Below are 72,089 nucleotides of genomic sequence, written 5' to 3' on the forward strand. Positions count from 1 at the left end.
AACGTTAATCTAAATACTTTCAAACTTTCTAAATATCAATGGCTTTTAGGAGCAAACATATTTTAATTACAGGTGTTTGTCTAAAAAATAAAAGCAGTTTTCTTTAAAGCATTATTTTACTTTTAAATTCAGTTTTATTTGTTCAGGCAGTTTATTTTGTCATGTAACCAGTGTTGCTGATGACTCTGGAAAGTAGAAGGGATTAGTCTAGATTTCTCAAATCTTTTGACAAATACAAGAACTAGAAGTAGCACACACAGCTGTCTGCCTTTTATTTCCTAGGCAAACAGTCTCTTGTCAAGGTGGTGTAGGATGTCAAGAGAACAGAATGGAGGAAATGTGCATTCATGCCTTCTACTGGATTAAACATCCGATAAACCTAAATGTTTAGGACAATTGTACAAAATTAACATTCTAGCCATCAAAACTGATCTATGTCTAAAATCAGGGGTACAATATTTTTTTCTGTAATGTAAATGGTATTGAAAAGTAAAAAGGGTTCAGAAAGATAAAGAAATATTACTGCATAGGGCACAGTATACAGGGTGGTATGGTGTAAGGTGCAGCATAGTGCATGGGGAGCAGTGTTTAGTACAGAAATAACAGCAGAGAGGAGCAGTGATCGGTAAAGAACAATGCACAGTGCACAAAGTACACAGGACTAAATTGATTATATATATATATATATATATATATATATATATATATATAGATAAATAGATATATCCCACAGTAAAGTACATGGGATCTCCAAAACCAGCTAGTAGTAACAGCAATATTAGAATATTGATCCAGGGCGTAATAAAGATCCTGTATATTCAGTGATATCAACAATTGCTTAGTGGGTGCCACCAAAAGTATGCAACAAGCTAAATCATTGCACAAATACACTTAAAACAACTTGAACCATGAAGTACTATACTTATAATCCAACGAGGTTAAGGATGAATTGCAATCACATTATTCCGTAATACAATATACTGGCAGTGGAGGGTTTAACAGATTCTACAACTGAGACATTATTGTATACTGAAATAATCCAAAGAATGCTTGGTGTGACATATTACAAATAATGACACAGAATGCTTGCACCTGATAAAAAAGCATTGTTCGAGGTCAGGCCATAAATTAAAGAAATTGGATAATCTCCATATAATCCAGTGTCACCAGTAAAGAGTAAAGCTACGTACACACGTGCAATAATTGTTGTTGGAAGCGAATGAATAACGTGCAATCGTTTAATAATCATTAACAAAAAAGTGCTCAGGGATAGGGCATCAATACCAATGAACGAGGAATGTTGCTGGAAACGAACGACCCGACTGGCGGATCCATTTGGGTGACGATCGTTCACTATCTATTATGTGTACGGTCATGTAGTGATTGTGAATTGTTCTGCGGTACACTTTCTCCAGTACACATCACTTCCTGCATGGTTCAAACGATAGTATCTAGTGTGTGTACATTATTGGTGGATTATATTTGAACCGTGGATTATATTTGATTGTATAGCTACAGCAGGTACAGGATCATGCACTATACGATCGTTCAAAATAACTGTAAATAATCATAGATCTGTCGTTAGTCGTTCATTTTCTAACGACAATTATTGCACATGTATACCTAGCCTAATACATACTTCTAACACTCACTTTAGAACCTCAAGCGATGTAACTGTATACAAGTTATACAATTAAAGTAGAATGGTTTTACCAAATGATGGACTGCATCAATAGTAACAGTTGTAGCATTAGGTGTGGCAAATATTGCTATTCAACAAACACAAAGATAAAAAAAGATGCAATAATCATGGTGGTATGTTACAAATCCCAATTCAAGTTTGCCTAGAAAGGTAAAGGAAGCAAAGTGGGTTATCAATCTAGTGACGTATATTCTGATGCACAGTGGGCTTCTCAGAGGGTATGTGTTTTAAGAACTGGGGTATTGCTCTGGACTGCCTTATAGCATTTCAATTCTTTACCTTGTCTTCAGTGGGGCAGAGAAGGATTCATATTTATAGATGGGAGGTAATATTGGGAGAGCTCAGCCAGAACAGGGACACGCCACTGGTGGGTTCGGACGATGCAAGGACATTCTGCTGAAAAGCCGAGAATGGGAGAGTGATGGTTCCTCATATTCTGCTCTGCTGGGACAGCTACAGAAGAGTTATATTCCTAAAGACATTCTGTTTCTCAATTAGGGATGAAGGGCTATGGTATTCAATCAAAGGGAAAACGTGCTATTTCCAGGGTACAACACTAATCAGATATTGGAGTAAGTGTTATGTCCACAAGGGCAGTCCTATGCTTGAACTTTGTATTGCTGATACTAGAATGGGCATTGTGTTACTTCAAGGTGCAATGTACTGATGAACTGGAAATGGTAGCACAGGGGGTTATTCCAGGGGGAACTGTGTTGCTGAACTGTAGGTGGGTTTGGTGTGTTGGCAATGTGGAGACTGATGCATTGGCGATTTCCAGGTGCATTGCAGCACTGAGGTAGAAATTGGAGCAACTGGTATGATTATGTGGAGAAGATTAAGTAATAAAGAACTTCAAGGCTCTATGAAGTGCTGTTATTGGTTCATGTCACTGCTACGGTGTAGGCTGCTGTAATGTAAATTTGTTCTCTGTCCATGGTACTAAAGGGGAGAAGACAGCTATCACCTCCTGTAATTTAGGAAGACCTGGTACAAGAGGGCAATATTTGTACCTGTTGGGGAATAGCAAAGCACAAGCCAGTTTACCAAATTGTGACATATTGGTTTAAGTTCTAAGGATGGACAGTTAACTTGCTTGTTTGCTATCAATGTGTAAAATCATATCAAACTCATATTTAGGAAAAATGTATGAAAAAATTAGAAGGGATATATGTAGTGCATTAGGTGGATTATCCAGAGAGGAAAGTGCACAACACTATTTAATGACTGGCAAAGTGAAGTGAGTGAAGGTTTGCATTAAATGCCTTTTCAGATATTGCTGTGTTGGGGAGTACTTTAGTTTCTTATAAGGTCTTACTCTATAAAACTTTATGGAAGTATGGGAATCACATAGCACAGAGAAATGTGCCCTACTCCTGTGCCATATGTCAATCAAACTGGAATTCACGTTAGATGCTGCTTGCTGACAGGAGGTCGGTGAGTGAGGAGACGTGGAGAACACACAGCAAGACAAAGTACTGACACCCCAAGTAGACTGGCAAGGGCAGAAGGGTTAGTTTTAAAAAAAAACACTATTAGACACAGGCAGTATTTGTTATGAAGATAATGAAGTTATATGGGTTGGGTAAATCAGTTCTAAGATTGTTCTTTATAAGGTTAAAGGTTAAGATGAACTCTTGCATTAACATTTAGAATCAATTTCAAGTGTTGGTTTAAGGAAGTACCAATGCACTCAAATATCTTAACCATACAGACATCCATAAGCATATACCTTGTACATATTTTTCATGTTTTAGAAGTCCTAGTCCCATTTCCGTCCCAAGAAGGCCCATTTTGCTCCATGTGATGCCAAAATGGAAAGTCGTCTATTTGCGATCCAGCATGGAAATTTCTAGTCCAGGATCTATGAAAACTGGACATGTGCAGTACTGTACTACTCCAACAACATGCTGGAGGTTGAGAATGCTGCTTTGGGTAGTCCAAGAATCCTGGCCTGGATGTGATCTGAGGTATGTACAGTGGTATAAATACTTGGGCAAAGCACATGTTCACTGTAGGTTAAGTGTGGGCTTCTGGTGAATCTGTAATAGAAATTTGGCAAATCGAACTGCTCATCATTAAGTTCTCAAACACTAATAAAAATTGGAAAGCCTATAACAGATCAAATCCAAATGCATTATATTCCACATTTACGAATTCTGTGCACTCTGTCAGTAATAAGCTCATAGGAAGCAGCATGGGGAATGATTGCAGTGAACAAGTTTTGCAGGTATGCTGTCAACTCTGTTGCTGAGATGTTTTCAGCAATGCCTCTGAACTTAATATTGTTCCTGTGAGATCTGTCTCCCAGATCAGCAAGTTTCAATTGAACTTGTTGCATTATATTCCACATTTACAAAACAAAAATGTAATTATCATGAAGTCTGATACCAAGGACTTCCAAGTTCTGCACTATGGTTTGCTCACAAGCAGGTAGGCTGACTAGAACTTTTCTTTTTTTTTGTAACATTTGCCTATGGAGAAAATATGAGGTTTACAAGTTTCAGGTAACTTTGTGGCCACAGAGACCTATGGTCCTAAGTCATCACAGAATATAAAAACCCAACGAAGCAAAAGACGAGAATCTAAACCTGCAAAGAGAGACTCATGTTCATCCCTAAGTTAGAAAGTTTTAGAGACTTTTGGTGACCATTATATAATTTTGTTATAACGTAATTAGATGGTAATTGATTGTCACTGTCATAATTTATGCTGAGTGACAAAGCCGTGTATGTCATGGAAGTTCAGTGTTTGCTGTCACCATGTCAGGCCTAAGGTGGTGAAAGAGTGAACTTTAATAAGTGGACAAGGTCAGGTGCTAACGAACGATGTCTTGGCATAGACACCTGTCAAATTTTTCTAGCCTGAAGAGAAAGGTTAGGTATTTAATGACTTCAGCAACTTCTTCAAGGGACAAGTTGATCTAACTATATTATTTTTTATCATTTTAGGAAGTCAGACAGGTTTAATCAAATCATTTATGCCTACATTATGTATCCTTTCAACATTGGTTTTGTCACCCTTGAACAAAAATGCCAAAATATGCACTTTCAGAATTTGTATGTCCTAATTTGCTAGTTCATAATTTTAGAGGATGTATAAAATTGATGGTGGACCCAAATTAATGATGGGGAATATCATATTCTCAGAAATAATCTATGTAGAAATGTATTTGCCATAATAAATACGTGTATGAATGATATTAAAACAAATCCAAACAACAAGGGGCAACTTATATTATTCATAACTTTATTATTCATTATTTATAACTTAGACTTTGCCACAATTGTGGGCAGCATGGTGGCTCAGAGGTTAGTACTGTGACCTATAAAGTGCTGGGTCCCAGGTTCAAATCTGGGCCAGGACACTATCTGCATGGAGTTTGTAGGTTTTCCCCATGTTTGTGTGGGTTTTCTCCCACATCCCAAAAACCTGCAGTTAAGGTAATTGGCTATATTCTGCAAGTATGTACAGCACAATGGAGTATCATGGCAGACTTACTTCCTAGGTGTGCCCTGCTCCAGCATTGACAGGTCAAGCACCACCACTGCCGTCTTGGTTGCCAGTGCTAAAATGGAGGAATACTCCACTTCCTAGCATTTTTTAGTGTTTAGATAATCACAATAATCTGATTTCTGTGTAATTCATTCCAGAAAGCAGAACACACTCAATACAAGAATAGTTTTAGAGCAGTAGGAGTAACTTTCTAAACCCATTGTGGCAACCTCCTCTCTCTGCTCCTTGAATCACCAATCACATTCAAACACCTAAAACATGAAATGTACATATTAAGAGCATAACAGATTGTAAGGGGATCCCTCCTTTAAATATTATATCTTGTTCATTTCATGTTGCTCATCAAAAAAAAAAATCATATGCCTATGAAAAACAAGAAAACCCAGCTGTCACCATTTGCAGAAGAATATGGACATTTTTTGTTCAGGACTTTTTGAATATTGAAGGGTGAATTGCCTAGTGTTGGCATATTCTAATTAGGATTTCTATGTGTGATAGGCAGTAAAAAGTGAGCTCCATCATCACAAACTGTTGTGTTTTAGGATCAGCAGACTTCATATAAAAAGAAAATAGATGGATTGGTAAATTATAGCAATTTCTAAATTAAAGCTTTAAATTCTAAGCAGGAAGGCAATGTTCCTTGTGTGCAAGTTTAATTTTCCATTTGACTGACATGTACATTTAGCATCAATGGATTCTTGGGCTGACATTGGATGAATGGGATCACAACTAATATTATAAATATATATATATATATATATAAACTTCCTTTCAGTGTATAGTTCACAATTCTGTATGTACATGGGGCAGTCACATTTACTAATCACATCTCAATAGTTATAAAGAAGAGTGGAGGAATAGTTCAACTTACTTGGCTAATCCACAAATCTCTATATTCTATCTAATAACAAAAATATGTTTAGCAGTCATGAAAAGTGAGTCACATCAACAAATATTTTAACATATATATTTCAGTAAAAACTTGAGTTCACCGAAAATACACTATTCTTTGCCTTTAAAAAAGCCATGCACCAAAAAGGGATAGTTTTGTTCTAAGTGGATGGGGACAGTGTCCAGGCTTCTTTATTTTAACCCTTGTGGACTGCCGTTGTACGGTTTCTCTTTGTCCTCCCATTGCACAAAGATTGTACATAGTTTTTCGTATATTGCTTACTTAATAGTTAAAAAGTGCAAACATTTCAGTAGATTCAAAAACAAAACATTGTTCTAAACTTATGTTTATTAGGTATGGCTTTTAACTACCTTACAAGAGAACTTGCTAAAAGAATGAACACAAAGTGCTGCACCAGTGTTTACAGTTAAATCCTGAAGCCACTATCCGATGTTTGGCGATCCAGCAGGAAAATAATTGCTTACAACCTGTGCATGGCTTAACACCTGACAAGTGCCACTTGAAGCATGAATAATAATGACTTTCTATGTGAAGGCCTGATGGAAATCCTCTATAAAGGTTAATCCCGTATAAGAATGTGACTCTAGAGTACGCATTTAAAACATAAGATCCCAGCTTGTTTCATATGAGCAATGGCACAATGGAGTGCAGATTCCACAGGTGTCGGAGCTTAACTGTGTCACAAAGTAGGGAGTTTAATGTTACCGACTAGGATCCTTGTAAACCGTAAGCCCCTGTTTGCTGGTTCTCTCAAAGCCATTATTGAGTTGACTTTTGTTGGAGAGTAAAGTTGCCAGATATTTGTCCCTCATCAGTCAAACTAAGAGAAGATTTATGGATATCATTGTACGAGGATGATTTTTTTTGGATCTCCGTTTTTTACTCTCATCCAAAAAAATTGGCTAATGCTGGAGATATCCTAATACTCTTTCCCTCCCTATCTCCCTAATTTGTATGCTTGGGCAATATAACAACTCATGATAAACAAAATGACTTTCAGAAGAAAGATCTTTTGATGATTAGATCATCTGTTTTTACTATCGTTTAAACGTCCAGAGAAAAACAATGAACAGACAAAAAAATAATAACACAGGTATTCAAGATGGATGAGATGGGGTTGGCTGTTGTAGTCATTAGTTTATAAAGTATTGTTTCCCCTGAAATAAAAGAAGTAGCCCTGGGGTGTCATCTACACACAATGCCTAACACACATTAAAAAAAAAACTTTGGGTATTGTATCAGAATCTTATCAGAAGAGTGTTTCTATGAACTGCTTAAATGTTATTGTAGTATAATGATATTACCTCTTCCCCATCCAGGTCCTGATCACATGTTAAGCTGCGTACACATGTGCAATAATTATCCTTGGAAACGAACAACTAATGACTGTTCATCCAATAATCGTTAACAAAAAAAGTGCACAAATACGCAAGTGAAAGAGGAAGGAGGAAGCGAACGACCGTTCCGGCGGATCTAATTGGGCGACGATTCTTCCCAATCTATTGTGTGTACGGTCGTTCAGTGATCGTGGATGGTTCTGCAATACACTTTCTCCTTTCCATGTCACTTCCTGCATCGTTCAAACGATTGTATCTAGCGTGTGTACACTATTGGTGGATTATATTTGAATGATTGTATCGTTACAGCATGTACAGAATTGTGCACAATATGATCATTCAAAATAATCGTGCATAATCGCTAGTCGTTCGTTTTCCAACGACAATTATTGCACGTGTTTACCTAGCTTTATGGGTGATGCTATTTGGTTTCTTTATAATAAAAATGATCAGCATTCTTTCTATAGGTAGCCACAATGCACCCACAATGCACAGAAGTCCTAGAATTGCAGGCAGGGCAACAGGAGTCTCACAATCCATCCTACCTATGGTAGAGGTGCCTGTACCCCATAATATTGCCTTGGAGCATTTTGAATATTCAAATATAGGAAAATAATGGGTATAGTGGCCCAATCTCTATTTGGAAAAAACAAACTCATGCAGTTCTCTGTCTATAGCAACCATCAATCGCAAAACTATTTGTATAATCCTATATACACAGGATTATGTTATCTGAATGAACCATTCCCCGGTAGAACACAGAAGAATTAGATCATGTCAAAACCAGATGGGAAGATACAGTACCAGGGAGATCAGGCTAAACGGATCTGAGAAGACCCATGGGTTTGCAACAGGGACCTTTGTCAGGATTATGTGTAGGAACTTGGAAGCTTTTCAAGAGAAAGGATATGGAGATAGGAATAATGAAGTCAGGAAAGGTTGGGTACTCTCAAAAGTTAGGATGATAGATATAGCTGAAGAATAACATAGTCAGCCACAGAACCAAGAACTGCCTTCTATACCAGGCAACTTGAATCCAGTATGGGACTACATTATTAAGCCTTTCCAACCCAATGACCAACATATTTGCACATTTGGAGTCCTGAATAAATAGGGGGGTGACTGCAGCAGCTGGTTACAGTCCTTAATTTAATATAGATACCTTAATTAGCAACTTTGCATATAACACAGCCAGTACATTTGTACCATTTGCCTTCATTATTTTTGCATTCCTAACAAAGATCTCTTTTTTTTCAAATTCCAAAGGAATTTAGCTGTTCATATTTGATAGAAGAAAAATGCTAAACAGTTAAGAGTTCCAAGGCCGCCTCAAACTCCCCCGTGTCCTGTTTTTAAAAACAAGCCTTGAGCTCTTTAGTATTAAATCAGCAACCTTCAAAGAATCCTTTTGTTCAAAGTCACAAGGAAAAAAAAAATGTCCACACTTTCTTGCCCTGGAGTGGAGCTTCTGCCCCCAATATGCTCATCCTTCCCAGCTTCTTGTTATTCTACAAATATTCTCCTAAAGCATCAGCAGTGTCTCCAGCAGGAGATATTTTTGGTCAAGCAGCCTTGTGTTCACTAAAAAAAATCACGTGTAACAGAATTATCTTTTGTTTTAAATTCCCTTCCTGTAGCCTTCCTAGGCCAGCAAAAAGCAGAATTTTAATCTAAAAAAAAATATATGAAATAGAATGATGATATAAAAGGAAGAAAACTCTTCCAGCAGTTTTTAAAAGTGAAACTTTGCATTCAAAATAATGCAGGGTTTGTTTTGCTGATAGCCCAGGGTCTATTATCCCAACTTGATGTTTGGGTTAAATTGTAGGAGGTGTCATGTGATCATTTCTAAACTCTGTGCCTATTATAAAAAAGAAATTATTATATCGTTAAGATGAGTAAGTTACCTTTACAATTTGCACTCATGTAGTCATAAAGCCATTCATGCTACCACTTTTTTTTTTATATTTTACTGTAAGGAGTTTCTTTTTTTATTTACTGTATGTAGAAACTTAAAAGTACCTCTGGACACAGAGTGAGAAAGGGTAAAAGCTCTTGCAACTTTTGATTGCTGACCATATCTTTTTTTTTAGGAGAATCACTAAACTATTTTAAAGAACATGGGGGAAACTGATTTTTTCAGCTTTATCATGAGAATAGGAAAGTAAAGGGAGATCTTCTTATGGGGACACCAATTCCAGGGAAAACAGACTGCAATGGGAATTTAGTTAACATCCTGGTGCACCTCTGGGACAAGAAATGAAAGACAATTTCTCCATTGGTGCCCAGACAGTAGAAAAACAACTCAATTCAATGTAATGTAAAAAGGTTTTCTGTAGATGCTTCTTAATTAAAAGATTTATATATATTTCATTGTCTTTTTGTTTAACACCATCTTGTGAGTTTCTGGGTCTTGAACATTTTTTTTTTTTGCAATGGGCTTACAATTTTGCTGTTTTTGCATTTCTTACTTCTGGACAGTAAGCAACTAGCAAAGGCTGTGCAAAGATTACTCTGCCACCTAGTGGTGGTATAAAGTATTGTATTTGTTCCAAAACGTTTAACTTGGAAATTAAAGGCTTGGACACAATAACATGACCCCAACATACATGGTTTGATTTGCAAGATCTGATTGCAGATTGAAACTCTTCATTTTTAATGTCAACGTTTTCAGTGTTTTCTGAATTGTGTGTATGAGTTTTTGATTTTTTCCGACAATCCTGATTGGCTTCTATCTTGAAAAAAGGCATAATACAGTCAGTGGACTTGACATAGCCAGGCAGTTAGCATTTTCTGAAGGAATGTAGCAATGGTATATTTTTCCTATAACCAGTTTCCTTTGAAGGTATTTGAAATTAGTGGTCACCTGACCATTACACTTATATGAGCTTATTGGGCTTCAGGTTCCCAAATCTTGTTATATGCAGATTCATCTTCTTACAAGATTTAGAATCCTCCGCTTTCCCAGGATTTGTTAGAAAGCCATGATTCCACAAAACTCTCAAAATGTTTCCTCTATTGTGTTTTTAGTGTTTCTTGATTAAGGAAAGTTGTCACTGAAGCAAGAGTCCTCATTGGAAGATTTTCATTCTGTAATAGTCCAGGTGACAATTCAGTATTTTATTTTCTGTGCCATTGCTCACAGATTGCCCTAAAAACTAGGATAAGGTACCTCTCTCTCTGTGGATAAAAATGTTTTTTATTATATACATAACTAGAATGTTTGTTTCAAGTCTGCTGTAAGAAAATGTTTTCCAAATATATGGTACTAGTATTTAGGTATGTTTAAATACTGTTGCTGATTCTCGCATACAAGGGTACAATGTTCCTTACATGGTACAGTGAAAAATAGTGTCCTATTAGTAGTACTTCTTGTTCAGTCTGGTGTATCCATGCCTAATCAGGGTTCCCCAATTAGTCCTGGGGGTTCCTTGAGATTTGGCTGCTTGACCTCCAATTTACTGGTCCCTGCATAGTTTTAGGCGTAAATGATCTATAAGGATGCATTCTTACCATTGGCCACCATTCTCAATAATTTTAAAGATTTTCTTGTGGTTAAAAGGTTAAGTAATGCTGAGCTACCCATCCAAACCTGACAATGTTCCTCCAATCACCTCCAGGGGGCGACAGTGTCCTTGTTATATGAAAGTCTCACAGCTCCAACTGGAAGATTTGTGTTACATTGTCACTAAAAGAAAGGGAAAAATATTCACTGTAACAAAATAAGTTGCATTTAAATATATTAGCAAAAACAATGTGCAGTAAATTATTTGATCTCACTGGGATGGCTGTGAGTTTGCTAAATTTTTACAGAAAGGCTTTCAATACAGGAGCTGAAAATGTAAAACAGAAAAACATAATCCATGTTTGGAAATAACTAAACAGAAAACAAAGAAAGTTTGATTCGATTGAGTAGAAACTTTTGAATGTTGACCCTGATGAAGTGCAGCTCTGGTATTGCTGGAGAAGGCCATTTACCGGGTAAGCATGCCAATCTATATATTCTATACATAGACATTATGGTCCTAAATTAAAAAAAAAGTTTGTTACAAATCCGTGATTTCAGATTTCAGTCCAAACAATTAGGCTAAATCCAATTGAGTGGTGGGCACAGTTGTTGGTGCTGCTGGTAGCTGGAACTTTGTCGGTGCAGCCCCAACTATTATGTTGGCTCCAGATGAACCAATGTTAAATTATTTTGCAGCCAACAGCATTCAGCTCCCTGCCATTCATTCCCTATGGGCGAGACTTTAGCGTCTCCACCATGGGCATGTAGAAGAGGTAACTGCACCGCAAGCTCACCACCTGTCTGAACATATTACTAGTTGGTGTTGTTCCCTGGGCATCTCTGCGTTGTGTTTACTGTTTTTATTGTACACTGTTCATGCTGAGTAACAAGGGGAACAATCTGCACATTATTGGTTATTCTGTAAAACCTTTTCTTACTGTTTCATATCCATAAGAGAAATGGCCAAGTTGTATTTACACTCATACAAAGCCAAAACAGTAAACAGGGCTGGAGCCAGCACATTCCCAATCCAGCTGAGCGAAGGTTCATAGGAACGTGTTGGAGGCCAAGCTGCATGAACTGTAAAAGCTGCTTGGGGGTGGCACAGAAGGATCATACAAAGTATGTAATACCTGCTGCCAGCTTCTAAATTAATACATTCAGGCACGGGTATGTGGTACCAGACATGCCCCAGGTTCTAGAACTCCAGGTAACAACATAGGCATCATTAGCACAGAAGGTGAATTTTTAAATCAGGCTGACAATGCTTCCACTGAACTGAAAGAAAAGGACTTGTGGTTCTTATCTTCTATCAAGAGCATTTTCAGAAGGTGGGGAGATTTATATATTGGGGAAAGCCTTGAAATAGCTTTCAGGAATTTAAGGAACCCCTGCTATAAATATTATATCCATAGCTCACAATATATTATCCTATTTAATGTACAGAGCTGCGTAATATGTTGGTGCTATATAAATCCTATTTATTAATAATAATAATAATAGTGGTCAGTGAGAATTCCTTACATTGCTGGCCAGTGGGGAGAATGGCATCCTTACAGATTTATAGAATAATCATTGGTGTCAGGCTGAACTGAGAGTCACAAATTGTCCATGGAGAGCCCCAACAACCTGCAACTCCAGGGGCCCACAGATCCTTGGATTACCAGAAACCCTAATTAGGAGGCTGGTAAAGGTTTAGTGCAAAATAAGCCTTTGTAATAGTAAAATAATATCAACTGAAGAGTAGAGAGATCTGAAAGAGGGACAGATTCCCCCGATCGGGGACAATTGGGAGCAGGGGTGTAGTGGGGCGGGCACACATGGGCACGGCGTGCACTCACTTTTTTCAGGAATGACGTGTTTACATAACAATAATTTGCATGCATGTCAGGGCCACCATCCCTGGAAGGGCGAGGGGTATTTCTGTTCTGGGCTCCAATCAAAAGAACTAGCGGGCAGGAAGAATACCTAGTACAGGGCCCCTGGCTATGATACCCCTTTTCCCCATGGTGACCCCAATCTCTTCTGCCGGGGTCACATCGGTTTTCAGATCTGAGATATTCTTGAAATGTTGTAGAAATATGTGGAGCTCAGTAAGAGGTGAGTTTACCCTCCCCAGGGCACAAACCTAGAAACTAGGTGAAGTAGCCTGCTCTGTGTTTCCATTGATGGGACAGAGGATGTACTGTTTACCATGTGAGAATATTTGTGCAGTAGAAGCCGGAGGAGGAGTTTTCCCATGCTTTTTTTTTTTATTATTATTTTTTCTTCTCTCTCCCCCGCCCTTGCTGGTTTTTCTTTCCAGGCTGGGAGCCGGCTGCCTGCGATCTCTGCACAAAGCCAGCAGCACTTTGGCACGTGCTCCCGGGTGATCCAGAGTACAGACAGGAGCGGGGGGGGGGGGGGAGCGCGCGCTGGCCTCCCAGCTGCCCAGGCACGCTCACAGCTGTACAACATTACCCCCGTCTGCCTTTGATTGACAGGCCACCTCGCTACAGCCAATCAGCGGGCGGCAGGGAGCCAGGCGGCAGGCCATTGGCTGCTTGCGTGCCAGCCAGAGCCTCTTCGCGTGTCTGTCGGCTGCCTGTGTGATAGGTTCGCTGCGCTCTCCCTCCGCACACAGCTGGGAGACCCGCTCTGCGCATGCTCACGCTGCTGGAATCTCACATTCACCCAGCGGTGTACTGCCAGGGCGAATCACATCCCAAGTCAAAGCATGCCCGGCTACTATAAAAAAAGATACATTGTATTTCATTAATATTTAAACATATCAAACAGAACAAATTGATATTGTGTTTTATCCTTATGAGAAATGAGTGATCGAAGCTGGAATTGTAATCTCTCTCCCTCTCTCTCTCTCCCTCTCTCTATCTCCCTCTCTCCCTCTCTCTCTCTCCCTCTCTCTATCTCCCTCTCTCCCTCTCTCTCTCTCTCTCTCCCTCTCCCTCTCTTTTTTTCTCTCTCTCAGTCTTGCATAAAAAAAAGTGTACAAATCTATTTTTATTTATAATATTAAACAGGATTTATATAGTGGCAGCATATTATGTAGCGCTGTACAATAGGGGTTGCAAATGACAGACATATACAGTGACACAGGAGGAGGAGAGGACCTTCTATCATAAATAAATGTCAATAATTGCTGTAGGTGATGACTTTTTTAATGACCCCCACCCTCTTTGTTTTGTTCAGATCACACCTATGATCTGCACAGAATAATTCCTGGATGAATAAAGAAAATGTAAATGTAGTTCATGGTTTATAAAAGTTCAGTGTGCTAATGGGATGTAAATGGTATCTGGGATGATTATTATTATTATTATTAATAAACAGGATTTATATAGCACCAACATATTACACAGCGCTGTACAATAAATAGGGATCTTTGTGTATTGGACCACTGTATGCACTCAGCAGGTCATCCCAGGTGCTGCCCGATTGGGCGACGATTGTTCACTATCTATTGTATGTACGGTTCTTCATTATTGGTGGAACATTTTAAACGATTGTATCGTTACAGCATGTACAGAATCGTGCACTATACAATCATTCAAAATAATTATCAAAATTCGTTGATCTGTCGTTCATTTTCCAACCATAATTATTACACGTGTGTACGTAGCCTTAACCACAAATCACACATCTTGAAATTAAGTCGGTAACTTATAGTCGGTAAAAATAATTTATAATAACAGATTTGTTTCTGTAGATTTCATAACTTTAAAAGGTCGCTTTACACCCTGCCCCGAAGAGCTTACAATCTAGGAGGTGGGGGAAGTAACACAAAATAGGGGGGGAAATTTGGGACAAGACAATGAAAGAATGGTTCATGGGGCAGGACGGTGGGTAAGGCCAGACATAATACCCATTTTTATTTTAGGTGAGGGGGCACATAGCCTATATGAGGTTCTTTTATTTTAGTGGCATGTGTGGTTCACTTGTGCAAGACACAACAAACATTTTAGTTCTTTTTTTGCTTCCATCAACACAAACATATCCAATTACCGCAGATTTACAGCGCTGGGAATATTTTTTAAGTGGAAATATTTACATCATTGTGTTGATGTATTTTTTAAAATTTTCATTGTAGTGAAGCTTGAGAAACCGTTGCCTGTTTACAGTAAATAACACATCAATGCCTGGATCCAGTTAGTTCTCAGCTTGAATTTCTCCCTAATGCAAAAACATCAACCTGAGCCAACCCTAACACTGAGCAGAGCAATGGGCGCCCATGTACGGGAGGGGGGGGAATCCTGGGGGGGTCGGTAGGAGGGTGAGTGCTGTCCAATCAGAAAGAGTTGTGGGCGAGGCAAGTGTGGGAAAGAATGTAGAGAAGGTTTCACACGAATGGGATGCAGCATTGAGGAGTATAAATAGAGGCAGAGCTCTCAGACCTCAGACACACAAGCATTGGGACTAGTCAGGTTACCTCCAGTGACTTTATACAGGATAACCGGATACCCACTCCTATCCCTATACCCCCTTATCATGCCTGCTGACACCATGGAGAAACCCACTGCCTCCCCTATTGCAGGGGCCCCAGCTAACTCTGCCCAGACCCCAGATAAACCTAAAAGTGCCAGTGAACACAGAAAGGTAAATATCTCTTCTATACCCCATGTGCTGAAAATCACAATCTCGGAATATGACGGCAACATATACCATAGCGTTGTACTCATGTCTTCGCTTTCTTTATTTCACAGTCCTCCAAACCTATCATGGAGAAGCGCAGGAGAGCTCGCATCAATGAGAGCCTGGGACAGCTCAAGACACTTATCTTGGATGCTCTAAAGAAAGATGTAAGTTGGCTTCACTTCCTCTGTTTTATATTTTGTCACTGATTATTATTATTATTTATATAGCGCCATCATATAACGCAGCGCTGTACAGAGTCCATAGTCATGACACTGATCACCTCTTTCCTTCTTGCAGAGCTCCAGACATTCCAAGCTGGAGAAGGCTGATATCCTGGAAATGACAGTCAAACACCTGCGGAACTTGCAGCGAGTTCAGATGACAGGTACATATCTAAGTCTTCTTATCTTCTCATGATGATTGCTGATGATGAATGATGGAGGGGCTGCTGGGGTATCTGCAGCTGATCTGTTCTTAGTGTTAGTTATTGTGGTAGGTAGGGCAGTCATTCTGGGACTTGCAGTTCTTCAAAAGCACATAGATCTGTTTATTTTACTGCATTCTTTTATTTATAGTATGTAGAAATAATATTATTGCATATCTATTATAGATGTATAATGCATTTATCCTGCATTTAATAGTGCCAGGATTTGCCTGTTGGGGTTTATGTAGAATTGTATTGATTCAGCAGCTTTTCTATGAAGGGAGCTATTCAGGTGCTTAGTGTGTTAACCCTTGTAATTTAGTGTGATAGATCATGTTCCTTGTTCACAGGTACTAATGTAATGTTCTTTATTTCTCCTGTAGCTGCACTATCAGCTGATCCCTCAGTGCTTGGCAAATACAGAGCAGGATTCAATGAGTGCATGAATGAAGTGACCCGATTCCTCTCCACCTGCGAAGGGGTCAACACCGATGTCAGGACCCGGCTACTTGGTCATCTCTCTAGTTGTCTTGGCCAGATTGTGGCTATGAATTACCAGCAGCCTCCTTCCAGCCAACCTCTGCATGTCCAGCTGCCCTCAGCACCAGTGGCCAATGCTCCAGTGCCCATGGCATGCAAGATGAGCCCTGCCGAGTCTGTGTCTCCCAAAGTGTTCCAGGGAGGCTTCCAGCTTGTTCCAGCCACAGATGGACAATTTGCCTTCCTCATCCCCAACCCTGCATATGGCTCCAGCCCAGGACCAGTTATTCCCCTGTATGCCAATGGAAATATCACCTCCAGCGGGGTACCACAGGCACAATCCCCAGTCCAAGGACTCACCACCTTCTCTCACAAAATGCCACACATGCCCAAATCAGTGAGCCCTCTGGGTGGCAGCAGCGGACCTGACAGCACCGATTCTGTATGGAGACCCTGGTGAACTGCCCATGCATTGTTATAAGACTTTAATATTTATTGGTTCCGTTTTATGGGACCTTGCCTTGAAAACAATCTTTAAACTAATATATATATTTCCATATATGGGAAATTTACTTTTTTATTCTTAAAAATGAACATGTATAAATGATCAATTTTTGTAATACCATTCTTTTGCTGAGATTTTTATATATTTTGTACAACTTGTACAAAGATTGTGTAATGCCAAAGTTACTGTGTTGTTTTTGTGTCAAAAACTTTTTAAACTGCAGGAGTTTTATTCAATAAACTCTTTAAATTTTATTATCTGATTTGCAATTTCTTGGGGGATGGGGGTAACAACTTATCATTGTCTTTTGATATGGAGAGTTTGTGATAGTTACCTATTGGAAGGTAATTATATGAAACGCGTGCCATATACTGGCCATCATATATACATATGCATAGTACAGGTATCTGGTGTATTCATGACATTACAGATGTTTTATTCTTAAGGAGTCAAAAGGTCACTAATATAAATGTAACTATTTAAATATATAGTATAAGCATTACATTACAGATGCTGCACAGGCAGTCCCTCAGTTACATACATTTGATTTACATACAACTTGCTCTTACCAGCGGACAAGAGAAAAGGAAAAGCTCTGTGCAAACCTCCCTTGATGCCTACTTTAAGAAACTGACTCCAGCTGCAGAATTAGACCCTGACCCTCCTAATACCAATCCCATCCTCCCGAACAAGTCCATCATCTTCCCCAAAATTATTTAAGGTTGTACTGCTGTTTAAGCATTTACAGAAACTTAAGTATGTACAGAATGGTAAAAAAAAAAAAAAAATATGTTAAGACAAACATCTGTTCAAGTTGCATTAAATCAAAATAAGTACCTGATCCAACCTATACACAAATTCAGATTAAGAAAAAACCTACCAAACCAATATCATTCATAACCCATGGACTGCCTGCTGTATTCTAATGCTGGGGAGTTAGAAGGTCACTGGGTTAATTGGAATATATATATATATATATATATATATATATATATATATATATATTCTGATTTAAATGGTTGACTGTCCATTTTATTCTGGCTGGGTTCAATATACATACATATATATATATATATATATATATATATATATATATATATATATACCATTTTATTCTGGCTGGGTTCAATATACATACATATATATATATATATATATATATATATATATATATATATATATAGAAATAGAATAATAAATAAAGCAATTATTATTACACAGTATTTATATAGCACCAACATATTAAATGGCGCTTTACAAAGTCTATAGTCATGGACCCACAATATAATGACTATTAAAGTCAGGACGTTTCCTAAACCCCTCATACCAAGTTGTGCATATGCTACCAAGTTATGTATTCATTTAATGTTGTAGCCCCACAACATCTGAACCAAGGGATGTCATTCATTAGATGCAGCAATGGACAGGCTAATTCCCTCCAAAAACAACAAAAGACCCTACTGTAAAAGTCAGCCCTGCTTTTGTAGAAAAAGGGACAGAAGGGAGAAAGCTTCTTTGTGACAGGAGATAATTAAAAGGTAAAAAGAGCTCATCTAATATGCAGCGGGCTCCTGAGGAAAGTTAGGATTTCATTGAATTGCCTGAGATCTGAGGGTTAATGTGCCTGTCTACACCTTACCTTTGCACTGACAGAACATAGAGACATAGGGGATCAGTCAATGATTTTTTCATTATATATACATGGTGCCAAGTGACAAGAATGCACTTTTGCATAGGAAAAGGAAAGCTTTATGGCTTTTCAGCTTAGACCTTATATTGTCTCCAAAATGGTAGCCCTGGTACTAGCCGGGAGTATTTCCTGCCGGGACGTATCTTGCTGCTATTGGTTGGCATGCTACCAGGAGCTATGGCTGATGTTTTATCATCATGAGACTGGGCAAAATACCCCAAAAATACATGAAAAAAAATGAATAAAAGAGACAGAAGGCTCCAGTGAAAGTTAGGGAGGTAAATGATAGGACTGGGTTATCATTAACATGGTGATATTTTACATATTGTGAACACCAGCATTTGCTGCTTTAGGAGAAATGGTTATAGTGAAACACTGCTTATTGTGCTGCTTGGGGACATAAGAATTGAGAACCGTTGTGTGATTGAAAATGTGGGGGAATCTAAATCCTTGTTAGCGTTTACATGCAGTGTCTGGACCTTACAAAAGTAACAAATACCTGGCACAGTAACTAAAATCCATGCTAAAGGAAATGGATATGGTGTCTAAGTGAAAATTGCCCAGTTTGCTGACCAAGGAGTACAAAAATTTTTGAGTGCAGTGGACTTCCTTTTTCGATTCTAAGTGAACCTTATTTATCCGGTGGCTTACAACTTATTAAGGATGAGCCATTTTTTTTTTTTTTTTTGTTTTTTTTTAATGGAAGTTTTGGGTGCAATTTACGTTTGAAGATGGAATAGGGGGAGTAAGCCACCCGCCCAGAGTGTATTTCATTGGAAACAATAAAGGTATCCTGGGCAGCCTTTTTTTTGTTGTCATTGTTTCATGTTCAGGAATACAAAAGATTAGTGGGAGATCAGGCAAGCCTGCAGGGGACAAGACTAGAAAGCACCAAAAAGGTTTCAAGCAGGGTGGCATTAATACAGAGGCCTAAAGGCAATGAATTACTTTTTTGACAAGAGCTGGAGAACTACTTGCCAGGCTGCGAACCCAATGATACCAAACTGAGTGGTGGAGGATGAGGAGTGGATAAGGGAGGTCCAAGTAGAGATGTGGAGCTGGAAGCCAAAGCCAGGGCACTCATAAAATAAAAATTGAGTTTGCATATATCCTAAAAATAAACTTTCCTAACCCAAACACTTTGTTGAGCTTCAAAATGAATATGACTTACTACAGCAAACAAACAAACCAGAAATGTTGGGGCTCAGAGAAAAAGTGCTCCTAAGCTCAGGCCAAAAAGAAGGGCTAGGAGAAATTCTCTGCAAAAAATGAAAGAAATTGTATTCTTTGATTTTCTGTTATATCATTGTTATATCTTGAGACTCTTCACTTGCAGAGAGAACATCTGATGTTAGAAGAATCATGTATAGATGAGCCACTGTGTGTACACCACTTTCAGCTCACCCATATATTACCTTCAGTTTACAATATTGTAACCATGTAATAATGTTGGAAAACCAAAAGATATAATGGGACTTTTGCATGGTAAAATATGAGGCTTGTATTGATCAATGGCTTTTCATTTATGGTGAATATAGAAGTGTTCAATTTCAGTTTCAGTATTTTACATCCATGCATCTACCGATACATACAAGTGATTTTTTTTTTTAAATAGGAGTTCTGAATGATAGGATACCAACTTTAATATTGAAGGATTTTAAATGTACTATGTATTATCAGTTTAAAATGGGTGTGGTGGTATATGCAGCTTAAGCATATAATAATATATTTTACAAAATGTTATTATCTTGGGGAAATGGAGGGTTTACCTCTCGAATAAATGTGTACTTGTTATCCAATGACAAGAGCCTTTCCTTGATTATGGACAGATTATGAGTATGGGGTTATTGAAAACACCAAAGTTGCAAACACATCAGATAATTGTTGCCCTAAATACACAGTTGCACGGGTCTAGGGCCAAAATCTAACATCTGTATATCCGTCCCCCAATAGCATTAATCAATGAATGATCAATGAATCAGGAGCCCATATAACACACATAATAAAGTTTATTAAAACCCAAAAACAAAATTGTAATAATCTGCAATCTACCAGTCCTTATATCATGTGGCTGCATTCTTTTTCCATTTTTTTCACAATTTTTACTTAACAATCCTGTCCTTGGGTGGCCATGTTCACTCCACCACAATATCTCTGGAAGGAGCCATGGTGGAATGACCTCAAACATGTCTGACGTTGTTCGCTTTTATTACATGGAGGATGATGGGAAAAGTAGTCCACACAAATTAGATAACACATATGCACAGAGGTTGCATTATAGGAAGAGACAAGAACACAGCATTTCTGGCAAGATCAATAGGTATATTCTGTGCATGTTGGAAATGCACTTCCATATAGTACAGTTTTATTTTGGGTTTAGATAAGCTTTGTGGTTGAATGGTGGGAGTGAATAAATCATAAAGTTGCCATTGTAGCGGATGATTGCAGGAATTTGTAGCCTTGCGCAGTCATTAGCGATAAATTGCTCCTACGTACTATATTACACTTTATGTAAGGCAAATGATCTGCAATGTTTAGGGATTATTTGGGGTGAGTTTAGCAGCAAGATAGCACTACACACCTCCACCCGTACCCATCCTGTTTTGCTAAGAATTTTTTAAAGAGTTTTTTTTACTTAGTTAGAAAGTTAAGAAAGTTTTTCTGTATTTGTTTTTGTTGCTTGCTCTTACTTTCTATTAATGCACAAGCTTTGGATTTTGTATTGTATGGATATTGTATTGTGTTGTGCTATTGTACTATGTGTAACAATTAATACTGCAAACAAAAGAAGTTAGAAAAAAGGAAGAAACATATTAAAACTGTGACTGGTTTAATAAAACTGGAACAATTGCTCATACCAACCCATCAGCATGCACAGCGGATATATACTGTACAACTATGTCTGATTTACATTGTTAGGGCTTATTATTTTTTTTCTGTTAATATTGCATTGATGTATTTTTTCAAATTTTCATTGTCTTGAAGCTTGAAAAACCGTTGCCTGTTTACAGTAAATAACACATTGATGCCTGGATCTACTTAATTTTCAGCTTGAATTTCTCCCCAATGCAAAAACATCAACCCGAGCCAACCCTAACACTGAGGAGTGCAAATGGGCGCCCGTTTTGTCGAGTTCTTTTTAAGTAATTGGCTCACAAAATGTTCAGATGGCAGCTCTTAAAAGTGCCGGATTCCTTTAATGTGACATGATTAAATCAGCAGCTTTGTGCCAAGAAGCAATGCAGGTTTAAGAGCCCCTCCGGCACCCAAAACTTCCGTTTTATAGCCTATATAGATTAAATTTGAACTCCTGTAATTTTCTGCATCAGAATGGCCGACGCCTGATATGCAAATTGACAAACTTTGTTACATAATGTTATTATATCTATAATATATATATCGGTGGTGCATTGGTTTGATTTGAAATGCAGTTTGTACAAACGATGTGGTACAGCTAATTATACAATCTGAGATCCACCAATTATAATTGATCTTAGATTGTAAGCTCTTTTGGGCAAGGTGCTTCCTTTACATTTGTCTGTCGTTTAAAACCCATATTTAAAGTACATGTATTACATGTATATTATTAATAATAATAATAATATTATTATTATTAATAATTGAAAAAAAATGTTTGTTCTTATATTACATAGTTGTAGTCAATCTGATTGGGTTTTTACTGTAAAGAGCAAAGTTTCTCAAGCAGGGTTCCTCCAGAGATTGGTAGGGGTTCATTGAGCAATTTGTGCCTCTCAGGTAAGTTTAAGGGATACAAATGAACTTTTTGGCTATCTGTAAAGGTGACATTCTTCATAATGACCACCACACCAATGTACTGTGAGCTGTGGATATTTTAAAGTGTACCTAAACTCAGAATTTTTACTTTACATAAAAGTCTAGACAACCCAAATGAATGGGGGTGCAGAGCCTATCAGGATACCTATGTCACTCATCCCGGGAGGCTCTTGGCTTCTCCTTCTGCGCATGTCTAAGCGTCTTGGGCATGCGCAGAAGGAGCCCTTTCATCAATAGGGGACAAATTACTGATCTCACGCATGTGCAGTGAGATCGGCATGTTTTTTTTGCAACCTACGTCACCCGATCTCGCTCCTGGGTTGGGTGACGTAGTAAGAAGAACCTGGAAGAAGAGAAGGTGGTGGTGCCTGAAGACAGATACCGGGACGACGCGGTGGAAGAGACCTCCGGAACAATCGATTGCACTTGATTGAAAGTAATTGGGATTGAAGCTAAGTGGGATTTTTTTGGTATTGGGTTGTTTTGGGTTTACTTCCTCTTTAATGATAGCAGGGGTTCCCTGAAGGTCTGAAAGTTCTGTTAGTTTAAAAAACACTGGTACTGGTTATTGGTGACTGGTTGACCACTGCAGAGGAAACTCTAGAAAAGAAACAATTGCTTCCTACTTGTTATGTTAAAATATTTATTATTGGTCTTGAGATGTAAGCATACTGACATAGTGACCCAGACAATATTGTTATGTTTTAATGTAAATAATGCGTTTTGTATTGTCTTTTTCTTTGGACTATTGTAAATAAGCCTTTGTATGTTTTGTATCTTTGCCACTTGCATTTTGTATACTTACTGTACCATGTATTATATTTTTCATGGAAACCCCATATCTATTTACCCATAAAAAAAGAGACAATTGCTGCAAAAAAAAAAGATTTTTTTAAAGATGTTCTGCAGCAACTGTGATATTAGGATGTATGGGAAGCTGTGTGTTAGCCATGTGCAGGCATGTTGCTCCCTGACCTGTGCCATGGCAGCCCTGTGCTTTGCTCCATTGCCAGCCCGATCCCTGGCACCCGCTCCGAGCCAAGCGCGTGACTGGCAGCCTGCGTCTGTGAGAAGGAGCGGGGGGGGGGTGCAAAGTGCTGGGGGGGAGACGGGAGGAGGGTGAGTGTTATCCAATCAGAAGGCAATGTGGGCGAGTCTCCGGCACTGATTGGCTGAGGTGAGTGTGGGAAAGAATGTAGAGAAGGTTTCACAAGAATGGGAGCAGCATTGAGGAGTATAAATAGAGGCAGAGCCTGCAGCCTGGGATAGACACACAAGCATTGGGACTAGTCAGGTTACATCCAGTGACTTTATACAGGATAACCGGATACCCACTCCTATCCCTATACCCCCTTATCATGCCTGCTGACACCATGGAGAAACCCACTGCCTCCCCTATTGCAGGGGCCCCAGCTAACTCTGCCCAGACCCCAGATAAACCTAAAAGTGCCAGTGAACACAGAAAGGTAAATATCTCTTCTATACCCCATGTGCTGAAAATCACAATCTCGGAATATGACGGCAACATATACCATAGCGTTGTACTCATGTCTTGCCTTTCTTTATTTCACAGTCCTCCAAACCTATCATGGAGAAGCGCAGGAGAGCTCGCATCAATGAGAGCCTGGGACAACTCAAGACACTTATCTTGGATGCTCTAAAGAAAGATGTAAGTTGGCTTCACTTCCTCTGTTTTATATTTTGTCACTGATTATTATTTTTTATTTAGCGCCATCATATAACGCAGCGCCGTACAAAGTCCATAGTCATGACACTGATCACCTCTTTCCTTCTTGCAGAGCTCCAGACATTCCAAGCTGGAGAAGGCTGATATCCTGGAAATGACAGTCAAACACCTGCGGAACTTGCAGCGAGTTCAGATGACAGGTACATATCTAAGTCTTCTTATCTTCTCATGATGATTGCTGATGATGAATGATGGAGGGGCTGCTGGGGTATCTGCAGCTGATCTGTTCTTAGTGTTAGTTATTGTGGTAGGTAGGGCAGTCATTCTGGGACTTGCAGTTCTTCAATAGCACATAGATCTGTTTATTTTACTGCATTCTTTTATTTATAGTATGTAGAAATAATATTATTGCATCTATTATAGATGTATAATGCATTTATCCTGCATTTAATAGTGCCAGTATTTGCCTGTTGGGGTTTATGTAGAATTGTATTGATTCAGCAGCTTTTCTATGAAGGGAGCTATTCAGGTGGTTAGTGGGTTAACCCTTGTAATTTAGTGTGATAGATCATGTTCCTTGATCACAGGTACTAATGTAATGTTCTTTATTTCTCCTGTAGCTGCACTATCAGCTGATCCCTCAGTGCTTGGCAAATACAGAGCAGGATTCAATGAGTGCATGAATGAAGTGACCCGATTCCTCTCCACCTGCGAAGGAGTCAACACCGATGTCAGGACCCGGCTACTTGGTCATCTCTCTAGTTGTCTTGGCCAGATTGTGGCTATGAATTACCAGCAGCCTCCTTCCAGCCAACCTCTGCATGTCCAGCTGCCCTCAGCACCAGTGGCCAACGCTCCAGTGCCCATGGCATGCAAGATGAGCCCTGCCGAGTCTGTGTCTCCCAAAGTGTTCCAGGGAGGCTTCCAGCTTGTTCCAGCCACAGATGGACAATTTGCCTTCCTCATCCCCAACCCTGCATATGGCTCCAGCCCAGGACCAGTTATTCCCCTGTATGCCAATGGAAATATTACCTCCAGCGGGGTACCACAGGCACAATCCCCAGTCCAAGGACTCACTACCTTCTCTCACAAAATGCCACACATGCCCAAATCAGTGAGCCCTCTGGGTGGCAGCAGCGGACCTGACAGCACCGATTCCGTATGGAGACCCTGGTGAACTGCCCATGCATTGTAATAAGACTTTAATATTTATTGGTTCCGTTTTATGGGACCTTGCCTTGAAAAAAACTCTAAACAAATATATTTATTTCCTATATGGGGACTCTATTTTTTATTCTTAAAAATGAACATGTATAAATTACCCATTTTTGTAATAAAACTCTTTTGCTAAGATTTTTTATATCATTTTGTACAACTGGTACAAAGATTGTGTAATGCCAAAGTTACTGTGTTGTTTTTGTGTCAAAAACTTCTTAAACTGCAGGAGTTTTATTTAATAAACTCTTTAAATTTTATGATCTGATTGGCGATTTCTTGGGGCATGGGGTAACAACTTATCATTGTCTTTTGATATGAAGAGTTTGTGATAGTAACCTATTGGAAGTCAATTATACGAAACACATGCCATATACTGGCTATCATATATACATATGCATAGTGCAGGTATCTGGTTTAATCATGACTTTACCGATGTTTTATTCCTAAGGAGTCAAATGGTCACTAATATAAATGTAACTATTTAAATATATAGTAAAAGGATGACGCACATACACATATATATATATATGTGTGTTTTTCCTGAAACTTCATACAGAATTATTTTTATTATTGTTATTATTAAACAGGATTTATATATTACGCATCGCTGTACATTAAATAGGGATTGCAAATGACAGACTAATACAGACAGTGATACAGGAGGAGAGAACCCTGCCCCGAAGAGCTTACAATCTAGTAGGTGGGGGAATTTCACACACAATAGAATTCTAAATATCATAGGCCCACAACATCTGAACTAAGAGATGTCATTCATTAAGTTTAGCAATGAACAGGCTAATTCCCTCCAAAAACAACAAAAGACTCTACTGTAAAAGTCAGATTTACTCTGGTAGGGAAAGAAACAGGAGAGAGAAAGAAGCTTCTTTGTGACAGGAGATAATTAAAGGTATAAAGAGCTCATCTATTATGCAGCGGGCTCCTGAGGAAGGTTGGGATGCCATTGAATTGTCTGGGAACCGAGATCTGAGGGTTAATGTGCCTGTCTGCGCCATCCCCTTTACAGACAGCAAGCCGATAGACTGATACTGCTGTAAATTCAATTGCAATGCCTCACAAAGAGCTCATAAAAGACAAGAATTCTGTTTTATTTCACCGTGGAGGGGATCATTCAGGAAAACACAGTTTTTTTTTGCCACACATTATGAGTCACTGCGTGCACTTGAAATGGTGCCAAGTGAGAAGATTACAATGCTGTGTGGGAAGAAAGGAGGGGGTCTAAGTGCTTCCTGGGGGTCTCATTTCCGCCTTAACCACCAACACTGATGATCTGCCCAGTGCTATGACGCCGTGCCAGTCATCATACTAGTAACCCAGCGCTGAGGATCAGCATGATAGGAAGGAATGCCCATATATCGAAGGAACATGTGATATGTTAAAGTACAGATGTAACAGGATTGTTGTCTCATCTGACTGATAGCAATGAATCAGAAACCAACTGAACAATCAACTGTCCAAGTGTTCGCTGGCCAATCATTATTGTTGTTTGCCAGTAACATCTGTGTCTGATGTGATTATGTATGTCTATTACATAATTAATCTACAGGGAATTGGGGAAGAATTTTGTCTTGAGTTGCCTATAGACATGTGGCTTAAGCCTCATACACTTACTCAATATTTGTTGATGGAAATCATTGTTAGTGATCATTTTCAACAACAAAATAATGAACGAGTGCTGTACAAATAGTGCTGTTGTGTTCTATGGAAAGGAGAGATAATGAACTGGATGAGCCCTGCTATGTCCTTATCATTAGAAAATAAATGGCAGTAACTCATAACCTCATCACACGCACGGCTCGAAGACTTTTCTAGAGCTGCCCCAACTCTCTAGAATGGTCTTTCTCGTCCTTTTCGGCTTGCTCCTACTTTCTGCTCATTTAAAGAGCACTCAAAACCCATTTTTTCAAACTTGCCTACTCATCGTCTTCTGTCTTTTGAAACCGTCACTACTTCCCACCACTACATATTTCCCCTCCTATTGTGTGTGAAATTCTCCCACCTACTAGATTGTAAGCTCTTCGGGGCGGGGTCACTGTCTGTATTCAACTGACATTTGCAACCCCTATTTAATGTACAGCACTGCGTAATATGTTGGTGCTATATAAATCCTGTTTATTAATAACTATAATAATAATACTAATATCTGTTACTTAGTAGTTTAACATTGGGGGACAGTTGTACAAATGTTATATTTTCACTTTGGCTTTAGTCTGGCCTTTTTCCATCTGATGTCAGTGGTGTCTGGCTGATGCCTGTTGATGATAACCCTACAGAAAGTCTATTCAACAAACTGAAATGAACAAAGATATGCAGTGTTATCACAGTGCTTTCCTTTACCTGGTATTCCTAAAAACTTGCTAAATTGGAAGAACCAGCCTTGCCAGTTTATAGAGCACCCCAATACACTGAAGTGGCTGGAAAATTGATTGCACACCCAACCACCCTCTTATGACAATAGGCTGCCTTGCGGCTGTATGGAGTTTGTATGTTCTCGCCATTTTTGTGTGGGTTTCCTCTGGGTACTCAGACTTCCCAAAACATGCAGGTAGGTCATTTGATCCCCTCTGCAACAAAAACTATACTTTGATATAATGACATAGGACTATGGTAGGGACATAGATTGTGAGCTCCTCTAAGGGACAGTTACTGACACTACTAAAAACAAACAAGTGCCATTGCTGACCTTTGCTTTTACCCATAGTAACCTTCAACCATCAATTTCTATGCTAACTAAGAAATGATACCTAAAATTTATTTGGTTCCTATGAGAAATATTGACACTTTTTTCCTCCACTTTGCCGAGGTACCATTGACATTTACACATAGGCTACGTACATGTGCTCAATTATTGTGGCTGTAAATGATCTTGAAAGATGGCAAATAAACGAATGAGCGCTCTACACAAGGTGCTGTTCTGTTCTATGGAGAGGGGAGTGGGGAGAACAAGCAAGTGGCACCTTGCCGTGCTCTACTTCATTTGCAGTTCTTCCTCAACTGTCTGTCTGTCATTGATCTGTCTGGAGAGAACCATGAACAACGATGGGCCACCTCTTTACACATATCAGATTCTTGCCCAGAGCAAGCCTGACCGTTTGCCCTGAGCGAAAATCATCTGACATGTGTACATAGCCTATTGCAGCCTTTCTCTACCTATTTAACATGGGGGAACCCTTGAAATAACTTTCAGGTCTCTGGGGAATCCCTGCTATAATTATCTAACCACAGCACTGTATTTTAGTGTGCTGGACAGTTGGAAGAATGCCTCTTACATTTGTGACCAGTGGGAAGAATGTCACCAAAAAAGATCATCGGTATTTTTTAAATTGACCTGAGAGGCAAAAATTGCTCATTACTCAAGAAACCCTTAGCAACCCCTGGAGGAACCCAGGTTAAGAAACCCTGGTCTAATGGATATTAGATAGCAGGCCATTCATTGCAAACATCCCAACTTTCTGTGATGGTATTAAAGTATTTATTTCAACTCAAATTGTGCGCTATTTTTGCTTTATTTTGGCTTTTTAAAATAATGAAATGCAGTAGGTGAGATATATGGCTACTGTAATATAAGGCTTATGGTGCATTATAAAGGTCTACACCTCAGACTCAAGCAATGCTGGTGGCTATGCTGTGCTAAACCTCTTTCCTTTAGTAATTCATTACAAATGTAATAAATGTATTCAGATTTTACTGAGCCTGGCACCATAAAAGCATAAAGGAAAGGAAACTGAAGCAAACGTGAAGCTGTTTCTGTAGCAACCAAGCAGCTTCCTTCTGCCGCTGCCATGAGCAATAGCATCACTTTAAACTCAGTTTTGTCTTATTATCATCTGATGAATTGCTTTGGATTAAAGTCCTAAATTCAGAAAAAGATCCAGCGTCTGTGTTTTTTAGGGGCCCATCGGTGTTTGGAATTGGTAACAAATTGGCAAAAATAAATCAACAGAAATCGTGGTAACTATGGAGTAGTGTTTACTATAGTTGCATCATGTTAGAGATGATTTCTGATGGTTGCATATGATTACTCTTGTTTGCAAACTATGTTACCTGTAGAACTCTGAATTCTTTGCTGTTCATAGATTGTTAAAATGTACAAGTAAATATTTTGGATGCCACATTATAAAAACATTGCTGACATAAAAAAATAAATCAATGCTGCATCCTCTGAAAATATTTATGGGCTCCAGACCAGGACCTTCTAGATCAGCCGTCACCAAGCTTTTGGACCTCACAAATCACTAACTTCATAATTTTAAATCCCACGGACCAATAATATGAGTTTTTGTAAAAAGATAAATACATATGTAAAATAATGGTGCTGACAAGGACGGTGGAGGCTCTGATTCATTGATCAGCTCACGGTTAAGTGAAGTGTTACTATTGTTACTATTATCATTAGTTGCATTATTACTAAAAGAAATGCAAAATATATGTTTGATTTTTCCCACTCATTATGAGTTTATTCCATTTAAATCTAGAACCAAACAAGAAATTATAGTTATCAAAGTCAAAATAATTGATGCCGTTAAGATCATACTTACGTAAAAGAGCATCTGAGAAATAAACAAATAAAATAAAACAATTGGATGAGAATCGGTATTGGCAGAGGGGGTGACTGTTGTAATAGTGAAAACAATAATGAAGCGTACGGCTCGGCAAAGGTCTCCTAATACAACTTACTTACTACATTGACATCACGCTGCGCCTCCCTTGTTTTTCTGTCTCTAGTACAGTTAGAGGATTTAGTGCAAAATAAAGGCGAAAAATTGTCATTCAGTATATAAGATTCTATTAGAATAGAATTTTTGTTTTAATTTCAATAAAACATAAAAATTACAAATAATGTCCAGATTTTTCTGTGGACCACCAAAATGTTCTTGCGGACCATCGGTTGGCGACCGCTGATCTAGATGACTGGCTGGCTGAACAATACCCACTCCTGGCCTCTAGGGGGAGTCTGGGGGTCTAACCTAAACTAGCCAGATAATTGACATTTAGATTGACACTCAGGGTAATTTCTGTGAACCTGAAATCCATTGATCAGAACACAAGGCTTAAGACCTTTGGGTCTGCTCTGCTTCCAATGCCTATATCACTGTACAGATGCCACACTCCCTGCAGTAATAGTATCCACACCTGGATATGCAGCTTTTGGTCCTTAAAGGTTAATGGGTTACATATTTTGCATTGCCCTAGTAACTCTATCCCTTTTTCCTTGTGTGTTGGGCTTTTCCCATATATGTGCTGTGTGAGATCTGTCCTAAGGAAAGCACAGTCAGCCTTTGAAAGGTTATACATCCCTTGCCTGTAACCGAAAACCTCCCCAGACGTGGGGCTCTCTCCTGTGGGACCAGCAGCTGGTGTCTGCCTAATAAAACACACACTCTCACATAATTCATGGCTGACCTCCTCCACCACAGTCTATCTACAACACACACACACCTCCTACCACTGGGGATTTCCAAGAATTTTACTGGTGTTTAAGCAATTATTTTTAAGAGAGCCAAGCAACGCTCAAATAAGCAATTACAGAAACACAGGTAATTAGCCCCTATATACCTAGGTGTTCTCTTTAACATATAATTGGTATCATAAGGTGAAGGCAACAGTATATTTGCCATTTTCGTTTGCTCTTTTTTTTTTTAGAATTTCGAGAGAGAGAGTGAGAGAGAGAAGGTGGGAGAAGGAAAGAAAAGAAAGAAAGAAAGAAAAGAAAGAAAGAAAGAAAGAAAGAAAGAAAGAAAGAAAGAAAGAAAGAAAGAAAGAAAGAAAGAAAGAAAAGAAAGAAAGAAAGAAAGAAAGAAAGAAAGAAAGAAAGAAAGAAAGAAAGAAAGAAAGAAAGAAAGAAAGAAAGAAAGAAAGAAAGAATTTACAAATGAAAAAAGACAGAGGGAAGAGTGATAAGAATGGACGGAAAGAAAAGTAAAAAACAGAGTGAGTAAAGAAAAAAGATGTAGGGATGCAATATCAGAAGTGGAAAAAAGAAAAGGTACAGGGGAAAGATCCTGGGCAAATTCTAAGGCAGAGGTGTCAAACTTTGGCCCCCAACGTCCTTTTTTTGGCCCCCAAAGGAATTCTAAATCTGAACTGCAGCTGGCCCGCCGCTGCATTGAAATAGCGCCGCTACTACAATTCCCGGCATCACTCGTGTCTATAGACCAGCAGGCTGTCTGCCTATGCCTGGCCCCGCATTAGACACTTTTATAGACGCAAGTAATGCCGGGAATTTTAGTTGCGGTGCTATTTCAATGACTAGGAAGTTCCAGCCCCGCATTGGCCATGTCTGGCATTTCCAGCACTCCCTCTCAGCAGCTCCCTCTCCAAGGCATGGATTTGAATGGTTGGATTTTCATAGAAGAAAATGAATAATATTGTTAGCCTGTGCAAAAAGGTTAACATTGAAATTTAACTCAGAAGGCTACAAATAGAGAAAGAGGCATTTAAAAAAAATTCTATGCTTCTTGCTCTATTATAAGCTCGTTCCAGATTGAATGTGCAGCAAAACATCTTTGTTTCTATATGAAAAGGTTTAATATCTAATGAGAAGGAATTATTTCTTCAATTTTTTCAATAAATTTCAAGGTTGGGCCACGACTTTGTCCAAGTTTTTAATTTTGGCCCCCTGTGCATTTGAGTTTTACACCCCTGTTCTAGGGCCAGGCAAGTACATCTCATTCTCTGAAATCCATAGAGGTAATTGGACCATATCACCACTCCTTTAAAGTTTTATTGTTCACAGCAGACAACACAGTTAATGTAATTGTTGGTTGCCCTATTTTGCTAATACACGTTCTCTTTAAGACTAGTAAAACTTCCTAATGTTTATTGAAGCAATGACAATCTATAATTACTGAGGAAGGGTAAGAAATGTTCTATGCATTATTACAATTTCAATATCATCTTCATTTGCATGGATGTATATTTATGTTTGTTTCTTTTGTATGCTAAAATAAATCACTGTGTCAAGGAAAAGCAGTGTGACAGAATCATAGGCTCCCGATAAACAACAATTAGCTTCAGTCATTTATTCCCACAAGCATTCAATCAATATCATCAAGGTTTCATGTACAGAAACAGCAAATTAGATGTCAGGGGCTGATGTAGTAGGCAAATGGGAAGTCAGGTTAAAAAGTAAATTATCCAATGGGAAATATTGTTTAGTTAGCAACTAAGACCATAGTACTGGATTGGTCATAGACATAAAAGTGTGGACAGGTAAATCAAACCGTTTCAAGTTGAACACTCCATTACAAAAGTTTATTACAAATATATTTTGACGATGAACAGCAGCAGAAAATCATTCTAAAGGATTTTTTTGGCTGCTGAATAAATTATCTTTTTACATGTCTATTTTGTCTAAATGAAGATGATCAAAAATCTATATTACACCGAAATATAGAGTGATGGTATGAAAAGACTAAGTGGACCATTAAAATGTTTTTTTTTTAATTCACTTAATTTGTGTATCTTTATCCCAATTACGTTTTGAATCAATAGCTGTTAATTGAATTACTACATCTGCCAGGATTCGGTTCCAAATACAATATTCTTTATTGTTACATCTTGATCATTACATGTAAGAACATTTTGTGTACATGGGTATCACTTTAATATTAAATGGTGTGGTTGCTGTTGAACAAACTTAAAGGATAAAGCCAACAGTACAATGCAAAGCCTACTTTTAACATTCAGACCTCTAGAGAAAAATACCTGCAAGTAGGTGCAAAGGGTACCTGTAAAGAAAACAATTAAAAGTATACTTCCTTTACCCCCTCCCCCTCCTACCTTTATCATTACTGATCCTCATAGAAAATTCTAGGGTCCAGTGCAAGAGCTACTTCCCATTTCAACTGTTTTGTTTCCCCCAGGATCTACCTGGAAGGAACGTGAGTATAAACTTCTTTCTTGACAGCTAAATTTTGCACCTAACATCAGGTGGTTTTTGGCAGTGGGGCATTGGACAGCATACATGGGCCTGAGGTTTTACCGATTTTAATGATTTGCTGGAAAAGTCATTCAGAAGCCAGGCAAGTATTACCAAAGTAATGCTACTATTAAGTCATCTTGCTTTTTACTTAGGCTTTGCTATCTATTAAGAATTAAATTTCTTTCTGGGGTATCCAAAAGTGTCACTTTGATTATATAAACATTCATTCATGAAAAATCGTATGCAAGCATGCGTGTTCCCATGGGGTAATCATGTTTACACCTATGGAGATGCTGACTATGAACCCAAGAAGGCTTGCGCACTGGATGTCTACCACAACTATGCAGGACCTATAAACATACAAATAGTCCCAAATCTAAACTGAAATTGCCAGATTAAGCTACATTTCTCTGTTCCTAAACCAGACAGAGCTATTTAGGAGGGTGATCATGGCATTGAAATGGAAGTGCTTGCAGTAACACCCACTTGTCACAGAATGGGTCAGCAGCATGTGTGCCTAGTGTTATACAGATTAGGCTGCAAGGTGCTTTTATGTGATTAGTCTGCCCAGCACTTCATATGCAAGTGACCCTTTTCACACCTCTCAATATAACCCCTGCTGTTTGCTTGTTGTACAGTTTCAGTCTAGAATACACAATTCAATGCTTCTACTTTCAAGTAGTTTCGGTCAAATCTCATATCCTTTCCTCCCTTCCTAATTCTATCAACAAAAGCAATATTCACACCTGGCTGCTGTTAGGAAAACTGAAACCAGACTAAAGGGTGGCCTAGAGGAGCCATCAACAGGTCACTAATTAGTCATTTATCTATTCTTCAGGAATCAGCCTCAGCAGTTCTTTAATAATCATTAAGGGATATGTAAATGTTGGAAACAATCACTTAGACAGGTGTTGCCAGCACATCTTACATAAAGCAAACTATGTATCACCTCTGGATTTACCTCTTTGTTTGTCAGGGGCGTTATCTCGGCATGAAGCAGCTCTTCTATTTATTTACTGTGTTAATTACCTAATGTATTCTAAAGGTGAAGACCAGAAAAAAATCCATAAGATGTGTATGCACTATAATGATTACATAAATATATTACATGCAGCTAGCTATGCACCTGATTCTGTCTTGGTATTTGACTATATTGGGGTGCCAGTACTTTGAGCCAAGGCCTTTGTTACGTTGCTACTTTGCACACACTTTACAATCTGACTGTACAATTTCCTTTCAATCTACCAACTAATATATATATATATATATATATATATATATATATATTTGGATATTTTAGTCCTTATTCTACATAACTTTGATAGTCAAAATGGTGCAAGGCTGCACAGACATGTTAAATCATTGTTGTCCAAAACGAAAAGTTGCTCTTAACTCTGGTGAAAACCTGACAGTGTTAAGTCGCATACACACGTGCAATAAAAGTCGTTCTGACGACTAGCACTGCACGATGCATTAATTAGTGTTGTACATACACCCCCGTTCTGCTCTATGCAGAGGGGAGGAGGGGACCAACAGAGCAGCACCCCGCTGCAGGCTCTCCCCCTTCCCTTGCATTAGGATCGTTAGTCATTCATAGTCTGTGGATCGACCAGGACGGTCGTTCGGACGATGGACGACTGTCGCTGTACACACGCCAGTTTCTCGCCCGATATCAGCCCTGAGCCCATTATCGGGCAGACCATTGGACGTGTGTACGTAGCTTTAGATGTCATTCATCAGCCTTCTTTGGTGGATTGATAAACAACCAATCTGGAATGACCGCTGTTCACTTCTATGAAGGCGAGCACAGTGGGGTACCACTGACTGGTCATCCTCCTTCCAAAGAACAGAATAGCGTTGTGTGTGCAGCGCTCAATTTATTCATCTGCCACCGGAAATGATCAACGGAAATTATCTTACACGTGTACATAGCTTAACATGTATAGTGAGCTTAACACTGTAAATGATACAAAAGTGGAAAGCACATGTATTATCTCCTTCATCAATTTGCAATGTCTAGTTATATATTTAGTGGGTCCTTGACCAAGTGGTATTGCAGGCTGTGGTGTATTCTACATGATGGTCACAAGATATAGTCCTGCTGCCAAGGGGTTTGGATTACTCGACAGGTTGGAAAAATACAAATCTTTTCAATCAGGTAACTATGTATTTCAAGTGTGTGTTTAGCTGTTTGCCTGGAGTTCAGCTGTATGGGTGCAGGAAATGTGGACTATATTGTCCTTCTTTATGCCGATAGTCATCACTGATTAGATACATTTTTCATGCTAGAAAAGATCTCTTTATAGTTTCTATGGGTAACAAGAATAATTTCTCCTTTATACTCCTACAATCATGTGGTTCCATTGATACCGCTACTGCCGAGATTTTCTTTGACCCTGAACCTACCATTAAAATGTCTTGCAAAGGCTTTTTAAATGTAATGATGTCTTTGTGCCCAGGGTGATTATGTCATTGCTCCTTGGCAATAGCTCCATTATGGTGGCACCAGAACTCTTTAATTCAGTCATTAACCAGAATGATCACACTGCTGCCGTTTACATGAATTGGTTGATTTATGTTTTCCCAATGCTGAATGGCATTTAGGGTCAAATGCAAAGGATTCCAACACTTTAACCGCTTTTGCTCTCAGACTTGTATATCTCGATGAACCAGAACAATTTCATTGACTGTCATGTCTTGGGTAGAGGTACTTTTATTGTAGAACCATTCTCCGCTCTCACTGCAGTGTTACATTCTTGTGAAAGCCATATTTGACTCATTGAATTAAAGAAGCAAAGGGACTGAACCCTAACCTACCATTCATGATGCCAATTTATCATCTACCTCATCTTTACTATTTCCTCTGAAATGTATTTGTAGCAATCATCCTTTAATGCTTCCAGAAATGTTTCAGCTAGCAGCTCATGGCATGTCTGACCCTGTCTAGAAAAGCACTTACTTTGAGAGCGGTCCCTGCATCAATAATGTATTAATCTTTGGTTTGCGTTATATCCTTTATCTCGGGATAATTTTAAACACATTGCACTTGAGGAGACTTTATAAACCTTTTTGATGTCTAGATAGTTTCCGTTTATCTAAGGATTCATCCTTACCTTACACATCCATCATAATGAATAACCCTACCAAAATGACAGTTATCCATTAAGGGCATATTCACACCAATGTCTTGCAATGACAAGCAGTAATGTACTCCAATGCAGCTTGCAAGCATACCTAAATGCACATGTGTTTCAGTGCACTGGAATGCATAGTTCAGTCAAAAGTTTATCACATGAAAATAACACAAATATGGTGAGTGTTGCCTAAAGAAGATTACATGCCTGTGAAAGAATTTGGAATCTGGAATCTCCCCTCTGTACCTGTGAGAAGGAGAATTGCATTTTCATGGCTGCCACATTAACAGTTTTAAAAATGACTTGGACCAAGTATGTGGGTCAGGAAGGGGAAATCTTTCCAATGGAGACACCTGTTTCAATGATAGCTAAGGAAAGATTTCACTTGGAAGAGATTTTCTAACACCTCTTGTTGTTCCTGTGAGGCAGAATGTTAACAGAAAACTACCCAACAGTAAAAAAAAAAAAAAAAAAAAATTGACAGAAGTTTTACCCAATCCCTACTCTATAAAATAGGTTCAACTATAGATATATCTTCACCTATCAACAATTTTGTCTCTGAAGCTGTTAGGGTTGCTAAAATGCAAATCAGAATATCTCTAAAAGCAAATATGTAAAATAAATTGTTGCCTTTGCTAGCCTTGCTTTAAGGTTATTGGGCATGAAGTGACAGCCGGATCTTGTTTGTGCCCATATCCGCCCATTGACAGATAGATATGATGAGGGTAAGTGGATCCTTTTCATTTTAAAGATACGAAAGCTCTATCCTCGTAAACATATTTTTTTAGTCCTTTCTCAGACTCCATTGGAATTATGTTACGCGGTCAGCTAGCGCTTCCTGGAGTCATTCTTCACATCATTCGTCTTCTTCCCATTCCCTGAACAAAATTCCCATTAATGGTGCAATCCCCTTGTTAGACACAGTAATCGGTGACCAGTCAAGTCAATTAATTTCATTATACTGATGTCTATAGGTATTCATGGATTCTTTTTTTTGCCAGGACTATAGATGGGGGAGGCTGTTGAAAGGGATCAATCCCTTGGGATGTCTAGAAGTGAAGTCAGGGACATTATGCTTGCACACAAATAGAGAGACATTAACATATTTGGCGTGATAAAAAGCAATGGTGGGGATAAAAAGCAATGGTAGGTATCCAAGTGATACAACTGGCAGTTCAGCCTGGGGAACAATGGGATTATTAACCCTTTTACTGTCAGAGGACCTTTCCCTGTAATAAAGATGACAGCTCCCGTGTCTGACAGCAGGGCCTCGGTCGGTACCTTTTTTCAGTCTCATTACTGTTCTACATGTATATTTTAACCCCTGCGCCCTGAGAGAATCCTATTCGTGCCGCGGATCTGTTATTACAAGGATGAGAATTAAACTCTGGAGATGTCACATATGGCTGAGCTGAGAGTGAGAATCCCCATTGGGAACATTATCATACAGATCAGCATTATAATAAACCAGGGCAGCTATCATCCCAACTGCGATTGACCTCACACTCAGGGGAGGCCTCTAATGAATAGGTGACATATATTAATTCTGTGCAGTACATGGCACGCAACCATTGCAGTCTTCCTGTGGGTCACGTCTCCAGGGAATTCGTATAATGCACACAATGATGAGTCTTTTCATGGCAGCAATAAAGTGCTGTTATTAAGGAATTAGGGGTCATGTTACAGCCAAGGGTACAGGTTGACATTTCTGGTTTATGGGATACACCTACCTAGATTGATATCCATTTTGTCATGTTAAGTGCAAGCATTCTAGTTAATAAATACATGCAAAATCTACATATATGTGCAATGCGTGTCACAGAGGTGACAGTTCTCACCTTTGCTGTGTCTTTATATACCTTGCCAGCATCACCCAGATTTCACATTTACTTCCTGCAATAAGATTGTCTCAGAGATGACTCAAATGAGGCACAGTTGGGAGCAATGATTTTGGATGACCCGGCAATAGGAATGCCTCTGACCAATCAGATATTACCAGTACAATCAACCATACCATATGGAGGTGGATAGAATTTAGGTGTTTCCTTCTGGTCATGAGTGGTTATCCCAATTTCTTTCCCCATTCAACACAACTCCAATGAGTCCATTTCTAAATGTTTTTATTATTAAAGCTCTCCAAGACTGGAGAAGATACACTTTCATCAGTGAACCTAGGTGATCCAGCAAACCTGCAATGTATCTGGTGCAGGATTATTATATTATATTATAGCAAATTACTTTTAAGAAAGCTATTCCAGGTTTGCTGGATCACCCAGGTTCACTGACTGAAGTGTATCTTCTCCAGCCTTGGAGAGCTTTATTAAATCGGGCCCATAGCTCCAACTAGGAAAATGTATGACTTGTGAGCAAAAGATAATTCAAACATTTTCTATGTGTATGTTGTGGGTAAACATTTTGTGAAAACATTATTATATGGAGTTTTGTTTTAAGCTGCCCAGGTGTCAAAAAGCCATCACAAACTATATATAGCTTGTACCAGACAATGTCCTATGTAAGTGGATGGTTAAACCTTTCCCACACTGCTAACAAGTAGATTTTTTTCATGTTTCCATTGTAGGCAGAGTTTTATTGTGACAATTATAATAACAATATTTTGTCTTCATACACATCCAGGCCTCATTCTTCAGCAGATCATACAAGACCTCATCTCTAAACAATATGTCCACACAGGAAAAGAATGATGGTTTAATTATTACAAACATTATTTCCTTCAGCTTTGTTCATCATACAATCAGTATTTATCAATCTCTATCAGAATCCAGTAATATATTGTGTTATCATTTTCCTTTTGCAGTCATCGTGTTGAGTCTGTGTGTACTGTGGGATTGTCTGCTCGGATTTACCTTACTAGGCGAAACTTGACTTGAGTTTCTTTCGGAAACCACAGACGTGTGTGTACAAGATTATATCCTTAACCGCCTGACCTGAACGTTTCCTGTAGGTTGTGATGAAACCAAAAATCATTTCCGCAATGTCCAACTGTTATGTGCAGATTGTGAATATTCACTTAATGAGATTGTGGTATTCTACAAAGTGCTTTACAGTGGGATTTGAACTTTGCATGGGGAGAATATAAACGTGAGGATGCCGTAGAGAATGAGAATGTACCCCATCAATTGTGTCACAATGTAACTTAATATTATTATCGAACAGGATTTATTCAGCTCCAACATATTACACAGCGCTGTACATTAAATAGGGGTCGCAAATGACAGACGAATACAGACAGTGACACAGGAAGAGAAGAGGACCCTGTCCTGAAGAGCTTACAATCTAGGAGGTGGGGGAAGTAACACAAAATAGAATGAGAGATATGTAGTGGTGGGAAGTAGTGAGGGTTTTAAAAGACAAAAGACGCGTAGGCAAGTTTGAAAATATCAGTTTTGAGTGCTCTTTCAAATGAGAAAGTAGGAGCAAGCTGAATAGGACGAGGAATACCATTCCAGAGAGTTGGGGCAGCTCTAGAGAAGTCTTGTATCCGTGCGTGTGATGAGGTTATGAGTAAGTCATTAGTAGGTCATTGGAGGAGCGGAGAGAGCGGCAGGGGGAGTATTTTTTAACCATGTCAGAGATGTAAGTGGGACAATAACTGTGGAGGGATTTGAAGGCAAAGCACAGGAGCTTGAATTTGATTCTAAGGTGAAATGGAAGCCAATGGAGAGAACTACAAAGAGATGCAGTGGAAGAGGAGCGGAGGGAAGGATGGATGAGTCTGGCTGCAGCCAATCTATTCATGATAGATTGTAGAGGAGAGAGTCGGGTTAGTGGAATACCAGCGAGAAGGAGGTTACAGTAGTCCAGACGGGAGATGATAAGAGCATTTACAAGGAGTTTGGTGGTCTCAGGGGATAGGTAGGGGTGGATTTTGGCGATGTTGCGTAGGTGAAAGTGACAGGACCTGGAAATGTTCTGAATATGGGGGGTAAATGAGAGGGCAGAGTCAAAGGTGACACCAAGACAACGTGCCTGAGGGGAGGGCCGAATAACAGTTTTGTTTATAGTTAGAAATATGTCAGGGGGGGATTTAGAATTTGAGGGAATAGAGCTGCAATTGGAGGCAGGGCCAAATCTGCCTGGTAGGGCAAGAGACCTCATTTTGTCCCCTGTAGTCAAGTAACTCTTGGGGGTCTTGTCCCTCCCCTATCCTGAGTGGACAGTTATTAGAGAAGCAGCACACTACCCCTCCCCTATCCTGTGATAAAAGAGAAGGAGCACTTTGTTTAGATCATCTGTCACTCTGCTCTGTGCTTCGATCAGTATGCACACTGCCACCCTTGCACTATATTTATTATTCCAAAGGCTCACTATGGCAATACCAGGACTGTTTCTGGGTGATTCTGTGTCCCAGCCCCCCTTGTTTGCCAATGTTGCTGGTCTCCTTTCCTCACTCCTCTTCCTTTGCAAAGCAATACAGAATAGCATAATTGGCACAGCTTTCCTGTTTCTGCACCCCTGCAGACATCCCAATACCAGACTTGGACCATGACGGAGGGATTTTTGGGCATTGCAACAGGCATGCTATGGCTACAACAATGCACTTCCCTGTGATGAGTTGCAAGAATGAGTAAGAGGGATCAGCAGTTTGGATTTTCAGGGTGGTGGACATGAGGGAGCAGTACAGCACCCTCCATCAGGTGGCGCTCTACCTCTCACCTCTGTAGCTAGGCAGGTAGCGCTCTACCTCTCACCTCTGTATCTAGGCTTGGCACTGCTTGCAGGTGAACTCCCCCTGCCCACAGTGGTTCCTTCCACTGAATCATACATCACTACAGCAGGGGCAGACTAGCGGGATAAACCATTATATGTGGCGGGGGTGCGAGTATTCTATGTATCAGGATAAGTAAATAATTGGAACATCATCTGGGGGTGAGATAAGGAATCTGTATTTAAATTTGCAATGACAGGGTCACTTGATATTAATAATCCATATCTCAATGGATGCAGCATATATATTACAATCTTTTATGAGATTCACCCAAACTTTTACCTTTCCCCAGTATTGGAGCACACATCTGGGATCTGTGACAGCCGCTCCAGCCCACAGCCACGTTTGCTGGCAGCAGCAGCCGGCACAGAGGGCGCCATGTCTGGAATCCTCCCCGGTGCCGGGCTGTGGGAAAGTTCTGGCACACGTGCTTGTGTGAGTGTGTGCGCAGGGCACGTGTGCTGCGGCAGCTCGGACCTCCTCCCCCCACCTCCCCCGGGCCTCCCGCGCTCCTCCCCTCCCCCGGGCCGGCCTGTGCACCGCACTGTGTGTAGAGGTCGTGAGAACACGGCGAACCCAGCTGCCTGCGGCCGGGCGCGGCGCCAGCCGGATAATCCCTTCCTGGCAGGGCTGCGCCTCGTCTCAGTCAGCAGGTCGCGGGAGCGCGCCGTGTGCTGAGGAGCCAAGCGAGCTCGTGACGTTCTTCACAGGAGGCGGGAACGCGCAGTGCGTCTGAGATCTAACAGTACGCTAGGCTCTGACAGGACGCGGGAGCGCGCATCGCGCCTGGCTGTCAGCAGTACATGAGGGAGACGGGAGCGCGCATGTGTGGTGCTCAACTCATGACAACCTTAAGGGACTCCGTATGGCCACAGTAGTCGGTGTCAGGCATGGTGGACGCGTCCCTAGGAATTTGTGGCCCTAATTTCTGCTGTTTGCATTGTGGTTTCCTCTAAAGTGGAACTATACATAAAAAAAAATACCAGCTGTCTGGTTCTGTTCCAAGGGACCGGCATTGATTCTTCTGCAATAAAATAAACTTACCTTCTTGTGCACAATCATTTCAATAAACTCCTCCTGGCTAGAATGACATAGTTATGCGTGTTGGATCATTGGCCGGGTAGAAATGATGTAACTGTCGCGCATATGCATGGATGGCCATGTGTTTCTGGTAGCCAGGTATGAAATGGAAAAAGCATCAAGAAAACTAGATGTGAATCCAACCCTAAAACTGGACTAAACCTAAAAATGATTTGGACACTATTTGCAATTTTTATGTTTTAAAATAAAAATAAAAAATTGTTCACAAAAAAGGTGACCAACGACGCCGAGCAATGAGGATTGTTGTTGGAAATGAACAACGGTCAGGGCGGATCTGATTTGGCGACAATCGTTCACTATTGTGTGTACGGTTGTTCACTGATCATGCATGTTTCTGCAATACACGTTCTCCTTTCCATGTAACTTCCTGCATCGTTTGAACGATGGAATAATGGAGTAGATTTACTAAAGGATTTTGGACTCAGCAAAGTAAATTCTCTTAGCAAAGTAAACTCTCCATCTTCAAGGGGTAACTTAGTGAAAGTAGTGAAGATCTCAGAATACCCAATTGTGCAAGAAAATTATAAAAATATATGATTTTTGCTTGCACGTGAAAGGATTGGATTGGAAGTTTTCCTCATTCGTTAAAGCAAAGGTATACCCAAAAATTTATTAATTGTGACAAGGCAGATTCTTTATTGCAGAAGGGACAGGTGATGTTCCATCTGCAATAAAATAACCTTACCTGTCTGATCTCAGTTTATGAAATACACTCACCTGTCCTCGGTTCTATTGCATGTGCCGCCATCTTTTTTCTCTTCTTCATGATTTCAATCTTTGGCCATCGTCATTGACCAGGATGACATAACTCTTGTGGGAGCTCATTCAGTCCGGCAGGCACGGGGGAAGCTAGTATTTGTGTTTTATTGCAGAAAGAACATCGCCTGTCCCTTTCTGCAATACAGACCTGTCTGATCGCTCATTTTTAAAGTGAATTTTTCCATGTAGAATTCTTCAACCAGAACCAAAGTTTCACTGTTGGAAATCCATGATTAGGGACAGGCGATGATCCTTTTGAAATAATCTCTCCTACCTGCCTGATCGTTCTGAAAAACTGTCAAAAAGCTGAGCTGCACATGTACAGTTTCAGCTTCGGTTACCAGAATACCCGGCAATCCTGGCTTCCTTTGAATGTGTCGGAAGTGAATGTGCCTGCCACGAGTTACATCATCTCCATTGTGTGATACTTTCCCACCTCCTAGATTGTAAGCTCTTTGGGGCAGGGTCCTATCCTCCTCCTCTTGTGTACCTGTCTGTCATTTGCAACCCCTATTTAATGTACGGTGCTAGATGTAATATGTTGGCGCTATATAAATCCTGTTTAATAATAAGAATTTCTTCCTGGCCAATCCAGAGGGCTGAGGATCATTGTCAGGAAGAGAAAAAGAAGAGGAAATGGGAACTGGGGGGTATCACAGGATTAGTTCTTCTTTAACCTGAGAAGCCTAAACTCATAAACCAGCCCCAATAAAGCCAGAACCAGCAAAACAAAAAAAGTATTTTTGCAGAAGAAACACAGAGGGTCTGTATTGAAAACACAAAATAACTGCATATATACAACATTCCATTTCCTGTTTGCACTCTGAGGAATGCCTATGTTATAAATAATTAAATACTCTGTATGTCCATTACTGATACCATGCAGGGTTGGCGGAATGTGGCAGAAATATGTCAGGTGACACTTTTCTGTCAACATACAGAATAAGGGCCTGTATTTGGATGGATTATTGCACACAAGGAAATGTTAGTTACCTTATATAGCCTGTATTTTTTTGTACAAAACCCATTTTGCTTATTACAGCTTATGCGTTTCCTGTATCACAGATGTTACAAAGACCCTGGAGGAAATCTGTCCTGCCTGGTAATTTGGCCGGCTGCAAATTTTGGGAAATGAACTCCAATAACCGCTGCAATTATAAGGTACTCTTGGATACATTTGGCTAAATATTTGTCTTCCTCTGAGAGTTCTATTGCTGGTAGATTGCTGGTGTTCTGTGAGAGAGCGCGTGACGCATTTCTACTGGCAGATGAAGAATTCATTCATCAGGGTCATCCTCCCTCACAGGGCAGACATTGCTATACTGAGCTTTTCTCAGTCAGCTGGAAATGTGGAGAGATTATTGGCTGCCAGACTGAAGCCATCAACACTTCCAGCTTTGTCTTCAACAACTTCAAAGCTGGAATGGTTTTCATCAGAAAGAAAATTAAAAATCAGAAAGTGTTTTTTTTTTTACTTTTGTGTTATACATGTCATGTAAAAAATATCAGAACAGTCAAAGTGTAACTAAACCCATGCGACTCACCTATCCCTGTGCCATCACAGGTAGCTGCCATCTTCCTTCATTTCTTTCTCCTTACAATCTTCGGCCATCTTGATGGCTGTGCCAGGATGACGAAATGCATACGCAGGTGCCCAAAAATTCACTTATTCCACATGCTAGGGAACTGGGATTACCGGGTTTCCCTGGCAAACAAAGCTGAGCATGCGCATTTGCTCAGCAAAATTTGAGAGCTGAATGGCGATCGGGTAGGTAAGAAGAGTTAATGCAGATGAAACATCACCAGTCGCTTTCTGCAATAACCACCTGTCTATGGGGGGACTTTTGTTCCATTTTAAGCTGTTAGGATCCCTTTATAGTGGGTGTGGGAAAGATTTAGAATATATGCAGTTGCCTAATTATTTAGGTTGGAGATTAAGGTAGAAGACATTGGTTTCAAATAATATGCAACTATAAACTGTATTAAAGGGCACAAGGGATTTGGTTGTCAGCTTTCAGATAAAAGGGACTAGGTGCTGTTTGGGTCACATAGAGTGATACAGGAGTGTCAGTCCAAACTTCCAGAGAATGATTATTTCATGACAAATGTCCAAAGGAAAAAGAACTTGTTTCAAGGGTTCTAACAACCCCCCTTCATCTAGAACAAAAGCCTAGCAAGAGGAAGATGTGGACAACAAAGATTGCATCTAGTCACTTGGTTCCATTTCATAGACTTTGTGTTTCTATGGACTTGACGCCCTGTTGGCTGGTATCTCCTGGTTTGCTAAATCTGCACTCATTTGACTTAACTTTCCAGAACCTCAGGTTATTGAAATCATGGATCATTTACTACCAAAACATGGGCTGCTTAAAACAGAACTAATTAGAAAATTGCAACCAGACAGGTCCATTATTGCAGATGGGGCAAGTGATGTTCTCTATGCCAGTGGCCCCCAACTATTTGCAGCTTGCAGACCACTGAAGGAATGAACTCCAGACCGCGCATGCACGGGAGCCATGTGTTACTCAAAGGGGAAGAAACTTCCCCCTGAGTGACGTCATAATGCCAGTCTTTACTAGGTCTTCTGGATGTTGGATTTTAGGCCATCTTAATTGGCAAGTCTAGAACTCCGAAAGCTCCCTTGCATGTGCATGGTAATTATTAATCCCAGCAGCCCTAGGGGATAGCATGTCATACTACCATGCAGCTCAGTGTACTTCCAGGAAAAGATTATTAACAGGCAGGTAAGTATGTTATTTTGTGGAAGGAACATCACCTGTCCCTTCTTCAATAAAAATTTCTCCTCTGTGCATTTTTTAGTTGTAGAACTATAGTTCCACTAATATAGTAAAGTACACTTATCCATTGCCCCTCACCTCTTAATTTATGGATAAATGTGTTTTAAAGGTAAATTCCAAACTTAATTTTAGTCCTGCACAGTTTACAGGCTCCTCAATTGCACTGAAATTGATTACTCAGATTTCACTAAACACTGTAGGCTTCTCATAGTGTGCATCAGAAACTGAAGCACGTCAGAAAGAGGATTATCACCTGGCTGGAGAACATCCCGCATCATTGAGCCCTTTACTCTTCCTATCCTGCACCTTTCATTCATTGGATTTCAGTTCTTTCAATTATGGAGGCTTAGCATCACAAGTAGATGCTACCACAGCTTCATGTAGCTATGTATAGCATCACGCCAGGTCCTCCCAGCATACATAATTTGCCACTATAAAACGTACAGACCTAGAGGTAATACCTAAAATAAAGTATGCAATAAAAACAAGCTTTCAAAGCATTTGATAATGGAGAGGGAGAGTTATACAGATGATACGTTACCTCTAATAGGGCCACAAGTAGCCATACCCTGTACTGCCAGTATGACAGGTATACTTTACTATATTTGCCTGTGTTTCTATCTTGACAGTTTTAGGGCCATTAACACGTTCTTGATCTTCAGTTTTAATGCTCTGAAATTCAGGAAGTCCTTCACACGCAAGTAAACGTTTTGTAAATTGTCACAATTTATATGTTTTGCAAACAGAAGAGATTCACATTTGACTGACATTCAGCAACTTGGCTTTAATCACCATAAACAGTCCTGGTAAATATATGAAGCAACTGTGCGAGGTTATGCATGCCTTAAATGCACTGTTAGAAGAAGTGGTATGAGACCTTGCATGTAATATTTTACGGTATTGACCTTTTGTTTGTTTTGCATACCTTCAAATTCAATAATGTCTCATAAAGTATATAAGTGAACAGAAGGTTTAGTACATCACCTGAACCCGCTCATAAACAAGAGAAGTGTGTCCTGGCAAACACAGCTATCAAATGGAATTACAGCTTTCAGCACTATGATCTATAGTATATGGTAGAATGAAGTGTAGGTATAACCAAACTCATTTTTTTAGTAGCAAAAGGAATAAAACCCGGTCAGGTGTTTTTTTGCTGATGGTGTCTCAGAGATACAACAGGAAATCTACCCAAAGTAGGCAAAATTTTCTTCTCAGTCAGCTGTCACTGGAAAGGGTTTCCTTATTGAAAGGCTTAGCCTTACCTTTCTGTTCTGACAAATAAAATGTTGAATTTTCCCTGATTTTGTTTGTTTGAAAGTATTCACCAGGATAAATAGATTCGTTTTCCTAATAGGGACACAAAATTTTACCTAAAGCAGACCTAATCTAAACATTTTTACTTTACATAGAAGAGTAGACAACCCTTCTATGTAAGGTAAAAATTTGTTTTTTTTTTAAAAGTTCAAAACCCTTTTTGTGAATTAAAAAAAAAGGATGTAGCACCAACCGCAGCGAACAAGTCTTAATGGGAGTGCAGAGCCTCCTGGTATACATACGTCACGCATCCCGGGTGGTTCTGCCTTCTCCTTCTGCGCATGCCTGAGAGGGGGCATTTTCCTCCTGGGGGAAAGAGATGCATGCGCAGTGAGATCGGCTCTCTTTTTTTTCTCCTTAACAGCGGCTATGTCACCCAATCTCGCACCTGCGCAGTGCGAAATTGGGTCAGAAAAAAGACCGAAGAAGTGGACAGAAGTGAAGATCGAAGATGGCGGCATCCGGCGCTTCCTCTGTGTGGAGACGAAGAGGAATTCCAGGACAACGCGTGACTGGATCGTGGGAAGGACCAGCGCCCTCGAGGGAACTGTGGGATTAAAGGTAAGAGTAATATTTTTTGTTTTTAGTTTAGTTCTGCTTTAACTCACTTTAAAGCAGAACAAAACTCATTGATACTCACCTTTCTCCATTCTGTCACAGACACCACCATCTTCTTCCTTCTTCTCATCTGCATTCTGATCCTCAGCCACCTTGACTGGCCGGCTGGGGATGAATTACCTCCAGCGCAGGCGTGCATTGACCTTTGCCGGTCCTACATTCTGTGATAATGTCAGAGGTCGTCTCATGTTCAGGGATTAGAATAAGAATGAGGAAGAGCACTGGCTATCACCAGGAAAGAAAAAAATAAAGTATTCTGTATTACACCTTTCTGAGCTAAATATATAATAATATAAAAATATATGGGGGAATAGGGGGCATCCTTCTTATATTTATTTATCCATGACCAGAGTTGAGCTTAAAGGCAATTTTAGCGCTTGTAAACACAACACAGCGTAGAGATAACATGGCGCAATTTGAAGTTAGATAGTTAGATAGAAAGAAGAAGATGGAAGAAATTTCAAAGTTTTAAATGAAATTTACATTTGCAGAATAGGAATACACTGTATGTGACAGTATAAATTCAGGGCAGTATGCTAATTCTCATACATAATTCCAGTGGTTATCAGAACTTATTTTGTAATACCAATACATAATTAAAATTTCCAGCAAATCTCCCTCTGTAGGTGTCTGCTACCGCTAGACGCCGGGGATGAGCAAGCAAAGTAGGTGACTTTATTCCACTAATACTGGGATGATGTGCACACACTAACCAATATGGGTTATTCCCGGCAGAGGATGGATTCCAGACAGATCTGGTAAGGGAGGGAGCACAGGGCGAAGAGGAAGGAGGTCAGCTGGTGGTTGCTTTGCAAGCAAAGACCTGCTCAGTTCTGGGAAAATATCATCTTGCCATCAGGCCCTGGGGTTCCGTGACATCATTGCGCGGCTCTGTTATTTCAGTCACAAGAAGGTATCCTGTAAAGGCTGTCAGACAGGGTGTGCCACACCAGCTCCCCAACACAGGGCACAAGTCAGGTTATGGAAATGACACAGCTGCAGCTACTGGTGTGAAGTGTGCACAGTGACAGCTACAAGAAGGGCCTTCCCTAAGGAAACCTGACGTTGGCTGCCTGTCAATGGCTTGATTTCAAAGGAAGAGGGAGGGAAATCTGTGACACACAACCTTTGATATAACCTAAGACGGCTGTGGAAATGTCAACTAAGATGCACGTTCACCTGTCACACCTCTTATTCCTGTCCCTGACCAGTACCTCCTATTGTTCTATGCAGAGCAGTGTCAGCATGTATGCATGAACTTGACTCATGCTCAAGACAGCAGTTGTTCTTTTATATACAGAAGTAGAAAGTTAACCATTGATGGGAGGATTGTATCATGTTGTACAATTATAATATATAGCATGCAAACAATGTTCCAGTGGTCTTCAAGAAAATGTTGGTAGTCGGCGACTCTGTCCATAGGAACACAACCTATCAACTCTCCCATGGCAGGCTCTAACCTGTTTGCTAAACATCCTGGGGGGCCAACTTCAGTCGCGCCCACAGCCCTGCGCTACTGTCCCTGCGCCCACAGCCCTGCGCCCACAGCCCTGCGCTACATGTTTAGCAAGCAGGTCTGAGCCTGCCAAGGAAGAGTGAGCGGGTTCTGGCATTATGACGTCACTCTGGGGGAAGTTTCTTTCCTTTTAAGTGACACGCGGCTCCCCGCACATGCGCCGTCCGGATTTCGTGGATTTAGTGTTCTGTGAGGTCTAAAAGGTTGGCGACCACTGTTCTAGCATCTAACACCTAATTGACACTTTTGTAACACCACACTTTTGTAAAAGGGTGATCAAAGTTTTCTTCAGTCTCATGCTACCTCATTTATATTTTAGTGTTAGTCAGGAACTGGTTGCCATGTTTTAAAGTGGCATCATGGCTCCGAAATAAGTTCAATTTCAGCTGCTATTACCACTTACCACGATCTAGGCAAAAATTGCAATCCAGGGTATAAAAAAAAAAACACCGCTCATCTCTCTTGTGGCATATGACATCTATGAGAATTATATGCCCAGGGGCTGGGATTGATCATTGCTGTCTATTTGGCTATAGGAGTATGATTGGTGTACAATCCCAAGAGGTGTAACCCAGCCATTTGTACAACCTGATCCCTTACCCTTTTTTCCTTTCCCCCTGTCTTAATGTTGTTGGTGTCTAGTGTTTTGTGTTTTCTGGTGGTCCATTGGCCTCAGGGATTGTTATTAGAAGACCATACCTAATGGGATCCATGGATCCATAAAACTGTTGATACCGGAACATTATTATGTTTCTACTTGTCTATCTTCTTTTTGTAAAATGTAATAAAAACTTATTAAAACCAAATTGGTGATTGCTATCTGGTGGTTTGTACATGTAAAGGTAGTAGTACAATTGTTGGTAAATAGCAGTCACTAGTTCATACATAAACTAGAGATCATTTATTTATGTGACATTCATGCCAACTATTTTTATCAGAGTGAAGTTTATAGTTTTGTTACTTTTTCACAAAAACAGGAGATTTTCCGTTGTCCAGCAAGAGTGAAATGGACAAGACATATAACACTGCTTCAGGGCGGGTAGAAACTGACTAGCATCTTGCATTTCATGCAGAATAAGGAGATATTTCCCTGTACTTGCAACATTTGTATATATCCAAGGCATATAAAAGGCATAAATCCTAAGGAATGTGTACATACATGTTGAACACAGATATGCAGGTGTACTGTGTATGTTTTTAAACATTTTCACCCACAAAACCAAAGACGGCGACACTTTAAGATAAATTCACCCCCACCCCCGAAGTCTGCTTGGACCCGCCATTTAAAGGAGCTGGAAGTATTGCTTTTCCAACTGACTTCCAATGGGGTAATATTTTTTATTGTGAGATTCTACAGCCTGCCTTTGCAAGAAAACTGCATATAATGGCACTTTTAAAATTAACAGCAGGGTCATTTTAAGATTGCCTATGTATTTTAGGCCTTTATTTCATACTGACAGTGAAGATGACAGCTACATGGATTCATCACCAACCTTCCATTTTGAGACCCCCTGCTGGTATTTATTTCTCGGGTGGGAACTTTTGCTCTCAGCTTGTATAAACATACATCTGCGTATAGGTTTTGACAGTCTTTCCACCCATGACTCATGCTTGTTAATCCTTCTAGGCTGATAGACATCAGAATAGAACATGTCACTTACACCCACGGAGACGTCACGCAAAATATAGCATGGTTGTCACACCCATGACAGACATACCTCTCACCTGTTAATGCCAAGCTATCGAGATGCACAGCTGTCATCATTTACTGTGCCAGGCATCAAGAACACACATCTGTGAATAATTCTTACAGCATAAGGTTACAGACGTACAAACCCCTCATACGGAAATCTTGAGGCCTGCAGCAATAGAATCGAAATTATTCTTGTCATGTGCGGTATAACAAGCAACAATCAATGTTATAAAGAGGATCTGTCCTATAAGTCTAATAATAATAAGGACACAAGCGTCCTGAAAATAATAAAGGGTAAACATAACAGTGAATAGTCCTGTTTGGTCTGTTCAATATACCACTGAAAGAGTTTTGTTTTATCTTTTTGAAAGGTGCAAAAAAATAAAGCACATTGTTCCTGCCAGAAATCTTATTATCACTTCCTGTGCTCGCTGCCTATACTGCATTGTTATCAGTAACATTATTCATAGCCGTCTCTGAGAAATGCAGAACCCCTCCTGTTTGGTATAGGGAAAGATAGGTCTTCTGTATTCTTGTTCATGATGAAAGCACTTCAGTATGGTAAGTCAGCATTGCCACCCTTGGACAGCAGGTGCATTATTGGTAGGTGGGTAAAAAAATAAAAGGTGAAAATTTATAATAAAACAATGCAACCACCACTAAACTCTAAATGATCAGTAAGCTGCAATAATATACAGATATCTCTGGGTTTAGATATGCTTTAATGTCTACATATCTGAGGACCAGAGAAAAAAAGAATAGAAAGGGCTCAAAAACAAATGGGGTTCTAGGTATTTACCTTACGTTCTCAACAATTTCTTACTCATTAAATAAGAGTATTAGGTCCTTATTTTTGTTATAAAGTTTATATAAACCATCAACATAAAAAGTCAAACTGTAATCATCAGCACGCAAGGGAAGCCTGGATTGCCAGGTATGACTGGCAACAAACGCTGAGCTGTGCATTCATCAGGCAGGTAAGAATACTTTTTGCAGAAGAGACATCTCCTAACCCTATCTGCAATAAACATCTGCCAGTTTTTCAACCCCCACCCACCAAATCATAATTTTATTTTTTTTAATTTTTTTAAGCAGAAAAGTAAATTTATGTTATGCTGTACAATATAATTACACCTGTTTTCAAATCTAAGTTTTGGAAAGAACTGCACTCAAATAATTATCATTTTTGCATACATGTTCATTGTGCATTTGAGTGTTGGATGTGCCAGTAGACTTTAGCCTTTTAAACTTTTTTTTATTTTTTTATTTTTACAATTAATTTTATCACTAGCACTAGTGGGCTATTAAGTAACCCATGTAATAAAGTGTCCTAAGTGACAAGTATTTGGCATGGAGATCCCTGATGCCACCCTTACACTTAGGCTTCGTACACACGTCAGATGATTCTCGTCCCATAGTCCCCTCAGGGCTGATAACAGACTGGAATCTGGCGGCTGTATATCGCTCGTCGTCCATCATGAGAGGTAATTATCAAACCAGCATTAACCATTATCTTACTAGTGCTTAAAAACATTATTTAGTATGATTTCTTAGTACATCTTCAGTAAATTGGCGTGTTTTTAAAATTGAAACTGGCCAGCAGAATTTATTCTAAATTTATATTGCTTTCAACAAGTGGAAAATAAATTTCTATACCAGTTGTCCGCGAGAACATTTTTGTGGTCCACAGAAAAATTTGGCAATATTTGTAATTTCTGCTTTCATGTTTGGTCTTAGATTCTAATAAAATAAACCTATAATGAGTCAGAAAAAGCAAACAAATATTTTGAATTTCTTTAGATAATGCAACTAATGATAATAGTAACAATAGTAATACTTCACCTAACCGTGAACTGATCAATGAATCAGAGCCTCCCCAGTCCTCGTCAGGCACCATTTAGAAGATCATTATTTTACAAATGTATTTATCTTTTTACAAAAATTCATATTACGGTCCGCGGGATTTCATATTATGAATTTAGTGGTCCATGAGATCTGAAAGGTTGGTGACTGCTGCTCTATACAGTCCTTTGCAGGTTCTAATTTTAGAGGCCCATTAACACTTTGAAGTTTTGGTGCATTGCGATCATATATGTAGTATTGCGGCAGGCCTCTCAAATGCAAAGTGTTGGTGCATCTGGTGCACAGAAAGTGAGCTGAGCTACAGGGGACAGATCCAAAGAGTTGGTGAGTATAACTGCTGAAGTTACCTTTCTGCTTTTAACCCACGAAGGGTGCTGCCTTTTTCTTACTTCAATTTTTTATATTGCTTTGGGCAATTGTGTTGTCATGAGATAAACTACCAACCCAATTAAAAGCCTCTAAAAAAAATAAAAGGTCATGATCTTTTGACAAGCGCACATCTTCTCGTTAAAATCAATGATAATGCATCAAAACACACATGTTAAAACATGTTGAAAATCACATCGATGTACAACAGAACAATACTGTGAGAACAAGTTTGTGAGTTTGAAAGAACTGTTGGAAACTAACGGATAAGCGTCAATGACAGGATGACATCTGTAGACTGGTGGTACAAAGGGGTGAGCTCAGGGCAATAAACATAGCAGGAAAAACTGGTAAGGCAAAGGAAGGAGTGACCTGCAGCTCAGGCTGGGCTCATTGCAGTCTGCATTCTTTACATCACGATAAGCGTGGGAGCAGCTGCAGGGTGCATGACAGCACCTCCCACACTGCGCAATAATCAGGGGATCTTCAAACAGGTGCAATGCCGCACATGACACATTCTGCAGCAGTTCCTGATAAATTGTTGTTATGTATTATCACTATAATGTCTGTTACTTTTAGATAAACTGCTGTTCTACATGTCCTGTAAAATGGAAGTATGCGTTCCTTAAAAATTTCCCTGCATGGAATTCTATTTCCTTGACTGAAATTACAATTTTTTATTTCACCGATTTTAAACTAGCAATATGTTTTCTGTTGGTTGTAGAATGATAGATTCTGTTGACTTCTTTATTTTGCTGCATGTATCCTGGAGAATTCTGCTCACTTCCGTCAGGTGATCTTATTAGGGAAGCAGGACTTTGCTTCTACATGTCAGAATTTCTCTTTGGATGACTGGTGATCTGATATATATGAAATAATAAAGAAACAGTAGAAGAAGTAGAGAAATCCCAGCTCCATCAAGTGAATGACGCGCAGGGAAATTCTTGCACTGCAGGTCCTCAGGTATAGCTCCCTTTCCAGCAAGGAAAACAGTAAGCAGTAATTGGCAGTCACATAGTTCCCAAGATGATCTTACCCTGCAAATTTACAGCTAAAGGGTTCAAGGCACAGGAAGTGGCTATGTTTTATGAATATTTGAGAACAAAAGTATATCTTCTGCACTGCTTTGCATGATAAACTTTTTATATGTACCCTTTACCAGTGGTCCCCAACTTTTTGGAGCTTGCGGACCACTAAATGCACAGAATCTGGACAGCGCATGCGTGGGGAGCTGTGTGTCACTAAAAGGAGAAGAAACTTCCCCCAGAGTGATGGCCAGAACCTGCCCACCGCCCTGTGATGCGTACGATGCGGAGATGTAGTCCGCAGCTCCGGCCAGTGCCCCTCACCAAGTGGGGTCCTTCTCCTAACCCCGCTGGGGGGTGCACCAGCCAGGGCCATGGCTCACCTGTCAGACGGCCAGGGGTTGGGGACCCTTGCCCTATACGATTGCAATTCTTCACTTTTTAAATTAGGTCCACATTTATGTACACCTATGACATTTTTTTTAAAGATTAAACTGTCTCTGAACTGTAAAGAGTTTGAATGTTAATGCTGTGGCCCACAATTTTTAGATCACCGCGTCTGTTTATTGGTCACTAAGGCCCTTCTACACTTAGAAGCCATTAGGGAGGGATGGGGTAGGAAGAAAAACTTGACTATGCAAGCTGTGATAATGTTAGCTGTGATACAATGCTATGGAATCTTCATAACACCCTGGTCTGTCCCAGCTCAATGTGTGTGCATGTGGAATACATAAGAATGTCTATAATGGTACAGATCACATAGAAAACTAAAATATATTTCTGTTCTCGTCTTACAATAAATAGAAATTTCTGTAAATTAAAAAACAAGGTTAAATCTTTATTTATTCTTCCCAAAAAATTGGCCTGCCTTTCCCTTAGCATAGAGGTATAGAAGATACAACTCATCTCATCACAATTGGTTATTTTACTTTCCTGTATTGGATAAATAGATGAAAATCATGATCTGCAGTAGTTAGAGCCTCTTATATTGGAGGAGCCTAGCCTGACGAGAGTCCTTATGGCAATGACTATTAGCCACACACCTCCTGCCCTTGAGATGTCTCCCAGTCATGCCGCATCTTGCATCAATATCTTTCCCTCCAGGCAAAACCATCAGCACTCCCGACACTGTCCAATGCATCGTGGAAAGTTTTGAAGATGATAAAAGGGAAAGGACAGCTTTTCTGTGATGGGGGGTTTGCTGTTAGAAAAAGGACACGTCAACTCCTGAGTGTTATTTACTGACATTGCAACAAAACTATTTTACTGCTGGGCAATATTTTTTATGACCATCAAGAACTCAAGAAGTTATAGAGAAAACATAAAAGATCACCACATGATATCATAAATTCCCAATCAGACTTTGTAAAAATTGTTACTTTTAAGCCATACAATGACTGTATAAATGTTTTTTTTTACCACAGATTTCATATCCAGGTATTCCGATGTCCTCACCTATAACACCCTAAAGAAAGTGGAGGTGTTGGTCAATTGAGATTCTGCTTATTGGTTGCATGCTTGTGTCCAGTTTTATGTGCTGTGTGTTATCAGTTGTTGCGATAACCCATGTGTTTCTGCACAGAAACACATGCATTACTCAAGCAAATAGTGTCAACGAGCACTTGCTCTTGAGTAGTATAAGCTGTACATATACCGGGCCGTGGCAAAATTCTATTCTATGTTACCGGGCCCTGCTGTCGGAAGAATTGGGGACCACTGATTTAACTTATCTGTCATTAATGTCCCTGTCCCTCCTTTCACCGGGGGCCATATTTTGATCTGGGGTTGCTTCACTTGGTCAGGTCTGGGTTTAGCAACGTTATACACCCTAAAAATGATGTCAGCTGACTACCTGAATCTACTGATTGACCAGTTTTTCCTTTTATATAATTTTTTCCACGGATATATTCCAAGATGACAGGGATGTCTGGATTGATTGGACTCCAATTGTAGAAAAGTGGTTCAGGTAACATGAGATATCATTTTCAAACACTCGTTTGGCCACACCTCAAACCTATTGGGAATCTCACGCAACGGCCTGACTCTCCCATCATTAATTCAGACCTTAGTCAAAAAATAATGCAATTCTATATGGAAATAAATGTTGTGGCATTGCACAAATGTATGAAAATGATTTTGGAATATTGGAATGTGTGGCTTTTTATGGCACAGGCATTGTATCATGGTGTATTGATTGCAACCTATCGTTTCAGAGAGGGATGATAATGTACTCAGAATTTCTGTGGTTCTGATATTTACATATGTTTAATTTATGTCTGGTAAACAGAGAAACAAAGTCCTTAGTGGTTTAGAAATATCTGCACTTGTCAATGCCATGTGCTTGAATCAGCGGAGAACATGCTAGTCAAACATGAGAAAAGCCCTATATATAAGGGTGTACTGAGACGTGCTCCGCAGTGTTTTTCTGTGGTCACGCCTGTCTCGTCACTTATCTTTTTCCAATGGGCGAGTTTGGCCCAGAATAATCTCAGTGGCCAATTACAGTCTAAAAAAATAGAAAATACCACAAACCACACAGACTAAATAAGAGTGACTCTATGATATGCTGAGCGGAGTGGGAGGTAGAGGTGCGATCATTACACTATATGTATGAAGTGTGGTCTCATATCAGTGTGTCTATAAAGAAATGTGTATAGGGATGTTACCTTAACCTTTACCTGTTATAAATCATTATCATGGCCTATAAGTAGAAACAATTAGACTACAGACAATTTTATTTTATTTAAAATGATAATAGTATTCAGTATATTAATTCCTTTTTAAAGGTTTTTATTAAGGCTATGAGCAGACGTGTGGTGGGACGAGGCACTTCTGTGCAGCTCCCGTTGGCTGGCACATTGTCAGTCGCCTGCACCGCTGCTCTGGTTCTTAAAAAAACAGTGTTTGCACAATATACAAAGCGGGTGGCAATGAGTGGTACAGAATCGCTCACTGTCTCCCCTATCTCTATGGGCTGCTGTCGAGATGTTATATCTGATTTAAAACTTAGTGACATTGTTACCTTAAGATAGGAGAACATCTTTACCTATATATTTTGTATATCAAGAGGAGCACTTGGTAAAAATATACCAGATCTAATATAAGTACAGTATGTCCTTCTCTTCCTTGTCCTCCAGAATGAAAGAACCCAAGAATATCTGACGTGTCATAAGCTATTGGTAAAGAAATAGTTTAAATTGCTCATGATGCTTCAGATGTGACCCCTGACACCATCACTGTCATACAAGAAGAGAGGGTAGCAATGCGCTCACCAGTTTTACGTGCTTCTTGCTTGCTATGACTGCTTAAACTATTTGAACTGAAAGTGTCCTTGTGTATTGTCATGGTAATATAACTGGTAGAATGTCAGAATCTAAACTGTGATCAGTATCATTTTAAGCACAAAATCAAAAATAAATAATCAGTTTTTTTTAAAAGATGAACTCAGAGCAGATCCAACAACACTCCTATATGAATTAAGTAAAAAATAATTAAATGCATTTAGAAGTGCAGCTACTTAGTTGGAGCCACAGAGTGAGCAGTGGGATGCACCTATCAGTATACTGCTGCTCCTTTACTGTCCAGCCACAGACTGGAGGCAGGGAGAAGACCAAGCTGTTTTGCATTAATACAAATACAATACAGGGGTCAGATCACCAATCTTTTTGTGTGGAATAGCATTTAAAATGTTAGGACTAGATGAAAAGAAATACAAATTCTTCAACAGCTCCTATATTTGTTAATCAACTCTTTAGCTGTTTACCTGGAGTTCAACTCCAACTCCAGGAAATAATCTGTCTTTTTATGACAGCTTCCTAAAATAGAGTTTTATCCAGCTGTAATCAATTTCTTTTACCAGTTAGAAATTTCGCTATCATATGTAGTAAGCCGACTTATTAGGTATATTTACCACAGGTAAATTGTTAATAGTCCTAAAATTTTGTTTCAAAATTTCTTTTGGTGAGGAAAACTACTATTTTTGATAGTCGTGACCAAAATCTCTGATTTAGAGGTTTGTTGTATAAAGTTTAATTTTAGTTTTCAGTAGCTCAGTGGTGCAGAGTTGGGTTCAGCAGTTAGGCTATATGGCTGTATGTACTCCTGCCTTGAAGATCATGGAAGAACCTGTTGAATGCAGAAAGCCTAGAAGGTTTTTCCTAAAAATCATTTGCTATTAGATGGCAAATGTTTTCAATGCTGGACCAGATTCATTCCAAATTTGAAGAATCGCATAGGTTATTCTTGGATGATCTTTTTTCTCCAGTCTTGAAGAGCTTTGATAAATCCGGCTGGTTAAGTTCAGGTCTTTCCAGTAAAGTGAATTCCATATTTTGGCAGAAGTTGCGATGTGACTGGAACGTGACGTCTCCCTGTGCGCAAAGCTAGCACCACAAAAACAGGGTTTGATGTATTTGGAGTGGAGGAATTCAGTTGGCCTGTGCAGAGCTCTAACTTTAACCCAGACTTCAAATCTAATCTCATCCAACTTCTGTACCTATCCTAAAAAATTCTCTTTTGGCTGAATGGTAGCAAATTCCTACAAATAGACTTAATCAAATAGTCTTGGAATGAGAAGTTTAATAATCTCATATAAGTGTGATAGGTGCCACAAATGTGTTACCATATAATGTAAAATGCATGTGTCTTGTGCAGACTAATATATCTATTTTTTACAATGGCTGAAATCAAAGCAAAATGTTAGCTGAACATTAGTTTGTGTTACGCCATATAACTAAATACACCCTTGACACTTTTGCACTTGAAGCCTATGACTTTTATCATAGAAGACTCATAATAAAATTAAAATGTCATTTCTTGCTTTTATATAAGTATAATAATTCTGCATGGAAGAGGTCAGTGTCTACGTGTAGGGAAATCTAAGCTGATACCTATAAAATTCATTCTTATGAACTCACGTATCACCAGGCACTGTGAGATTTTATTACTGGCCTTCGCTAGAATCCTTAAACAGCACTTCATACTAATCAAATTAGCCTTCATCAGCGCCGCTAATGGATCAGCATCCTCATTGCTTGAGCTCTCCCAAGGCTCTTTCTTCTTATACACTGGAACTATCCCTGCTCATTACGAGGGAGACTGAAAGGAATGAATAGCTGGGTATGCCTGCCGTGCCAGGAACGTAAACGGCCACAAAGAGCTCTGTTAGCCTCCTAGGCCAGACAGCTTGGAAGAGACGCAGCCACGGTTAGACTGAGCAGAGAGGGCTTGTCTTGTTTAAGTGTCCTGTTCACATAACTGAGGCTTTTATCCCTGTCTAAAGCAGATGTCTGACAAATCCCAAGTGGTTCATGGACCCACTTGAGTAGGCTAATTCCCATTCTCTATGTTCATTAACCTAATGGTTTGCACTGAAGTGACATGCAGCTTTTTTTTGCATTGCAATAAATAGACCTGCACGTCCACAACAAAACACTCTCCAGGAATTCCTCCACTTTATTTTTTATTGCTAGTACATATTTTTGCCAAGCCATCCAACAGTCTCAAGAGGCTGATTAGGATATATTGTTATCAAAGGTTGCTTCAATTAATATATAACATAGTACATTATGATAAGATGAATATAAACAGCCCATTATTATTAGAAGCAGATGAACTCTGGCATTTCTTTTCACTAAAAATAGTCCACCATTACTAAAAAAAACACTTTTATCTACAGATAAGATCATAAAAGTCCAAAAAGAAAAAAAAAAAGGAAAGGAGATACTGTAAAAAAAGAGGAAAATTAACAATGAACTATATAAAAGAAAGGTGCCAATTGTTGGAAATCTTCCTTCTACAATTTGTATTTCAAAGGTTTATATAGGCAAATAATTAAATAATTCATTTTGTTGTGGAACATTTCAACAATATCAGTTTAAAAAGTGATACCATATTCCATTATTCTAGTTAGCCAAAGCAGGGTTGTTTTTTTTTAATACCAACTATTTGTTTTCTGTAATATTTAGATTGGTGTAACAGTTTTATAAAAAGTCTATATAAAGCTCATGTAACCAGGGATTTACTCTATATAAATCTTGCACCTGAAATCGAGAACTTCACACTTCCCTCACCCGAGGTTCCCATATTGTTCTATGCACTTAGTTCACTCATGCCTGATGTGAGATAGAAATAGTGCTAATCTTCCAGTATAGGTAGCCTCACTGCCTGAAATATGTTTTAGCACCTCACTATTTTTGCAGAGATACTCACTTTAGGTTTCGGGCCATGTCGTATCAATGCTCTTGTAGCAGAAATTATGGACATCTACAGAGTTTCTGCCATTAGGTTAATTTGCTTTCAATAAAGTCTTGTGACACTTCCAGTAATTTTAGCACAAATGAATATTTGTAGCTGAATAATATTTTTAATAAAATGAATAATACCAAACAGGATTTAAATAGCGCCAACATATTACGCAACGCTGTACATTGAATGGGGTTTGTAAAAAGGGAATAGAGAAGGCAAACTATAGAAGCAACTCACCAGAAAGAGTGGTGAGAAAGTTGTGATTTATGTATATGGAAACAACAGAGGAGGCTTTAGCTGCAACAGAAGTAAGTAATCGCCTGGGACTGGGTTTGTATTTACCATACACCTGTACAGCAAAAGGTACTCCACCTCTAGCAAGCTCCCAACATCTTGTCCCCAGTGATCTTGGCATCTCTTGGTATTAGAGATCCTCACTTGGCTGTTAGGAATTGACTCTGAGCAATCCCCAGGGCTTCTTTTTTTCCATGCATGTGAAAAAGCATCTCTTTCAATTTCTATGGAATTTTTGTTCACTACTTGGGATCATAGAAGCCTTTCTACATAAATCTATGAATATTTCTATTTTTACTATTTTGCAAAAAAAAAAAAAATGGTAAAATCTGCTAAATGCTTGCACTACATTAAGATAAAACAATGTTACATGGATGTAGTTATAAACATGTCAAAACCCTGTAGCTAGTCATTGAACCACTATCCAGTCCTAGGCCACTACTTTTTGGATTGACAGCATAGCCTCTGTTAATGAAATCCCCATTGTGAGACGCAGTGTCTGGGAGTGGGGTTGTATGAAACACAAGTGAAGGGGGTTTTGCTCAGTCAGTAAATTATTTTTTTGTTTTCTTTATAAAGGTTTTGCATCAAATAGTAACTGGATTTAGTATTGTTTAGGTTGTCATACAGAACCCTTTAAATGTACTTTAAGATGGGTTAAAATAAGTACAATTTTCGAAAACAAATCTTAATTTTGATCAAACTGCAAAAAAAAAAAAAATCTTTGTACACATCACTAATGGAAAAAAATACAAATACAGAATACCAATCCTAATAAGACTGATCAAATGTTAATCCTTGTAATGTCTGTATAGAAAAACAAACTGCAAAAAGCCACCATGAATCAGCTTTCAAGATATATGTAAGTTTTGGGGCTTTTTCTTGAATTATCACCATTTGAATAGTTCTGTACAAAGAATGTTTTCTTTAAAAAGGAATTCCTGTTAAAATTCTATACATTCTGCCAGAATCACTAAAAGTCATCTTGTTTCATCAGTAGTGTGATCATGCCATTCTTCCTCATAGTGACAAATACTTACCCACATAGAGGCAGCTACTATATAAAATGATGTATATAATATTAAAGAATATTAGCAATTCTGTCCTTTATAAAGCATAATCTGCATGGCAGAAATTACCATGCGACATTGGCTTTATAAACTATGTCTTTTCCCACTCTGTGTCAGTACATCTAATAATTAGAAGAGTATTGCAACTGTTGCACTCCTCATAGCTCCAGAGTAACTGAACTGTAAGTACACAGAGGACAGGAAAAAACAAACTACTGCAGTAGATATAACTTTGCCCCTCCCCAGCCAACTGCCTTTTGCTGTTTCCCTTCTAACAATGTCACTGGCTATTCTCAGGTGCGACCCATCTACAAGGCGTCTGGTACAATATTACAGCCAAACAAATGCACTGATTAACCAATCAGGTTACTTATCTGTTTTTCTAGTGTGTTCAAAACTTACTGATTGGCTTTTTTTTTTACTGTTCTTCAGTTTGACTCATCAAGCCCCCCCAAAAGATGTTTCTCGATATTGTTCTATACCTAGTCAGCACCTTGTACATAGTTCTGCTAATGTTGATTTGAGTCTTGTCTTCCTAGCTAATTGAATATTTTATTATTTATGAGGAAGAATTGCTATACAGACAGTTGCTCAGCCTACAGACTGCTGCCCTTTTCTAAGTTCTTGGATATTTTATTTTCTTTAAAGAGCCAAGAAATCACGTTGTTGTGCAATGCATGGCATGCGGTAGGCTTCAGAGAAAGAAAATCGAGTGGCAGAAATAAATTCAATAAAATGCTTCTGTTTTGTGGGATGGTTAGGTTTATTCTTTATTCAATGTTTTTATTTTTGTATTTATGATCTAGTAGTATTATTATTGGTGGCCACACACATATTTTAAGCAGCGGTGGGATGTGATTGGATGCCCTTGCCCTACATAGCAGATGATACATTTTGTCCAAATGGTTTTTGCTTGGTCCTTTGACTGTTCAATGACTGTTCAATGCTTTTAATTTAAAGCAGACCTATCATCACATTTTTAACATGTAAAAGGATTGTTTTCCCTTTTACATAAAGAATAAAAATTTGCGTTTTTTTGTTTATTTTTCTTTTTTTTCAAATACTCACCCTTCCCATTGTTACTGCAGCAGCAGAAAGACTGAAGGGATCATAAGATACTTACATCACATAACCCAGGAGGCTGCAGGCTGCATGTTCTGTGTATGCCTAAGATTGGGCACTACATCTTTAGGGGCTTCCTTCAAATGCAAAAATCCAGCACTCTATCTCATGCATGCTCAGAGTAAGATCAGTACTATGACATATATTGACATTTGGAGGCAGACACATCACCCAATCTCACACCTTGCAAATTATATTTCCAATGTCATCAAGGACCCGTAAGAAAGAAAAAAAAATAAATGGCACATATGATAAAATAGCAAGCCATGGAAAGTAGTCGGAAACCAAGATGGTGCAGGAGTCACTGGGTACAATGTATGTACTAACAGGGCTTTCACCAAGTAATGCAAGTTCTGTTTTAGGTCTCTGTTTTACAATGTTGACATTAATTCAGAGTTTTATCACTAATTGCTAAAAGAGGAAATTAACTCTGGAAACTGTGCCTAAAAGGGCAGGCATTGGGCATAGGACTTACCTCCAGTACTGGCATTTCGGCAGCAGTTTTCCTCCTTACTTACTTATTTTGTTTTGTTTTGCACCCTGCCTCTGCAGAGGTACAATTTTGTAGCAGTGGATACTGCTGAGTCTAACTTCAGAGAACACATAAGGCTTACAATTCAGACCCCCCACTGCCAGTGATAATAAAAAAGAGCCATGGCATCATGAACTAGATTGAGGACCACAGTAAAGGTATACATAAAGTTTATTTTTAAAATGAAGGTGTTCCAAAGTGTGTGTGCATGTGGGGGATCAGTGTCATGGTGCCCAGTTTAAAGCTGGGCTTCAACCATGAAAACTAATTGGTCTCTGTGGCCAACACTTGGACATTTTCTTTCTTTTCCCACAAAGGGCATGATCTGTATTGCCATGTAAACTTCATGTTTTAGACAGTTCTATAATTTCAACAGTTTTGACAGATTTATTTTCTAGTAATCATCAAATGTTAGCTAAAGCTACAGATATAGGAATTAAAAAGCATTAGCAACTTTACATAATAAGAGACTCTATATTAGTTTCATAAACAGTCATTACCACAGTGAGGCTCAGAACATCAGTGGCCAAATGGGACTTGACAAATAATTCATAGCACTTTTAATTGAGCCAAATTATATCAAATTAATTATATAATGTACTTTGCTCTCTCTTAGGTTACATACACATACACCTGCAGTAATGAATATTCCCCAATGTTTTATTTACATGCATTCATTATGGCAAAGAAAATGGCCATTGATCTCCATGGAAACTGTACAGTAATGAATAGTCAGTTCACTATGGTTTAAATCTATCATTGCGTAGTAGAAAAATAAGATGTGCTGGATTAAAGAGCACCTGTACATGTGGTGGAGGAAGGGACAGGAGATGACTATTGTCATTGGTTCTTACAATGAGAGAGATTCTAATGTATTTTAGAAACCCATCTCCAGCCAAATTGTTTCATTTTGTTTTGGATAGAGCAGGAAAAAGTTGGAACCTTTGTGTTTATTTGGCGCCTGTTTTCCTATACCAAAAATGTCCAGATGTGGTGGGAAGAGGTAAAAAAAAAGTAAACTTGGTAACATTTTGTAAATTTTGATGCTGCCCCATTATTTGGAGAGGACTCAAAAATCCATCATATTTCTTTGCCATTAATGAAAACTTTCGGAACTGATAAATTAAGGTTCACTTGATTCAAAGCTAAGTTTTTGGTCATTTTTGGTTGAATTTTATGGTGAATTCAAATAAAGGATCAAATAGACCTTTCCATAAGACTTAAAATGTATGGCCAACTATATCCAACCAAAGACAACCTCTGAAACATTGAAACCCTCCCAGTGTATTTTCATGAATGTCCACATTATCTGTACTCAAAATTAAAAACCATACCATTAAGATATTTGACTTTACTCTACAATACAAACATGTTTTATCATTTGGTACTTATCTGGTAACCAATTAAGTGTTAGCTTGTGTAAATAAGTATGAAGCTACAGTTCTAAATAATTGATGATCACAAGTGACAGTTTGGGGTATGCAAATTTCACCATTCAGAAAACTTTATACATTGCCAGGTATTTATATACAGTCCCTGCAGGAGAGCAAAGCTTTGTGTTTGTGTCAGTTATTTTACTGTTGCTCAGACTTGCCAGTGTAACCAAGTGTTTATCTTTCATATTTATTCTTTAATTTGTTCAACAGAATTATTCAAATGTTTCACTTCAATTAATTGCCTTCAAGTGCATCAAGTGCATACATGCTAGATAATGTATAATACATTGATTTAATATAGCACTCTTCCTGACAATGCAGTCACCTTGCTTTTCTTTTTAAGAGGCCAAAGCTATTTTTGTTCAGGTATCATCCAGAGTCATCAATTATTTCCTGGACTGAGATTGTGGGCCTGAGATGACACAAACATGTAAATCCTGGTGCCAGTGTAGTTCTGGGCTGTGTTAACATGCTGTCACACACAGATCATATCTCTGCTGCAGCCTTTCACCTTGTGGAATGTAAATAGTTATAATACAGCATTCTGGTCATTGGTGAACAGGAGACTGGGGAAATGCTTCCTTCCCACTGTAGTAAATCATTGATATCATCTTTACCTAGGCAAGATTATATGACTGGAAGTCATAGTATAGCTCTTTTTTAAAATTGTTCTTTGTTGCTCCTTATTGCTCAGCATGTCAGCTGCTTAACAAGTGTATAATGTATAGAAATCTGATCAAATCAGAACCTAAAATTGGTATTTTGGTATTAAAGTGGATAAGAATAAGATGAATCACCTTCTGTCCTCCTACATTATTATTAATAAACAGGATTTATATAGCGCCAACATATTACGCAGTGCTGTACATTAAATAGGCATCACTCATGAACAATAAAGACATTATTTCTTGCCTGCTTATTCCTATGTCCTCTTTTTTAGCAGTGGCCAAAAAGTGTAAAATTGAGTGTTAAGGTTTTTAAAAACCTTGTGTCCACTTGTGTACAGTCATTTTTCAGCATCACATTCTGGTTCTTGTCTTTGGTCCTTGTAGCAATTTGAAGATAATTTTTGCAAGCAACCTAAAAAGTTGCCTAATAGTGGAAGGAAATTTCCATGAGGAAACTGGATAATGCTTGCAACTGTCCTGTGCCTGAATGGAGTATCAAAAAGAATGTACCATTACATATTCTTTTAGGAAGTATTTGTTTTTTATCCTTTTTTGTATCTATTTTGCCTTTCCATTCCACTATTAAGCAACTTTTATAGTTCGTTATCTTAATGTTCTCAATAAGCCCCTGAAGAAGCCGATAGGCGAAACGTGTCAGGATTAAAGACATTGCACCCTAGTTCGTTTTTGGATTTCAGGGAATTCTCTGTATAGTTTATAGTACCATGCTGCTTAATGAGATGAGACTCACCACCTGATGAATTTGTGTATTTGTCTAGTATTGATTTACATACATACCCCTATTTAATGTACAGCGCTTCCTATTATGTTGGCTCTATATAAATCCTGTTTAATAATAATTTATTAATAATTTCACCCTTTTTATATGCTTGTGATAATGAATACAAGTTGAAGTGTCAATTGAAAACCCTCAGTTTCTTTTTCTTTCTTTTTGCATTTATGTTTATTTAAGTGACCTCGGCTACAATTAACCACCCAGAGATAAGGATTTGTTACAATCTATATATGGTTCTAATAAAATAACATTCTCAACATTTTTTTCCAATAAAATATCAAAATAAATATTGCATATTTGTATGACGTTTATTATTTACACTTACTGAATCAAATCATTTTTTTAATATTTTTTAGTCTTGATTGTTGTGTAGAAAATTTATCGCATAGAATATGCAGCAAAAAAAAATGCACACAACTAAACATTTTTTTAAAAGTTTTATTTTTGGCAAAGCAGCTGACTATACTGATGAAAAAAAGATATGTTACCTATATTGACAGGAAAGAGTTTATGATTTCTTGTGCCCACTTTAGTAATCCAGGACCTGAATTGTGTAGATCCTGGACCTGCAATTAAGGAATACAACTTTCCCCAGCCTATGATTGGACAAGAAAGGTGTAGGAACGCTCCTATGATGTCATGCCTTTGGTTTCCCTCTTGTAGCACAGACAAGATGGTTCCATGTGAAAAACCTTTTAATAAATGTAACTTGTCTTTTTATATTATCCCTTTGGAATCCAGCTTTAACATTCCTACACAGTAAGTCTGAATGGATAGAGACACCACAACAGTGGTAAAAAAAAAAACCTGTTGCCAATGGTTTCAATTGAAGACTCTCGAGAGTCTTTTTTTTCTGAATAGCATAATTACACTTGTCTATCGCTGCCAAATTCCCAGCCTTGTCTAATAGACTCGCAAAGTCTCCACTCAATCTTTTCTTCTGGAGTGCTTAAGCGGCCAAAATATATGTATAAGTAAAGTTTACTTTCCCCTAGGCTGAAAGGGGAGGAATGAAGCGCCGGCAGTGTGGGTAACGTGGCCTGGCTTTTGTGCCGCTCTTCCAGAGGTCAGGTGGGGACCATATGTTACCATTTCTTTGACTCGTTTGCCTGTGTCTCCATGACGCCTAAAACGGCTCGGCCTTTTGTCCTGCCAATAGAGAAGCCTCCATATATTCATGGCCTGGCAGTGGCATGTTTTTTTTAAGAGGGGGAAACAAATTGATACATACAAGCGCCCTTCCCATTGGGCACGCAGGGCACATTGGACGCAGACAATAAAGGACATTGCAGGCTGTTTAAAATCTTGAGAAAGCCTTGGTTCCCATGGAGATCAGATGGTAGGCCTGATCCGGGCCATTAAACTCTAATCAGATGTAAATGTCTCCACAGGCCCGAATTCATTACCAGCTTTGAATACAGCGAATCCCTCAGAAAAGGTCGTCACAATAACTAGTTTGTTTATCAAACCTGGTGTCACTTCTGAAAGGTTTCACTTAGCGCTGTCCCTTTTGTTTAACCCCTCTCATGCTGGAAGCTTGCCTCTACCCTCATTTTACCCCATTAACAGCTCAATAGGGTGCAGATTTATCACTGCCATCACTCAATGCACCCTAATGAAATCCTTGTACGTCTTGTCAGCTACAAGTAAATACTGCTTTCAGCACCAGAAGTCTAACAAAAAAAAAAAGACTCTTTTCACAGCTGACAGGTTTTTACAATATCATAGCTTGTGCTTGAATTGTTCATTTTTATTTTAAAGGAATGATACAGATTGTATGTATGTAACAGGAAATTTGCTTTCAGGGTTTGCTTAATAATAATTCTTTAGTCTTTGGGAGTTAGGCTTTGTACACACGGTAGAGTTCTGGAAATAATTAATGACAGGAGGATTATGGAGTGACGTACTGTTCTATGTCCCTACTGACAAGTGAGCCACCCACCAAAGGAAAGTACAGCGGTTATCCCGGCTAAGTTGATCCACAAAGGTGAATCTGTGAATGACTTCAAGGAACAGCTGTACACACACTAGATGATCACCTCTCCAGCAACAATCATCTAGTGCAGCGGTCGCCAGCCAGTGGTCTATGGACTGGTGGTCCACAGAAAAATTTGGACATTATTTGAAATGTTTATGTTTTATTATTAATAAAACAAAAATATTATTCTAATAAATTCTTATATTCTGAATGCTAATGTTTGCCTTTATATTGCACTAAATGCACAAACTGTACAAGAGACAAAAAAACAAGGGAGGCGCAGCGTGACGTCATTGTAGTCTTAAGTTGTATGAAACAACCGTTGCGAGCCGTACGCTTCAGTATTGTTACCCCCATTACAACATTCACCCTGCTCCAGAAATAATGGTTCTCATCTGATTTTATTTTATTTGTTTATTTTCTTTAACTTAAATTATATTTAATGGCATCAAGTAGGTTAACTTTGATAACTATCTATTCTAGTTTTGTCTTAGATTCAAATGAAATAAACCCATAATGACTGAGAAAAAGAAAACAAATATTTTGCATTTCTTTAGATATTGCAACTAATGATAATAGTAACAATAGTAATACTTCACCTAACCATGAGCTGATCAATGAATCTGAGCCTCCACAGTCCTGATCAGGCACCATTAGGAAGATCATTATTTTATAAATGTATTTACCTTTTTGAAAAAAATCATTAATGGTCTGTGGGATTTTAAATTATGAATTTAGTGATCCGTGAAGTCTGAAAGGTTGGTGACCGCTGATCTAGTGTTTATACACAGTCCTAAAGTGAACCTGGCAACCTTTTCAGGTGCTGCCTTTAGGAAAACCCCTAAAAATACCATTTGTTCCTTTTTTTATATGTATGCAATGCACAAACCGTTTTTGGATCATGAGTTTGATTTCTGTTCCTGTGATAATGAAACTAACTGTGTGTAATGAAACTAATTGTGTGTAACCAAAGACCATTTCTTTGGTACAGAATATGACAAGAAATTCATAATTATAGAGTCATAGAAAGGTCTTTGAATTAACCTTACTTTCTATGTGTCTTTGATTTGACCTGGTCTGGCTGGTGAATGTGGACTTTTGGCCAAATTTATTACAGAAAAAAGACCATAAGAGTGATATTTTATCTAACAAGATACAGTAAGAAATGTAAAAGTGTCAAATCACACTCTGGGACAGGAAGTCAATGGATGTCTTTCGGATGGGACAACAGAAAAAAAAGAGTCTTAACCATACCCTTCTTTATCCAAAACAAAAAAGGTTTTGGTTCTACACCTAAAATGTCATTTCTGCCCAGTCTAGGAACATTTTTTTAACAAGTACAGAAAATTTAGTGCCATTGCAGTTTTTTTGAGGATCAAAAATAAATCATAAAACAATGTTAGCTCCCTTTCGAACTTTGTAGTCTTAATCAGGAAAGCAGACCAGTGTTACAACTTTATTTGCTCCAAAGATATAATGGAGAAAAAAATAAGGAACCCTTTATCATCTGGGAAGCTGCAATATCTTACATTTATTGGGTTTTTGGGTTTATTCACTATTTAAAATTGGGCTTTGTTGGGCATTGCTTTACATTGTCATAAACACTCAAGTATCCTGTTTATCATAAATCATTTTTAAAAGCATAAGCCCTAAAGAGCTTTAAAATCTCTGATTTAGTGACCTTATCACCAGTGTGGGTTTGGCTGGCTCCCCTTTATTCTTCACATGTGTGCTGTTCCTCTTTTTTATTCCTATGAGTGGGTATGCTCATAGCAGCATAGAGTTATCATTCAGAATGTGGCGTGTTCCACATGAATAAATGCCAACTATGGTGTACATGCACAAAATGAAGAGGAACTGTCCGGGTTCATGTCAGTAGAGGATCACTAGATCCTGTCTAAAAATAGGTATATGCCCAGGCTTCCTGCACTTCACTGGGAGAGAAACTTTCATAAAGGTGAAGATGCTGTTTAAAATAAATCCTGAATATCTAACCTACCTTGACAAGTCCAACTAAAACTAAAATCAAGGCAAATTCTCAAAGCAATCTTGTTAATTAGCGGAAATTACAAATATTACTTTTGGAACTGAACTTTAAAAATTGAAAAACCCATTGTGTGGCTATGTCCGTCTGTGGCTGTGCGGCTACATGACCTATCATGCCCCTTAGTTTCCTGGTGACAAATTGAGGTTCTATAGTTGTCCATCATTTATACATTCTGCAATGTCCAAACACATTTTGTGTTTCTGTCCACCACTTTTCTGTTTACATTATTTCAAATATTTGCATGTCAAGAGGTAAAATGATAATACCTGATGATACTTCCATGAATGTCCTTATTTATGTACTTTCTGTTGTAGGATGGCATAGGATAATTCTGTTCCCGTCTTCTAATTATATTTCTGTGTTGTCAGCACACAATGCACAGACATGGTCCACTGTTGTCAACATCAAGGAACCCACCCTGAGAAATGCCACACAGCTAATCTGCTATACTGCAGGTAAACAGAACTTGGTGATCATTAAAAACATGTTAAAAAGTTAAACCCAGTATTTGTTTGAAAATAATACACAGTAGTCATTTATTATACAAATTGCCTAACAAACTAACTGCCACCAGCAGAATGGCAATTGTATAAAGAAGATACCCGCTACATTCAGGTATGCCAATGCCTGATTCACTATCATTCGCTGCTCGTTCTTCAATACCAAACGTAGGAACCGGTGTGAAAAATCACGCCATGTGGTGGGGAAACCAAGCAGCCGCACCAACAGACCGGGGAATTCTTGCAGCAGCCAGATTAATGTGGAGTAGGGAATTTTCAATAAGTGGGCTTCCAGAAGAGAAAGCAATGAAGTCTTCTTTTAGCTGGCATCTTTTGTATGCAGGTGCCACTCTGTTTGCGGGTGTACTTTATGGTAGGGTGCACATCTACCTTAGGTTATTTTGTATAGCTACATTTATTATATTACCATGTAAACATTTGCCTTCAGACTTCCCAGCATGCACTGAAAACTTAGGTTGTTGTGGCAGTCACTTTTGTTTGTACACACAGGGTTCTAGAGTGTACAAATGTACAAGGAACCCATGACAACCAATAAAATGTGCTGAAACCCTGAAGTTTAATATATGTATACAAGCAGATAAAAGATGCACAACAGATATGTCACAGATAGATGAATGAACTTTGGCTATATTTGGTAAATTATTGGAATGTGCAGAATAAAAGGGTGCATAACATTTGTACTAGCTCACCACCTGATTTGCAATGCAAGAGCCTTTGGGGTTGAATTGGTTAATGGGGAGACTTTCTTTATGGTCCCTTGTGTCTCTGGGAACATGAGCCCACCAAGCAGGGGGTTAAGAGTGTCACACATTCATGGAAGCAGTGGCCTCTGTCACTTTGTCTAAAGAATAATAACCAAAAACATCAAATTAAAGAGGAATAAGATGTCTGTTCGCTCCCATGAGTCCCCCATCAGATGAAAAGAGAAAAAAAAGGCCAAAACTCATGAGTTTCTTAAGTCTCCATTCGTCCCAGATTATCTTTTCAGCGGCTGATACCCATGATGAATAACCCTCTGTTCACACATTACTGACACCCTGGTGCTTCTCTATGGTGGAGGGAGTAACATGCAGCCACATAGGTTAATGTGACCGTCCCCACGACCTTCTGGGATGATGCT

General features: G+C 39.0%; 2 protein-coding genes and 1 long non-coding RNA gene across 3 annotated transcripts; 2 read left to right on the forward strand and 1 right to left on the reverse strand.

Annotated features, from left to right (window-relative positions):
* The first annotated feature begins 15,350 nt into the window (after positions 1 to 15,350).
* Positions 15,351 to 17,268, forward strand: LOC140340949 (transcription factor HES-4). The gene is made up of 4 exons (XM_072426413.1): positions 15,351 to 15,566; positions 15,674 to 15,769; positions 15,903 to 15,990; positions 16,413 to 17,268. The coding sequence occupies exons 1-4, from the start codon at positions 15,459 to 15,461 to the stop codon at positions 16,967 to 16,969; spliced, it is 849 nt and encodes a 282-aa protein (XP_072282514.1). The 5' UTR covers positions 15,351 to 15,458; the 3' UTR covers positions 16,970 to 17,268.
* Positions 17,269 to 23,759: 6,491 nt separating this feature from the next.
* On the forward strand, positions 23,760 to 25,661 carry LOC140340895 (transcription factor HES-4). The gene is made up of 4 exons (XM_072426332.1): positions 23,760 to 23,965; positions 24,073 to 24,168; positions 24,299 to 24,386; positions 24,807 to 25,661. The coding sequence occupies exons 1-4, from the start codon at positions 23,858 to 23,860 to the stop codon at positions 25,361 to 25,363; spliced, it is 849 nt and encodes a 282-aa protein (XP_072282433.1). The 5' UTR covers positions 23,760 to 23,857; the 3' UTR covers positions 25,364 to 25,661.
* A 13,512-nt stretch (positions 25,662 to 39,173) lies between these two features.
* LOC140340621 (uncharacterized) lies at positions 39,174 to 41,675 on the reverse strand. Its single transcript, XR_011922690.1, has 2 exons — positions 41,489 to 41,675; positions 39,174 to 39,436 (listed from the first exon to the last, which is right to left on the reverse strand). It is a non-coding gene; the product is annotated as an uncharacterized lncRNA (long non-coding RNA).
* Between the last annotated feature and the right edge of the window lie 30,414 nt (positions 41,676 to 72,089).

Source organism: Pyxicephalus adspersus, chromosome 11, assembly GCF_032062135.1.
Source record: "Pyxicephalus adspersus chromosome 11, UCB_Pads_2.0, whole genome shotgun sequence".
NCBI lineage: Eukaryota > Metazoa > Chordata > Amphibia > Anura > Pyxicephalidae > Pyxicephalus > Pyxicephalus adspersus.

Excerpts from the sequence above, each read along its gene's own strand:
- LOC140340949 (XM_072426413.1), top strand. The coding sequence starts at position 15,459 with ATGCCTGCTGACACCATGGAGAAACCCACTGCCTCCCCTATTGCAGGG. Across the intron at positions 15,770-15,902 it reads TGGATGCTCTAAAGAAAGAT|AGCTCCAGACATTCCAAGCT; the intron begins GTAAGTTGGCTT and ends TCCTTCTTGCAG. Across the intron at positions 15,991-16,412 it reads GCAGCGAGTTCAGATGACAG|CTGCACTATCAGCTGATCCC; the intron begins GTACATATCTAA and ends TTTCTCCTGTAG.
- LOC140340895 (XM_072426332.1), top strand. The coding sequence starts at position 23,858 with ATGCCTGCTGACACCATGGAGAAACCCACTGCCTCCCCTATTGCAGGG. Across the intron at positions 23,966-24,072 it reads GTGCCAGTGAACACAGAAAG|TCCTCCAAACCTATCATGGA; the intron begins GTAAATATCTCT and ends TTTATTTCACAG. Across the intron at positions 24,387-24,806 it reads GCAGCGAGTTCAGATGACAG|CTGCACTATCAGCTGATCCC; the intron begins GTACATATCTAA and ends TTTCTCCTGTAG.